This window comes from Triticum aestivum, chromosome 5A (assembly GCF_018294505.1).
Source record: "Triticum aestivum cultivar Chinese Spring chromosome 5A, IWGSC CS RefSeq v2.1, whole genome shotgun sequence".
Classification (NCBI taxonomy): Eukaryota; Viridiplantae; Streptophyta; class Magnoliopsida; order Poales; family Poaceae; genus Triticum; species Triticum aestivum.
This window is the reverse complement of record NC_057806.1, coordinates 397149820-397221908: the sequence shown is the minus strand read 5'-3', so window position 1 is coordinate 397221908 and position 72089 is coordinate 397149820.

Here is a 72089-nt window from a genome sequence, read left to right as displayed (position 1 = left end):
CGCCCCGGGTACCCGCATGTCCGGCGGGACCGGGTACTCGGCCTCGAAAAGGAGGCGAGCCTCGCTCTTGTGAAGATGGCGGCGGCCGAATCCGTTCGCCGCCGCGCCGTCGCCTGGGAAGCGCTCGGCCATGGGTGCTGGAGACGGCGAGAGAGAGGAGAAGGAGGAACGACGACGGCGAGAGAGAGGCGAGGGAGGAACGACGACGGCGAGAGAGTACGAGTCGCCGAGTGCTCTGGGGCGCGTCTTATATAGGCCGAGGCGCCGCCCGTGCGCGAGCCGCCGTGAGTACGCGAGGCGGGCGAGGGAGGGCGAGGGACGCGCGTCATCCGGTCTTCACTGCGCCGCCCGTGAGGCATCAATGGCGCAGGCTGACCGGCGCGTCAGCTTTGGCATTGATTCGCCGCAGGAAACGAGGCGATGAGGACGACGAAGGGCCGAGAAGAGGGTAGAGTCGCTGACGCGGCGGGCCCGCGGCTGTTTCGCGCCAAAACAGTTCGCCCCGACGCCCTCGGGTGCCCCCCAGCGCGCCGGGTTCAGCCTGGGTCCGCCGGCGCTGTTTTCGGCTCAAGCCGGCGAAAATCGGACTTCTGGGGGCGCGACCGGGCTGATTTTTTGGCGCCGGCGCAAAAAAAACGCCTAGGGAGGCTTTCCTGGAGGCGCGGCTGGAGATGCCCTTGTGCACCTATGTGGAGGGAGTATATAGATTACGGGCCTTCATTGCATCCAAGATTCGTCCAACGGCACCTGCGGCCGCGGGAGCTATATATCGCCTCATGCGAGTGATACGAAGTCTCGCCTATAGTTCATTGTTACTGAGCCGGCATATAGCCGCACTTGACTATTTTTCTATGGTTTTTTAATGGTTTTTTTTTCACTGTTTTACATCCGTGTTACTTGAGTTTTCTTTGATCTTTCCCTTGTTATTTTTCTGATTTTTTCCTCTTTTTCCTTTTTTTATTTTCTTCTTTTGTTTTCTTTGTTTCTTTCATGGGAAAAGCTCCAACTCAGGCGGCTGATTTTTAGCACCCATCAGCTGCACTGCCGTCTGATTACTTGGTCACGTTGGCACTTGGTTCCGCACTGCACAATGTTCGTGTTGTCACTTTTGGCACATGCATAGTCCCTTTGGTCATAGGGAATTCTTTGTATGCGTGTTCTTTTACCTCCCCTACTCCACATGCGTGCATATTGCTGCTAAGCACTAGCCAATAGGTTGTAGCTAGCTAATAACAAGACACCGTGGTTACGGCCATTAATTCAACAACAATGGAAGATGATTATTTAAAAAAATGTGGGAATGCCCAAAGATAAGGAGCGACATTAGTTGCACATCAGTTGTCAGAGTCCGGGGACCCGAGTCCACGGAATTGCTCATGAACTGAGGTTCGAACACAAGGGCTCTGATTCGCAACCTAGTCGACTAGACGTGGACAGTGAGAAGGGCTCGGGAGGCGCACACGAGCACAGAGCACGGTAAGGACACACGAATTACCCAGGTTCCGGCCATCGTGGTGGTGTAAAGCCCTATTCCTGCTTGGTTGGGATTGCTGGTGGGCGATGGTGCGCTTGGAGCTACAAGGTGGGGTTAGGAAGGAGAAGATCCCCCTCTACAATGGCCGTCCTCCCTTCTTATAGTGCCTAGGGCCTCTTCCCCGAAAATATGAGCGGGAAAGGGCGTCCACAAGGCGGCAAGTTTGAAGGGGGACAAGGGCGCATGCTTATCCTGGCCAAAGGAGGTCTTCGCCTGCTAAAGGTGTTATCCCGACGTTGGTGTGGCCTCGGCAGCAACGCATGTCCTAGGCGCCGAGCTACCCATGGTCTCCATTCACCAAAGTGGAAAGCTTTGGGACTTGCTTTGGAGGGAGGCTGGCTCCGCATCTCCCTTAGCACCAAAGTGGAAACTGGTCTCCGTCGTACCCTGCCATCCTTATCCGGATAACAGGGCGTTACCCATGTGACAGGCGCGGGCTTCGTGACTGGAGCCTCGAGGTTGACCTCGTGAAGTCGGCCTCATGAGACGGCCCTGCGAGCCGGCCTCGGGAGGCCGCCGAGGACTTGGTGAAATCTGCTTCGCCTCGCCTGCCGGCTGGGGAGCCTCGCGAGATTGGCTACCCGCGCGGTGGCTTGCTTCCCGGGGGACCAAGCTTGGGACGATCTTCTTGGGCCGCAAGGGCCGCCTCCTAGGCCGTAGGCAGATGGACCGTGGTACCCCGGTATCGACTGGACTGACAGTAGGCCCCGGGCCGACGGTGCGCGCTCCACCTGCCCTGTTAGGAGCGAAATGGTGCGGGGTCCACCAACTGCCTGGCCCAGGCAATGACGTGTGGCGGCCTCGATGGGACGGGATGCCCCCACTCCCCACTACGCCTTGGGGATCGTCGTCTTGGTGATAAAGCCCACACGCACGGCACGCTGGCACATCATTGCCGCCCTTCCTGTTCTCCGCCTACATTGCCTTCCTTCTCGCGCACGGCTCCTTCTTCCCCTCCCAAGCTTCGCCACACCAGGTCTCGGCCGCGTCTCCATGGCGCCCCCGGTAGGAAGGGGAAAGCGAAGGAGGCAGCGGTCACGTCGGTGGTGCCTGAGCCTTCTCTGGGTAGATCCATGACCGTCAACGCCGAGGGACTTAGCCAGGTGCTCCCGATGACCGGGACCGCCTTTAATGAGTGGGGACCACTCGAATCTGGTCAGCATCACGCCCGACCGCTGACCTCGACGCCACTTCCACCGTCCTCTACCTTCATGCGTTCTTTGCCGGCGTGCTACCGCCATTCTTTGATTTATTCAACGTCGTTCTCTGACACTACGAGGTCCATGCGCTGCATCTTGAGCCGAACTATCTCTTTCTTCTTTCCGCCTTCGCCTTTTTATGCGAGGCCTTCCTGGGCGTGATGCCCTCAGTGGCGCTTCTCTGCCATTTCTTCAGCCTATGGCTGACCACAGCGAACCAATGCTTTGGGTATGCCTTGCTCTGCATTGTCGAAGAGACGGCGGGCGAAGACATTGACATGAGGCTCACCAAGGAGGTAGAGGGATTCAGACGGCAATGGGTATATGTGAACATGGCCCAGTTGAACCCCTGCTGTAGCCACCGTCATCTCCCGCGGCGAGGAGCTCCGGATAGGGGCACGTAAGGCTCACTGATCCAAGACTGGTGCGAGTGTGGATGAGGCTGGCTGAACTGAGGGTCGCGAATGTGACGGTGGTCAGGGTGGTGTGGGAGTTCCTCCGCCGACACATCGCCCCCCTCCAGCGGCACTCCTGCCTGATGTGGGCCTTACCGGCCCGGAGGACCTGATGCAGCTGAGCGCAGACATTTTGCTGTCGGAGGTGCTGAATGAGGTACTCCATAGTCCAGTCGGCGAGGAAGCGGGCGAGCCACCCAAGGAAGGGCTCCCCTTGTATCGCTACCAGAACAAAGAGGCGCCGGTTGGAGCTGTGTCGTGCTTCGACCAGTGGGGGCCGCTCCCAGAGGGCTTTGAGAGTTCCCGGGGCAACCCCATTTTGGTGGTTTCTGGCTCAAGGGACCGCAGCGATGCTGGAGCTTGCTTGAACGAGGCGGTGCAACAAGACCGCCGCCAATTCACCTGCACGCCCGGAGGCAAGGACAACATCTCCCTGCTTAGGGCCGGTCCCTCTGGGGGCAGCGTTGAAGGAAAATCCTGGGGTCCCCCCACGAAGGGGGCCAGCGCCGAAGCCAGGGCCTCTGAGCCCTCGGGTTCTTACTTGGGAGTCCATCGTGGACATGGTCCTCGCGAGGACCACGGCGGAGGCGTCCTGCCACGGTCGATGAAGAAGAGGAAATGGATCGCCAAGGATGAGTAAGTGTTCGCCCTTCCTTCCCTTGCATCCGGCACGTCACGCGTGCCTGAACCCTTGTTCTAGGCAGTGCCTTCTTGAGCTAGAAGAAGCGGGAGAATAGGTCCCCTGGCTCGGTGGGGACCATGCCGCCAATCGCTGGGGCCGAGGGGCGCGAAGGGGACTGATACGTCTCCAACGTATCTATAATCTTTGATTGTTCCATGCTATTATATTATCTATTTTGGATGTTTAATGGGCTTTAATATGCTCTTTTATATTATTTTTGGGACTAACCTATTAACCGAAGGCCCAGTGCCAGTTTCTGTTTTTTTTTCCTATTTCAGTGTTTCGCAGAAAAGGAATACCAAACGGAATCCAAACGGAATGAAACCTTCACGATGATCTTTCTTGGAAGGAAAGCAAACCAGGAGACTTGGAGTGGAAGTCTGGGACTCCGTGTGGCGTCCACGAGATAGGAGGGCGCGCCCCCACCCTCGTGGGCCCCACGGAGCTCCACCGACGTACTTCTTTCGCCTATAGATACTCGTATACCCTAAAAACATCAAGGAGAGCCACAAAACCAATTTTCCACCGCCGCAACCTTCTGTACCCGTTGGATCCCATCTTGAGACCTTTTTTGGCGATCTGCCGGAGGGGGAATGGATCACGGAGGGCTTCTACATCAACACCATAGCCTCTCCAATGAAGCGTGAGTAGTTTACCACAGACCTTCGGGTCCATAGTTATTAGCTAGATGGCCTTCTCTCTCTCTCTCTCTCTCTCTCTCTCTCTCTTTGATCTTAAATACAAAGTCCTCCTTGATGTTCTTGGAGATCTATTCGATGTAATACTCTTTTGCGGTGTGTTTGCCGAGCTCTGGTGAAATACGGGTTTATTAAATTGATTATCTATGAATATTATTTGGTTCTTCTCTGAATTCTTATATGCATGATTTGATATCTTTGCAAGTCTCTTCGAATTATCGGTTTAGTTTGGCCTACTAGATTGATATTTCTTGCAATGGGAGAAGTGCGTAGCTTTGGGTTCAATCTTGCGGTGTCCTTTCCCAATGATAGCAGGGGCAGCAAGGCACATATTGTATTTATTGGGGAACGCAACATTTCAAAAAATTACTACGATCACGCAAGATCTATCTAGGAGATGCATAGCAATGAGAGGGGAGAGTGTGTCCACGTACCCTCGTAGGCCGAAAGCGGAAGCGTTTAGTAACGCGGTTGATGTAGTCAAACATCTTTGCGATCCAACCGATCCAAGTACCGAACGCACGGCACCTCCGTGTTCTGCACACGTTCAGCTCAGTGACGTCCCTCGTGCCCTTGATCCAGCTGAGGCCGAGGGAGAATTTCTTCAGCACGATGGCATGATAATGGTGATGATGAAGTTACCGACGCAAGGCTTTGCCTAAGCACTACAAGGATATGACCGAGGTGGAAATCTGTGGAGGGGGCACCGCACACGGCTAAGACAACTGTCAACTTGTGTGTTCTAGGGTGCCCCTGCCCCTGTATATAAAGGAGCAAGGGGGAGGCCGGCCGGCCCTATAGGGGCGCGCCCCAAGTAGGATTCCTACTAGGAATAGGAATCCTATTCCTAGTAGGTTTCCAATAAGGAAGAGAGGGGGAAGGAAGGAGAGGGAGAGAGGGATAAGGAAGGAGAGGGGGGCACCGCCCCCTCCTAGTCCAATTCGGACTCCTCAACGGGGGAGGGGGGGCACGACCAGACCTAGGCCCTCTCCTCTCTCTCTCACAAGGCCCATGTTGGCCCATTAGTTCCCCCAGGGGTTCCGATAACCCCCCGGCACTCCGATATTTATCCGGTGACCCCCGGAACTCATCCGGTGTCCGAATAACATCGTCCAATATATCAATCTTTATGTCTCGACCATTTCGAGACTCCACGTCATGTCTGTGATCACATATGGGACTCCGAACTACCTTCAGTACATCAAAACACATAAACTCATAATACTGATCGTCATCGAACGTTAAGCGTGCGGACACTACGGGTTCAAGAACTATATAGACATGGCCGAGAATCACTTTCGGTCAATAACCAATAGCGGAACCTGGATGGTCATATTGGTTCCTACATATTCTATGAAGATCTTTATCGGTCAAATCGCATAACAACATACATTGTTCCTTTTGTCATCAGTATGTTACTTGCCCGAGATTCGATCGTCGGTATCTCAATACCTAGTTCAATCTCGTTACCGACAAGTCTCTTTACTCGTTCTGTAATGCATCATCCTATAACTAACTCATTAGTCACATTGCTTACAAGGCTTATAGCGATGTGCATTACTGAGAGGGCCCAGAGATACCTCTCCGATACACGGAGTGACAAATCCTAATCTCGATCTATGCCAACTCAACAAACACCATCGGAGACACCTATAGAGCATCTTTATAGTCACCCAGTTACGTTGGGATGTTTGATAGCACACTAAGTGTTCCTCCAGTATTCGGGAGTTGCATAATCTCATAGTCATAGGAACATGTGTAAGCTATGAAGAAAGCATTAGCAATAAACTAAACAATCATAGTGCTAAGCTAACGGATGGGTCAAGTCAATCACATCATTCTTTAATGATGTGATCCCGTTCATTAAATGACAACTCATGTCTATGGCTAGGAAACTTAACCATCTTTGATTAACGAGCTAGTCAAGTGGAGGCATACTAGTGACACTCTGTTTGTCTATGTATTCACACATGTACTAAGTTTCCGGTTGTATTAATTCTAGCATGAATAATAAACATTTATCATGATATAAGGAAATATAAATAACAACTTTATTATTGCCTCTAGGGCATGTTTCCTTCAGTCTCCCACTTGCACTAGAGTCAATAATCTAGATTACATTGTAATGATTCTAACACCCATGGAGTCTTGGTGCTGATCATATTTTGCTCGTGAGAGAGGCTTAGTCAGTGGGTCTGCAACATTCAGATCCGTATGTAACTTGCAAATCTCTATGTCTCCCTCATTGACTTGATCGCGGATGGAGTTGAAGCGTCTCTTGATGTGCTTGGTTTTCTTGTAAAATCTAGATTCCTTTGCCAAGGCAATTGCACCAGTATTGTCATAAAAGATTTTCCATTGGACCCGATGCACTAGGTATGACACCTAGATCAGATATGAACTCCTTCATCCAGACTCCTTCATTTGCTGCTTCCGAAGCAGCTATGTATTCCGCTTCACACATAGATCCCGCCACGATGCTTTGCTTAGAACTGCATGAATTACAGCTCCACCATTCAATAAAAATACGTATCCGGTTTGTGACTTAGAGTCATCCGGATCAGTGTCAAAGCTTGCATCGACGTAACTGTTTATGACGAGCTCTTTGTCACCTCCATAAACGAGAAACATATCCTTAGTCCTTTTCAGGTATTTCAGGATATTCTTGACCGCTGCCCAGTGATCCGCTCCTGGATTACTTTGATACCTCCCTGCTAAACTAATAGCAAGACACACATCAAGTCTGGTACATAGCATTGCATACATGATAGAACCTATGGCTGAAGCATAGGGAATGACTTTCATTTTCTCTCTATCTTCTACAGTGGTCGGGCATTGAGTCTGACTCAACTTCACACCTTGTAACATAGGCAAGAACCCTTTCTTTGCTTGATTCATTTTGAACTTCTTCAAAACTTTATCAAGGTATGTGCTTTGTGAAAGTCCAATTAAGCGGCTTGATATATCTCTATAGATCTTGATACCCAATATATAAGCAGCTTCACCGAGGTCTTCCATTGAAAAATTCTTATTCAAGTATCCTTTTATGCTATTCAAAAATTCAGTATCATTTCCAATCAACAACATGTCATCTACATATAATATCAGAAATGCTATAGAGCTCCCACTCACTTTCTTGTAAATAAAGACTTCTCCAAAAGTTTGTATAAAACCATATGCTTTGATCACACTATCAAAGCGTATATGCCAACTCCGAGAGGCTTGCACCAGTCCATAAATGAATCATTGGAGCTTGCACACTTTGTTAGCACCTTTTGGATCGACAAAACCTTCTGGTTGCATCATATACAACTCTTCTCTAAGATATCCATTAAGGAATGCAGTTTTGACATCCATTTGCCAAATTTCATAATCATAAAATGCGGCAATTGCTAAACATGATTCAGACGGACTTAAGCATCGCTACAGGTGAGAAGGTCTCATCGTAGTCAACTCCTTGAACTTGTCGAAAAACTTTTGCAACAAGTCAAGATTTGTAGGCAGTAACATTACCGTCAGCGTCAGTCTTCTTCTTGAAGATCCATTTATTCTCTATGGCTTGCCGATCATTGGGCAAGTCAACCAAAGTCCACACTTTGTTCTCATACATGGATCCCATCTCAGATTTCATGGCCTCAAGCCATTTTGCGGAATCTGGTCTCATCATCGCTTCCTCATAGCTCGTAGGTTCGTCATGGTCAAGTAACATGACCTCCAGAACAGGATTACCGTACCACTCTGGTGCGGATCTTACTCTGGTTGACCTACAAGGTTCGGTAGTAACTTGATCAGAAGTTTCATGATCATCATCGTTAGCCTCTTGACTTATTGGCATAGGAATCACTGGAACTGATTTTTGTGATGAACTACTTTCCAATAAGGGAGCAGTTACAATTACCTCATCAATTTCTACTTTCCTCCCACTCACTTCTTTCGAGAGAAACTCCTTCTCTAGAAAGGATCCATTCTTAGCAACGAATATCTTGCCTTATATTGAGGTCCAAACTTGGGTTTCTTATCTTGAGCAACAACTTGTTTGCCATTCTTCTTGAAGTTCGCTTTCTTCTTCCCTTTACCTTTTTTTTGAAACTGGTGGTCTTGTTAACCATGAACACTTGATGCTCTTTCTTGATTTCTACCTCCGCAACTTTAAGCATTGCGAAGAGCTCGGGAATCGTCTTATCCATCCGTTGCATATTATAGTTCATCACGAAGCTCTTGTAGCTTGGTGGCAGTGATTGAAGAACTCTGTCAATGACATTATCAACTGGAAGATTAACTCCAAGTTGAGTCAAGTGATTTTGGTACCGAGACATTCTGAGTATATGTTCACTGATAGAACTATTGTCCTCCATTTTGGAGCTGTAGAACTTATTGGAGACTTCATATTTCTCAATCCGGGTATTTGCTTGAAATATTAACTTCAACTCCTGGAACATCTCATATGCTCCATGATGTTCAGAACGTTGTTGAAGTCCTGGTTCTAAGTCGTAAAGCATGGCACACTGAACTATTGAGTAGCCATCAGCTTTGCTCTGCCAGGTGTTCACAACATCTGGCATTGCTCCTGCAGCGGGTTTGGCACCTAGCGGTGCTTCCAGGATGTAATTCTTCTGTGCATCAATGAGGATAATCCTCAAGTTAAGAACCCAATCTGTGTAGTTGCTACCATCATCTTTCAACTTAGCTTTCTCTAGGAACGCATTAAAATTCAACGGAACAACAACACGGGCCATTTATCTACAACAACATAGACATGCAAAATACTATCATGTACTAAGTTCATGATAAATTAAAGTTCAATTAATCATATTACTTAAGAACTCCCACTTAGATAGACATCGCTCTAATCATCTAAGTGATCACGTGATCCATATCAACTAAACCATGTCCGATCATCACATGAGATGGAGTAGTTTTCAATGGTGAACATCACTATGTTGATCATATCTACTATATGATTCACGCTCGACCTTTCGGTGTCAGTGTTTCGAGGCCATATCTGCATATGCTAGGCTCATCAAGTTTAACCCGAGTATTCTGCGTGTGCAAAACTGGCTTGCACCCATTGTATTCGAACGTAGAGCTTATCACACCCGATCATCACGTGGTGTCTCGGCACGACGAACTGTAGCAACGGTGCATACTCAGGAAGAACACTTGTACCTTGAAATTTAGTGAGAGATCATCTTATAATGCTACCGCCGAACTAAGCAAAATAAGATGTAGAAAGGATAAGCATCACATGAAATCAAATAAGTGATATGATATGGCCATCATCATCTTGTGCCTTTTGCTCTCCATCTTCAAAGCACCATCATGATCACCATCGTCACCGGCTTGACACCTTGATCTCCATCGAAGCATCGTTGTCGTCTCGCCAACTATTGCTTCCACGACTATCGCTACTTCTTAGTGATAAAGTAAAGCAATTACATGGCGATTGCATTTCATACAATAAAGCGACAACCATATGGCTCCTGCCAATTGCCGATAACTGTGTTACAAAACATGATCATCTCATACAAAAATTTATATAATCACGTCTTGACCATATCACATCACAACATGCTCTGCAAAAACAAGTTAGACATCGTCTACTTTGTTGTTGCAAGTTCTACGTGGCTGCTATGGGCTTAGGAAGAACCGTTCTTACCTACGCATCAAAAACCACAATGCGGTATAGTGATTGCTTTTTGATCTTCAGAAAGAACCCTGTTCATTTTTAACACCCCGGTAGTTCATCTATAGTAATCACACACTAATGGTGCCATGTCATCACAATTAATTTGCTAAACCTCACTTTGATCCAAACCGAGTTAAAATTCAAAATTTAAAGTAAAGTGAAAATAATATTTCTTCAAACAGTAAAACAAAAATGTTTGTAATGTTGCAAATAATCACATAGTATTTTTAGGGAGAAACCAACATTTAATAAAAATAACTAAATGCCCTAAAACCATTAAAACAGGGGACAAAACAATATTTTTTATTGCTTTTTAAATTGTATGAAATTACAAACTATTTTATTTTAAGGCCAATCTATTTGTGGCAATGTATAATTTTGCAATATGAATCATGAGACAAGATTTCTATTTTACTAAGCTCATTTGCAATTAAATTTAAAAGCCAAACAACAGCTAACTAATTAATAAAAAAGATAAAAGGAAAATGTCACTATGCACTTATGGCCCAGTGCTACAGTAGCACAACCAGCCCATCTAGGGCCTTTTCCCCTACCTCATTCATGTACAGAGAGACAAAAAGCTCCACGTGTCAACCATCCACGGCCGCCGTGGCGTGATGCTTGACGTGTGGCGCTACAGGAGCTCACCTGGGAGAGGATAAGACCGAGCCCAACCCCCGGGACAAACCCTAATCCCCATTCTCTCCCTCTTCCACACCCTCGTTCGATTTGGAGCTCGCACTCATCGTGGCCGTCCTTGTAGCCGCGGCCACCGTGCGCTTCGTCGCCTGAGAAGACATCCAGGAGAACCGTCACGGCCCACTTTGTCCACCTCGAGCATCGAATCGAGCAGAGCCGTCCCTTGCGCTCGCCATCGATGACATCTTCGCCGCGTACATCGTCGTCGTCCGTCGTCGATTGCCGCCGCTCCGGTCCACCTCCGGCCTCCCCGGCCATGCCCCCGAGTTCGCAGTGAGCTTCTCCTCCATCTCCCCCTATTTCCCCCTTTATCTGATGCTGTAGGCTACGCATCCCGTCATGCTCGAAGCTCCATGCCCGCGGCCATGCTTAGCCGCCCATGGCCGCGCCCCTCGCCGTGTCCGGCCGCATGCGCGTGCGCCCTGGACGCGCCCGCGCCACCCGCTGCTCTTGCTGCCATTGCTTACCGTTGCCGTGTGCCGCTCCCGCGCTTGCCTTGCTGGTCCTTCTCCTTGCGCTGCTACTGCTGCTGCTGTCCTACGCTGATGCTCTTGCTGTTGTGTTGCTGCTCCGTGCTACTGCTATCTCCGTTGCTGCTCATAGCCATAGTCGCTGCTGTCTTTTGTCGTTGCTGATCGCCCCTGCACTGGCCTCGGTTGTGGCCGTAGCCTTGGCTGAGTGCCTTGTGCGGTGCATGTGTGTGCACAGGCATAAGGCTTGCTATGCCTCTGGCCGGACTCTTCAAATTAGATTAGGACTAATCATACGAGTTAGTATAATTGCTACACTGACATATGGGACCCCTCTGACTAGATTAAAATAAAATCTTTTGAAAATTATTAAAACACTGTCATGTGGGACCCCATGCATTGTTCACTTGACCAGTCAAATTGACTTGGTCAACTCAAATTATATAATTCTAGAAAATTTAGGAAATCATTTAAACTTTAAAAATTAATAGAAAATAAACCGTAAGTCGGATGAAAATATTTTGTATATGAAAGTTGCTCAGAACGATGAGACGAATCTGAATATGCAGTCCATTCGTCCGTCATGCGTCCCTAGCATAGCTAACATGCAACTTTCCTCCTTCGATTCATCTGTCCGAAAACGCGAAACACCGGGAATACTTTCCCGGATGTTTTTCTCTTCGCCAGTACCACCTACTACTGCGTTAGGTCACTCTAGCACCGTGTATTACCATGTTATACTTTGTGATGCTTTGATTGCTTTGTTATTTATTGTATTCCCCCTCCGTTACTTCTTTCCGATAGATTCCGACACTGCCGGCGACCCCCAGTTCGACTACGGTGTTGACGACCCCTCCTTCTTACCAGAGCAACCAGGCAAGCCCCCTTTTGATCAACCAGATATCGCCCACTATCTTCTCTCTTATTCTTGCATTAGGTTTGCTACTGTTGTTGATTCAATAGCTCCTATTCTGTTACATAACCTGTCATTGTTGTTACAATTGTTGATACCTTGCCTACTATCCTAATGCTTAGAATAGGTTGCTAGTATTACATCAGTGGCCCTATATTCTTGTATGTCTGCTATGCTATACTACTGGGTCGTGATCACTTGGGAGTTGATCACGGGTATATACTTATATACATAATACATGACACATGTGGTGACTAAAGTCGGGTTGACTCGTTGAGTACCCACGGTTGATTCACGGATTGAGAGCTGAAAGGACATACTTTCCTGACGGCCCTCTGTGTGGATCTTTGTGGCGGAGCGACAGGACAGGTTGAGACCACCTAGGAGAGAGGTGGGTCTGGTCCTGGTCGGTGTCCGCGGTTGCTTCAAAATAACACGCATAACGAGATCTTGATATTTGATCTGAGTCTGGCCATTGGTCTATACGCACTAACCAACTACGCGGGAACAGTTATGGGCACTCAATGTCGTGGTATCAGCCGAAGCCTTCTTGACGTCAACGACTAAGCGACGTGCGCTGGATTGGACTGGAACGTCTGCTCTTGTATTAGAGAGGCTAGGTCTGCTTACCGGCCGCGTTCGCAATGTGCAGGTGTGCAATGGGCGATGGGCCCAGACCCCTGCATGCTTAGGATTTAGACTGGCGTGCTGACCTCTCTATTGTGCCTAGATAGGGCTGCGACGTCTTGATCTTCCGAGGCCGGACATGACCCAGGAAAGTGTGTCTAGCCGGAGGGATCGAGCGTGTTGGGTGATGTGGTGCACCCCTGCTGGGAGTTTATCTATTTGAATAGCTGTGTCCCTTGGTAAAAGGACGACCCGGAGTTGTACCTTGATCTTATGACAACTAGAACCGGATATTTAATAAAACACACCCTTCCAAGTGCCAGATACAACCCGATTGAAAGATCGTGGATGTCGCCTGGGGGGGTGAATAGGCGTTTTAAAATAATTATGATTTAGGCTTGAACAAATGCGGAATAAACCTGGCGGTTAATTTGTCAAGCACAAAACCTAAAACAACTAGGCTCACCTATGTGCACCAACAACTTATGCTAAGCAAGATAAGCAACTATGTGATAGCAAGATATATGACAAGAAACAATATGGCTACCACAAAGTAAAGTGCATAAGTAAAGAGCTCGGGTAAAAGATAACCGAGGCACGCGGAGACGATGATGTATCTCGAAGTTCACACCCTTGCGGATGCTAATCTCCGTTTAGAGCGGTGTGGAGGCACAATGCTCCCCAAAAAGTCACTAGGACCACCTAATCTTCTCACGCCCTCGCACAATGCAAGATGCCGTAATTTCACTAAGGGACCCTTGAGGGCGGTCACCGAACCCGTACAAATGGCAATCCTTGGGGGCGGTCATCGAACCCGTACACTTTGGCAACCCTTGGGGGCGGTCACCGGTACCCGTCAAATTGCTCGAGGCGATCTCCACAACCTAGTTGAAGACCCCGACGCTTGCCTGAAGTTTTACACTATAATGATTGAGCTCCGAACAACACCAACCGTCTAAGGCGCCAAGGCACCCAAGAGGAACAAGCTCTAGGGTACCCAAACACCCAAGAGTAATAAGCTTCTCAAACTTCACTTCCACGTATCACCGTGGAGAATTCAAATTGATGCACCAAATGCAATGACAAGGGCACACGGAGTGTCCAAGTCCTTCTCTCTCAAATCCCACCGGAGCAACTAATGCTAGGGAGGAAAATGAGAGGAAGAACAAAAAGGAGAACACCAAGAACTCCAAGATCTAGATTCAAGGGGTTCCGCTCACACAGAGGAGAAAGTGATTGGTGGAAATATGGATCTAAATCTCCTCTCTCTTTTCTCTAAAAAACTAGCAAGAATCCATAGAGGGAATGAGAGTTAGCAAGCTCAAAGAAAGTCGACAATGGGGATAAAAACGAGCTCAAGAGATAGGATTCATTGGGAAAGAAGACCCCCTTTTATAGGAGGGGGAAATCCAACCGTTATGTGCTCAGCCCGCACACGAGCGGTACTACCACTCCTGGTCCCGGTACAATCGGGACTCACAGTATACGTGCAGAACCCTATCAGACGGTACAACCGGGCGACCAGGTGGTAGCACCGGTTGAGAAGAACAACCGGAGCAACCGCCCAGCCACCGCTCAACCACCGCATAGGAACAGAAGGGAGTCACCCCTGAGTGCGGTAGTCGAGCGGTACCGGGCCGGTGCAACCGCATGGCCTTGAGCGCTCGGGCGGCTAAGTCTTGAGCGGTAGAACCGCTCCGGACACCGGTGGTACCGATACGACCGGACCAACCGGGCCACCACCGTCCGAGTACCGCATCAAAACAGAGGCCTGACCGGTACTTGGGCGGTGCCTGGCCGGAACAACCGCCCAAGCCTTTGCTGAGCAAGATGGCGGTACCACCGCCCGGAAGCAGCGGTACAACGGTTGAGAGTTCCAAGCGGTACTACCGCTGGGGCTCGCGGTACTACCGCTGGGACCAGACAAAAACCACTTCCAAGAAAACAAGAACTGCCATAATTTCTGCGTATGAGCTCCGAATTGAGCAAACTCAAGCTTGTTGGAAACAAGACGACGAGTAGCATCAAAAGAGGAGTGCCTAACAAAAAGAGGAGTGAAACCTCCAACCGAGAAGAATCGGCATAACCTCCAACATCGAAAACATCATAGAAGATGCATGCGAACTCCGTTTTCGATGAACTCAAGCTTGTCATCAAGATGACCATAAGCTCTAAGACTCACAAAGAGAACCAAACAAAAACCAAGAAAAATGATGCAAGGATGCAATGGTTTGAGCTTTCTACGAATGATACGATCAAGCTACTCATCGAGAGCCCCCCTTGATAGTACGTCAATCGATCCTATAACCCGGTCTCCCAATTACCATCATGAGACCAGTAAAATAGAAAACCTATCAAGGGCAAACCTTTGCCTTGCACATGGTCCACTTGAGCTAGATGATGACAATCTTGACTCCCTCAAGTTGGACCACCTTTCTTGATTGTGTTGACTCGATGAAGACTAGTTGATTGCTCCCCCATACTCCACTATGGGTGAGCCACTCTTCCGCACATCTTCACAAGTCCATTGTCACCATAAAGGACGGCAAGCTTCAAGCATTTGATCTCTTCGTGATGCTCCACTTGAACTTGCACACCGCAACCTAACCCCACAAAGAACTCTCACGAAGACCATGGGTAAGTACACAACGCGTAATTGACAATTCTTACCATACCATGGGATCACTTGATCCCTCTCGGTACATCTTCTGCGCTTTGTGAGTTGATCAACTTGATTCACTCTTGACTTAGTCTTGATCAACCTTGAACCTTTCCAATTCTCTTCATTTGAATGCTGTCTTGAAGGTAGACATGAATGATCACACAATCTTCTTCTTCAAGACATGCTTGCAATAAGCTCAACTCTCACATGACCAATCTTTGGATAATTCCTTGAATAACACCTTGGTCGACACAAACTCTCCTTAAAATCAACACATGCACTCCAAGAAAAGCCTATGGACAAAACCTTCAAATATAACTCAAGGAAACCATCAGTCCATAGAGATTGTCATCAATTACCAAAATCAAACATGGGGGCACCGCATGTTCTTTCACCGGTGATCGCTCTCTCACAGGGGCGACGAGGGGAGGATCGCCGGGTAGGATTATGCTATACATTGATACTTGGTGAACTTACCATCTACTCTCTCTTCTACTGCTTCAAGATGGAGGCTGCCAGAAGCGTAGTCTTTGATAGGACTAGCTATCCCTCTTTTATTCTGGCATTCTGCAGTTCAGTCCACAGATACTACCCATTTCATTGATACCAATGCATATGTAGTGTAAATTCTTTGCTTGAGTATTTTGGATGAGTACTCATGGTTGCTTTGCTCCCTCTTTTCCCCCTTTCCATTCCTCTCGGTTGTCGCAACCAGATGCTGGAGTCCAGGAGTCAGGCGTCATCATCGACGACAAATCCTACTACACCGAAGGTGTCTACTACTACGTGCAGGCCGCCGCCGACGACCAGGAGTAGTTTAGTAGGATCCCAGACAGGAGGCTTGCGCATATTTTGATTTGCATTCCAGTTTGTGCTAGCCATCTTATGGCAACTTGTTTAACTTATGTCTGTACTCAGATATTATTGCTTCCGCTGACTCGTCTATGATCGAGCACTTGTATTCGAGCTCTCAAGGCCCCTGGCTTGTATTATGATGCTTGTATGACTTATTTATTTTTAGAGTTGTGTTGTGATACCTTTCCGTGAGTCCCTGATCTTAATCGTACATATTTGCGTGTATGATTAGTGTATGATTGAATCAGGGGCGTCACAAGTTCATTGAATCCGATTAAACTAAAGTTGAAGAAACAGACACCCACCAGCCATCTGTGTGAGAAGCATGTCATAGAACCAGTCTCGCGTAAGCGTACGCGTAATGTCGGTCTGAGCCGCTTCATCCAACAATACCGCTGAATCAAGAATCAACTAGTGACGACAAACAATATGTATATACCCACCCCCACAACTCCTTTGTGTTCTACTCGTGCATATAACATCTACACATAGACCTATCTCTGATGCCATTGTTGGGGAACAGAATATTTCAAAAAAATCCTATGATTACGCAAGATCTATCTAGGAAATGCATAGCAATTAGAGGGGAGAGTGTGTCCATGTACCCTCGTAGAACGAAAGCAGAAGCGTTTAGTAACGCAATTGATGTAGTCGAACGTCTTCACGATCCAACCGATCCAAGTACCGAACGCACGGCACCTCCGCGATCTTCACACGTTTAGCTCAGTGATATCCCTCGTGCTATTGATCTAGCTGAGGCCGAGGGAGAGTTTCGTCAGCATGACGGCATGATGACGATGATGACGAAGTTACCGACGTAGGGCTTCGCCTAAGCACTACAAAGATATGACCGAGGTGGAAATCTGTGGAGAGGGCACCGCACACGGCTAAGACAACTGTCAACTTGTGTGCTTTAGGGTGCCCCCTGTCCCCGTATATAAAGTAGCAAGGCAAAGGCCGGCCGGCCCTATAGGGGCGCGCCCCAAGTAGGATTCCTACTATGAATATGAATCCTATTCCTAGTAGGTTTCCAACAAGGAAGAGAGGGGGAAGGAAGGAGAGGGAGAGAGGGAGAAGGAAGGAGAGGGGGCGCCGCCCCCTCCTAATCCAATTCGGGCTCCTCAAGGGGGGGGTGCAGCCAGCCCTAGGCCCTCACCTCTCTCTCTCTCACCAGGCCCATGTTGGCCCATTAGTTCCCCCGGGGGTTTCAATAAGACCCCAGCACTCTGATATTTATTCGGTGACCTCCGGAACTCATCCGGTGTCCGAATAACATCGTCCAATATATCAATCTTTATGTCCAGACCATTTCGAGACTCCTCGTCATGTCCGTGATCACATCCGGGACTCCGAACTACCTTCGGTACATTAAAACACATAAACTCATAATACCGATCATCATCGAACGTCAAGCGTGCGGACTTTACGGCTTCGAGAACTATGTAGACATGGACGAGACTCACTTCCGGTCAATAAACAATAGCGGAACCTGGATGCTCATATTGGTTCCTACATATTCTACAAAGATCTTTATCGGTCAAACCACATAACACGTTGTTCCTTTTGTCATCGGTATGTTACTTGCCCGAGCTTCGATCGTCGGTATCTCAATACCTAGTTCAATCTCGTTACCGGCAAGTCTCTTTACTCGTTCTGTAATGCATCATCCCGTAACTAACTCATTAATCACATTGCTTGCAAGGCTTATGGTGATGTGCATTACCAAGAGGGCCCAGAGATACCTCTCCGATACATAGAGTGACAGATCCTAATCTCGATCTATGCCAACTCAACAAACACCATCGGAGACACCTGTAGAGAATCTTTATAGTCACCCAGTTACGTTGTGACGTTTGATAGCACACTAAGTGTTCCTCCGGTATTCAGGCGTTGCATAATCTCATAGTCATAGGAACATGTATAAGCTATGAAGAAAACATTAGCAACAAACTAAACAATCATAGTGCTAAGCTAACGGATGGGTCAAGTCAATCACATCATTCTCTAATGATGTGATCCCGTTCATCAAAAGACAACTCGTGTCTATACCTAGGAAACTTAACCATCTTTGATTAACGAGCTAGTCAAGTAGAGGCATACAAAGTTCTCCTCGATGTTCTTAGAGATCTATTCGATGTAATACTTTTTGCGGTGTGTTTGCCGAGATCCAATGAATTGTGGGTTTATGATCAAGTTTATCTATGAACAATATTTGATTCTTCTCTGAATTATTATATGCATGATTTGATATCTTTGCAAGTCTCTTCGAATTATCAGTTTGGTTTGGTGTACTAGATTGATCTTTCTTGCAATGGGAAAAGTGCTTAGCTTTGGGTTCAATCTTGCGGCGCTCGATCCCAGTGACAGAAAGGGAACCGACACGTATTGTATTGTTACCATCGAGGATAAAAAGATAGGGTTCATAACATATTGCTTGAGTTTATCCCTCTACATCATGTCATCTTGCCTAATGCGTTACTCTATTCTTATGAACTTAATACTCTAGATGTATGCTGGATAGCGGTCGATGTGTGGAGTAATAGTAGTAGATGCAGAATCGTTTCGGTCTACTTGACACGGACGTGATGCCTATGTTTATGATCATGCTTAGATATTCTCATAACTATGTGATAACCCACAAGTATAGGGGATCACAACAGTTTTCGAGCGTAGAGTATTCAACCCAAATTTATTGATTCGACACAAGGGGAGTCAAAGAATATTCTCAAGTATTAGCAGCTGAGTTGTCAATTCAACCACACCTAAAAACTTAATATCTGCAACAAAGTGTTTAGTAGAAAAGTAATATGATAGTAGTGGTAATGGTGGAAAAAGTAATATTTTTGGTTTTATAGTGATTGTAATAGTAGCAACGAAAAAGTCAATAAGCGAAGAACAATATATGAAAAGCTTGTAGGCATTGGATCGGTGATGGAGAATTATGTCGGATGCGATCAATCATGCAACAGTTATAACATAGGGTGACACAGAACTAGCTCCATTTCACCAATGTAATGTAGGCATGTATTTCGAATATAGTCATACATGCTTATGGAAAAGAACTTGCATGACATCTTTTGTCCTACCCTCCCATGGCAGCGGGGTCCTATTGGAAACTAAGGGATATTAAGGCCTCCTTTTAATAGAGTACCAGACCAAAGCATTAACACATAATGAATACATGAACTCCTCAAACTACGGTCATCACCGGTAAGTATCCCGATTATTGTCACTTCGGGGTTAACGGATCATAACACATAATAGGTGACTATAGACTTGCAAGATAGGATCAAGAACTCACATATATTCATGAAAACATAATAGGTTTAGATCTGAAATCATGGCACTCGGGCCCTAGTGACAAGCATTAAGCATAGCAAAGTCATAGCAACATCAATCTCAGAACATAGTGGATACTAGGGATCAAACCCTAACAAAACTAACTCGATTATATGATAAATCTCATCCAACCCATCACTGTCCAGCAAACCTATGATGGAATTACTCACGCACGGCGGTGAGCATCATGAAATTGGTGATGGAGGAAGGTTGATGATGACGATGGCGACCGATTCCCCTCTCTGGAGCCCCGAACGGACTCTAGATCAGCCCTCCTGTCAGGACCCCGACTCAATGCCACATCGATCTAGCATGTAACACCTCATATCACTTTGCGGCCTCACGCACGGTATTCCCACGGGTGTCGCCTTACCTTAGCCCGGGACCGTTTGCGCCTTTTGGCACACGTATATGACAGTGTCGCTAGCATCCATATGATAAGGAGCCCGGGCTGACATGGCTAGTCGTAAACCCAAAGTGGCACAGACTTACAGGGACAGGCATCCATGACCCAGCATCGAACGTGTCGGTCATCAGCGAGTGAATCCAGGCTGTAGCACTGGGCTAGCAGGACTCCGGTGAACCGGGCTGTAGCGGGCTAACAGGACTCCGGTATTCATCGCGTGACATTTCCCCGAAGGGACAGACACAGGAACGAAGAAGGACACATGCCGGCCAGCCTAAGTGTTCCGGAGCAGTAGCAAGCTACCATGGCTCGGTGGAAACACTAGGAGACATTTCCCGATAAGAGAGGCTACTAAAGATAAACAACTAGATAGTCAGATCCCACACATACCAAGCATTTCAATAACATACACACAATATGCTCGATATGTGCAAACACAACATGGCATCACAACATGACTCTACGACTCAAGTAATTTATTCAATAGGCTCCGAGGAGCGACATATTACAAACAGGGGTCTCATGACCCAACATTCAGAGCATACAAATCAAAGCACAAGCGGAAGCTATCATGTCTGGGTACAGACATCTATAAATGAAAAAGGCTGAGAAGCCTGACTATCTATCAGATCCTGCCGAGGGCACAAGATCGTAGCTGAGGTAACAAGCTAAACGTCGAAGTCCACGTGGAACTACTAGTGAGACTGAAGTCTCTCTGCAAAAACATAAAATAGGCAAACGTGAGTACAAATGTACCCAGCAAGACTTACATCAGAACTAACTACATATGCATCATTTTCAACAAGGGGATGGTGGGGTTTAACTGCAGCAAGCCAGCTTTGACTCGGTGGCTATCCTAAACTACGACTGCAAGCGACTCTTTTGAGGTGGCGCACACGAGTCCACATATTCACCATATCAATACACCACTATGGATTCGCTCCCGTCCCCCTACGAGAACGCCATCCATAGCACTCACGCTTATCTTGCGCATTTTAAAGTATCCACTTTCACTTGTCTATGAACTGATATAAGCAACCCAGAGGTCCTTTTCCGTGGACACGGCTATTCGAATAGATGATGTTAACCCTGTAGGGGTGTACTTCTTCACACACGCTCTCACCACTTACCGCCGTTTACACGACATGTACTCGGCAACCTTCAAGCGGAAGCCCAACGTGGGTGTCGGCCACGGCCTGCCTAAACACTCAAGTCTCTAGTCCAGGTTTATCGCCTATTCGGGTTCCATCCATGAGGAGATCCGGCCGGAGTTTCGCTCACAGCCCCAAACGATGTGTACAGGGTCCCGTGACACCAAACGGGTGCCCGGTTTACCCGGCCACGTGCCTACCGCATCACAGCCCACCCCTACGGTCAGCGCTGTCCACGGCCCCCAGCATACTACAAACACCAGAAACTACATGCAACTCCTGGACAGAGGACAAGGGTGATTAAGAAGCCGAGAGGGTCCATTGGTTTCGGGCCCAATGCGTGGTAGTAGCTGAATCATGGATCACAAACACAGAACTCAGTTCCTGAGGACGGCTGCAATGAGACAACCCACCATGTACTCCTACATGGCCTCTCACCGCTACCTTTACCAAAACGTGTTCACACACTTAGCTCACACACAGTAGGACATGTTCACACACCTCTGATTCATCCCCGATGAATCAGACCTGACTCAACTCTAAGCAGTAGCAGGCATGACAAACAAACATGAATGAGTAGGCACAACAGGGCTCAAACAACTCCTACTCATGCTAGTGGGTCTCATCTATTTACTGTGGCAATGACAGGTCATGCAAAGGATAAAGGGGTTCAGCTACCGCAGCAAGTAACAGAAAAATCGGTGTTGTCCTAATGCATTAAAAGAGAGCAGGAGCGGGAGAGTAGGATTGTATCGGAATGAACAAGGGGGTTTTGCTTGCCTGGCACTTCTGAAGATAACATTGAGTCTTCATCAGTGTCAACGATCACATCCTCGGTATCACGTCTATCGAGAGGGGACAAATACCGGCAACACAGAAGGAAACACAATCAATGCAATGCACAATATGATGCATGATCATGACATAGCAAAATGAATGTGTTTTGGGCTAATGCATCTAGCAACAAGTTAAATGAAGTTGGTTTGAATACAAGATTCAAATTCAAACTCCATATGTGATTATTTAAATGCCCTTTAATTGATTTGTGCTAAACAGCAGCTATAAGTTGTTCTAACATGCATGAAAATGGTACAGATGGATTCCTTGAATTTTTCTGATAATTTTTCATATATAATTTATTTCATTTGGAGTTACGGTTAATTTTCTATGATTTATTGAAGTTTTAGCTATTTTCTGAAATTTCCTGAATAATATTAAATCCAGAAAATACTTATTGCGTCAGCATGACGTCAGCACGACGTCAGCGGGTCAACGCGGCTGTCTAGGGTCAAACCTGACGTGTGGGACCCACACGTCAGTGACAGGGGGTTAACCCCGAGTCAAACCTGGGCTGGTTAGCTTTGACTAAGCCCTGGGGCCCACTTGTCAGCGTCAGTAGGTGGGGGGTTAGTGACTAATTAACTAAGCCATGTCAGCCCGCCGGAGTTCTGGCCGGCGGCGACCATTAGCGCGGCGGCGACTCGCCGGACTTGCGTTTCAGACAGCGTTTGATCGCGCGAAGACCACCGGGGCGTAGCCCGTCTTCGTCCGCAACCAGGGGAGCTGATGGGGGGGCTGCGGGGGCGCCGGAGCTCGCCGGAGCAAGCTTGCGGCGGCGGTCGGAGCTCGGCTGTGTTCGGGGACGCGGCTGCAGCGTGCAAACGAGCGAACTAAAGCGCTAGCGGGGCACTACGAGGTGCGGCGAGAGTGCTAGGTGCACTGGCGTGGCCAAAAGGTCGCCGGAGCAACGCCGGCGACAAGCTCGAGCGGAGGCGAGCTTCGGCCATGGCGGAGCTAAGGCCTAGACGGCGCAAACGGACACGGGGAGGAGGGGGTTCGGTGCGGGGGCTCACCGCGGAACCAGCGAGCGCGAGGGCGAGGTCGGGGATGCCCGGTAGCTCCCGAATCGCCGGCGAGGATCCACGGCGGCCGGAGTCGAATTTGGCGACGGCGACGGCTCCACAGGGTGTCCGGAGGGGCACGACTTGACGGGGAGCTTCAGGGCGGAGGAGCGGAGCTTCCGCGTGTGTCGGGGAGGCGAGGGGAGGCCGGTGGCTACGGTGATGCCCGTCGGCGGCGGCGGTGGTTCTCGGGTGAGAGGGAGAGAGAGCAGGGGGAGAAGAGGAGGGCGAGGGAGAGTGAGAGCGGTGCGGGGCAGCTGCGTGGCTTCGTCCGGGGCATCGAGGGAGTCCGGGGAAGCAGGAGGTGGCCAGCAGGGGGGGAGGTGGCGCGCGCGCGTGCCGGCGAGCGTCGGGCACACGCCGTTCCCCTGTCAGGGAGGAAGACGACAGAGGGGGGGAGTAGCGGTGGGCTGGGCCAGCGGGAGGAGCTGGCCAGCTGGGCCGGCTACAGGTAAGTGGCCCAGGTAGGCTTCTGTTCTTTTTATTTTTTTCTTCTGTTTTGTTTTATTTAAACTTTTGCCACTGTTTTGAATTAAAAATAATAATTCAAACAATGCCAAAAACTCTCTGAATATTTTATATTGCTAGATGGACTTTTCCAAAAGCTTATAAATATTTCGGGGGTATTTGAAATTATATTCTAATTATATGAATATAATTCAAATTCAAATAGCTAATGAATTAAATCCAAAGTCCCAAAAATAAATCCTTAAAAATGTTCAATATTTTGGTTGGGACCAGAACCCTTACCAAAAATTATCAAACATTTAAGAAGAGCATTTTGGAGCAATGAATGAGATTTCTAGGGTTTTTGCCCCTCTTTTATTTAAGGTTTTTGAGGCTTCCAATATTCCTCAATTCAAGTTTCAGAATTTAAACATGATGCACACATGAAGCTAGCCTAGAGCATTACCAGAAGCTAGGGATGTGACAACTCACCCCCACTAAACAAGAATCTCGTCTCGAGATTCAAGCGTAGGGTAGGGTGAAGGGGTAACGCAAACTAGTACAATCTTCACGATCCAGGTTGCACTTCAAATGAACGTTGATTCGATCACCATTATTGTCTTGTCGTCTTGCTCTGAGAACTCCAGCTAATCATGACAAGAAGAGGAAAGGAAAACTCTAGAAGGATCGGCCTTCTCAAAGATCGAACAACTCACGGAATGAGACATAGGACCATCTCTCGGGTTGAGACACGAGTTACACATCAAGAGGGGTGGAAAGAGACGGATGACGAAGGTTCACTAGGTGGACAACAATTCCACACTTAAGAAGGTGGTAAACGATTGTCAACGTAGCGAGGAGTTGAGTTGCCATGATACCACGACGAAACATCCTGGAGGAGGGTGATTCGTAGATTATTATCTTAAGTGGCAAAAAGAATTACTTTTGATTCAGAGATCATTGGAACTCTTTATACCAGCCTAAGATAATCACAAGCGATCATTTGGAGGGGGTCGGTAGAATGGCATACTCGGACTTGGATGATGTGGATTACCTTGTTGAAAACAACGTAATGAATGAATTTTGCTTATCACCGGAAATGGAAGAGACCCATGGTAGAATGGCACATTGGCGGTGCAAGCTGGGAACAAAATGCAAATGCTGGGAATGATTCTGGTAACTGGGGAAGAACCCAACAATAGAGAGTGAATTCACTGTTGGAGTGGTTATAGCATAACCGAAGAATCTGGGGCAATCCCAGCTAGTGCCGATGATAAGACGTAGCGCTTGTGCGTGCTCTCAAGAACTTAAGCATTTCCACATTCATCAAGGTTTTACCAACATCCGTGTCAAGGGTCCGGTAGCACAACTTACTACCATGATGAATGGTGATGGAGGATGCAGATGCAAAGGAAGATAACACTTTCTCAGATTTCACCTTAGCGAGGCCAAGGAAACAAAATCTGGATGATCGACCGAGAGACATTTAGCACTCCGCTTCTAATGTTCTCCTTGACGTGCTAGTGTATCCCATTCATAGATATGGTTTGATAACTAGAACATCAAGTAAAAGGTCGGACTTCGGGAACACAATAAGCATAACGCACAACTAGGAAGTAAATCCTACGAAGTCCTTATGGGAAGGTGGCCAACTGCTTCAATCAAGATACCACAATAATATGTCCTTCGGCTGGGTGGTGCTGGCCACGACATCCACTTTACCGGTTATCAAGGGACCAATATTATAGTTCTTGGGAAATGTTCCAAACCATCATATCTGCCTGAGATTCAGATCTGGTTGGTGTCAGGATATTCCAGACTCATCGAGTCTAGGAAGAAAAATGAAAGTTTGCAACACAATTCGACGAGATGACGTTGCGAGATTCTCGGGAAATGAACTACGATAGCAAGCTCCAAAACATGAGCTGGTTCTGCTACAAACATGTGAACACGTTGTCCAAGACAAGCATGACCACAAAGTAGTCTTATAATAAAACACTACCGAGTTCAGGAGGGGGAACCATCAGCGAGGATATCGAAGTTTTGTACAAATCCATCTGGTACCTTCGGGACTAGCACTTAAAACTTATTAATCTTGAACAAATCAATCAGTGGCTTGGTGTGCTAGGGACCCATATAGAATGGAGGTTGCAAGTCTCCGAACCACAGAATACTTCGCACGTATGCATGACTGATTTGGGATGATTCCAAAGGAAACAACATTGACTTTCTCGAATCCACGGCGGCAACTTGCATCAAATGCACATGGACTGGAGGAAGTCACTTCTTACATCCGAATATTTGCTCCATGAACTAGCATGAAGAAATGCTTTCAAAAGTTTCCAACACTAACTTAATGTTCAACAAAATCATGGAGGGAATAAGGATGTTGTCAATGGGCTCAACAACAATTCATCCGGGTTTCCTTTTAAAAGGAATTCCATAGTTAAGTGAACAAGTGATAGCATTGGTCAGACCAAAGATGTAGGGGTGTATGCTCGAGGGATCAACCACGAGTAAGACAACATTACGAGCATCGTTGGTACTGATTTGATTTGACGATAGCCCACACTCAAATCAAAGGATTGATAAGACAATAGGTCCAGCAACTGATCACAGGGACCAATCGATGAAGATATCATCTTTCTTCAACACACACTACACAAGAATATCCCTTTGGAATGAACTAAGTCAGACAAGCTTTTATCTTCCAACTCTCCAAGTTGTTGTCTAGCTTAACCAACTAGCTCAGGGATATCTAACACCGATTCTTGGAGAGAAGGTGGTTCACAAGAAACCAACTTGATCACGGGCTCAACATAACGGTCAGGTGACGACTTGGTAATACTTCCGAGAAGATCTTCGGAAATCACGAACCACCGATATGTTACTAAGCTCGAGAACAATCTTGCTTTTCAGGGCAAGATGATATGATCAAATGAGCGAGGACTTGACAAAATCCTAACTCATCAATCAAAGAGTGCACCAGGAAATAAGGACTAGGTAGCACGATCAATCTTAGAATGATGATTCAATAAACAACACGCTAAGAATGAAATTATTGTCCTTTAGCTACCAAGCAACAAGGTTGCTAGGAGTATTGATTTCACACATCACGATTCACTTGTCGGCATTCCGGTTACAATAATACAGGAACCGAGGAATGAACAATGATGGCAAGAAGTATCACTGTACCAAGAGTGCATAGGATGGTGTGCAATTCCTATAACATCCCGATATAAAGATGGTAATACTCCAAGATAGAGCAGAACAAAAGCTGGATTAGCAATTTGTTCTGTGGAGCACAACTTTTTGACCCAATCCTAGATATGGAAGAGGTACTGGAGTTTGTTTCTCCTAGTCATCCCGGAATGGAATGGCTTGACAGACCACAAGAGTCATAGGCATCGATGAACGAACGCACGCATACTCTTGACTATCAATTGATAGACGAGGGTCAGAATGCAACTAAAGAGAGCAACTCAAAGGAACATGCGATTTTCTGAGTTGTGGATGCATGGTTTAGCATGTCGAACGAATTCCACATATTTCTTCCGGATAACCCATGCAGAAAGGTAGAACTGGCAGAGTCACAATGTAGAATCGAGAACCCATCGACAGCACTCTGATTGTGATCTTTCGATCAGCGAGGAACATCTGCCATAAGCGGTTCATAGTATTTGGAAGAAAGGAATACCACGAACATCGAGGACTAATGCAAAGGTTACTGATAACCTAAAGGAACGAGCAAAACTATCAACATGAAGCAAGTAGGGTGAATCTCGGGTTCAAAACCCAGGGATAGAATACCTACTACTAGATGGCATCACGGGATGCTTTCGATAATGACGGCCAGAGTCATCACACTGGAGCATAAATCATGGCTAGGCTACTAGATGATCCCTTGAGACACCTAAGGTCATTATAGTAACTCCAACATAATGTCAAGGCAATAGAATACCTCAACTCAACAATTAGTGTGATTGAGCTGGCATAAAGGAACATCGAGACCAGAGGGAAAGGATTTTGCAAATGCATCAGACTATTTAGAAACCTGGGATGACTCGGACAGCATAACGGCTGTAAATGCTCAGAAAAGATTTGAGACATTCACAAAATGGTGGCATAACCACTCAGAAGCACGATATCAAGGTTTCGAGATCAACAATTAACATACGGAAGTAGTAGAAACTGAACTCAAGCTTAAATCCAACAATCTTATAAGTCTTCGGATTAGTAACACGTGATCCTGATAGAAAGAAGAGAAAGCCTAGTTCTTAATCCCCGTAGAAGAGAAGATGATGACTCAGATCAGAAGGTCATGAGGTATAAGGAGTAAAAAGAGCCTTACGTTCCATCCCACAATCAATTCCCTTATATAAATAAAGAATTTCTAGACTCAACTTCGACCAGTTTGGCTTGGTAATCCTACAGGCAGTCAAGCTCTGATACCAACGCTGTTAGGACCCCGACTCAATGCCACATCGATCTAGCATGTAACACCTCATATCACTTTGCGGCCTCACGCACGGTATTCCCACGGGTGTCGCCTTACCTTAGCCCGGGACCGTTTGCGCCTTTTGGCACACGTATATGACAGTGTCGCTAGCATCCATATGATAAGGAGCCCGGGCTGACATGGCTAGTCGTAAACCCAAAGTGGCACAGACTTACAGGGACAGGCATCCATGACCCAGCATCGAACGTGTCGGTCATCAGCGAGTGAATCCAGGCTGTAGCACTGGGCTAGCAGGACTCCGGTGAACCGGGCTGTAGCGGGCTAACAGGACTCCGGTATTCATCGCGTGACATTTCCCCGAAGGGACAGACACAGGAACGAAGAAGGACACATGCCGGCCAGCCTAAGTGTTCCGGAGCAGTAGCAAGCTACCATGGCTCGGTGGAAACACTAGGAGACATTTCCCGATAAGAGAGGCTACTAAAGATAAACAACTAGATAGTCAGATCCCACACATACCAAGCATTTCAATAACATACACACAATATGCTCGATATGTGCAAACACAACATGGCATCACAACATGACTCTACGACTCAAGTAATTTATTCAATAGGCTCCGAGGAGCGACATATTACAAACAGGGGTCTCATGACCCAACATTCAGAGCATACAAATCAAAGCACAAGCGGAAGCTATCATGTCTGGGTACAGACATCTATAAATGAAAAAGGCTGAGAAGCCTGACTATCTATCAGATCCTGCCGAGGGCACAAGATCGTAGCTGAGGTAACAAGCTAAACGTCGAAGTCCACGTGGAACTACTAGTGAGACTGAAGTCTCTCTGCAAAAACATAAAATAGGCAAACGTGAGTACAAATGTACCCAGCAAGACTTACATCAGAACTAACTACATATGCATCATTTTCAACAAGGGGATGGTGGGGTTTAACTGCAGCAAGCCAGCTTTGACTCGGTGGCTATCCTAAACTACGACTGCAAGCGACTCTTTTGAGGTGGCGCACACGAGTCCACATATTCACCATATCAATACACCACTATGGATTCACTCCCGTCCCCCTACGAGAACGCCATTCATAGCACTCACGCTTATCTTGCGCATTTTAAAGTATCCACTTTCACTTGTCTATGAACTGATATAAGCAACCCAGAAGTCCTTTTCCGCGGACACGGCTATTCGAATAGATGATGTTAACCCTGCAGGGGTGTACTTCTTCATACATGTTTCCACCACTTAGCGTCTGCACACGACATGTGCTCGGCAGACTTCAAGCGAAAGCCGACGTGGGTGTAGACCATGACCTACCTAAACACTCAAGTCTCTAGTCCAGGTTTATCGCCTATTCGGGTTCCATCCATGAGGAGATCCGGCCGGAGTTTCGCTCACAGCCCCAAACAATGTGAACAGGGTTCCCGAGATACCTAACGGGCATCCGGTACACCGTGCCACGTACCTACCGCATCACAGCCCACCCCTACGGTCAGCGCTGTCCACGGCCTCCAGTAAGCTACAAACACCAGAAACTACTTGCAACTCCTGGACAGAGGACAAGGGTGAATAAGAAGTCGAGCGGGGTCATATTTCAGGGCCCAATGTATGGTAGTAACTGAATCATGGATCACAAACACAGAACTCAGTTCCTGAGGACGGCTACAATGAGACAACCCACCATGTACTCCTACATGGCCTCTCACCGCTACCTTTACCAAATCGTGTTCACACACTTAGCTCACACACAGTAGGACATGTTCACACGCCTCTGATTCATCCCCGATGAATCAGACCTGACTCAACTCTAAGCAGTAGCAGGCATGACAAACAAGCATGAATGAGTAGGCACAACAGGGCTCAAACAACTCCTACTCATGCTAGTGGGTTTCATCTATTTACTGTGGCAATGACAGGTCATGCAAAGGATAAAGGGGTTCAACTACCGCAGCATGTAACAGTTGAATTGGTGTTGTCCTAATGCAGTAAAAGAGAGCAGGAGCGAGAGGGTAGGATTGTATCGGAATGAACAAGGGGGTTTTGCTTGCCTGGCACTTCTGAAGATAACATTGAGTCTTCATCAGTGTCAACGATCACATCCTCGGTATCATGTCTATCGAGAGGGGACAAATACCGACAACACAGAAGGAAACACAATCAATGCAATGCACAATATGATGCATGATCATGACATAGCAAAATGAATGTGTTTTGGGCTAATGCATCTAGCAACAAGTTAAATGAAGTTGGTTTGAATACAAGATTCAAATTCAAACTCCATATGTGATTATTTAAATGCCCTTTAATTGATTTGTGCTAAACAGCAGCTATAAGTTGTTCTAACATGCATGAAAATGGTACAGATGGATTCCTTGAATTTTTCTGATAATTTTTCATATATAATTTATTTCATTTGGAGTTACGGTTAATTTTCTATGATTTATTGAAGTTTTAGCTATTTTCTGAAATTTCCTGAATAATATTAAATCCAGAAAATACTTATTGCGTCAGCATGACGTCAGCACGACGTCAGCGGGTCAACGCGGCTGTCCAGGGTCAAACCTGACGTGTGGGACCCACACGTCAGTGACAGGGGGTTAACCCCGAGTCAAACCTGGGCTGGTTAGCTTTGACTAAGCCCTGGGGCCCACTTGTCAGCGTCAGTAGGTGGGGGGTTAGTGACTAATTAACTAAGCCACGTCAGCCCGCCGGAGTTCTGGCCGGCGGCAACCATTAGCGCGGCGGCGACTCGCCGGACTTGCGTTTCAGACAGCGTTTGATCGCGCGAAGACCACCGGGGTGTAGCCCGTCTTCGTCCGCAACCAGGGGAGCTGATGGGGGGGCTGCGGGGGCGCCGGAGCTCGCCGGAGCAAGCTTGCGGCGGCGGTCGGAGCTCGGCTGTGTTCGGGGACGCGGCTGCAGCGTGCAAACGAGCGAACTAAAGCGCTAGCGGGGCACTACGAGGTGCGGCGAGAGTGCTAGGTGCACTGGCGTGGCCAAAAGGTCGCCGGAGCAACGCCGGCGACAAGCTCGAGCGGAGGCGAGCTTCGGCCATGGCGGAGCTAAGGCCTAGACAGCGCAAACGGACACGGGGAGGAGGGGGTTCGGTGCGGGGGCTCACCGCGGAACCAGCGAGCGCGAGGGCGAGGTCGGGGATGCCCGGTAGCTCCCGAATCGCCGGCGAGGATCCACGGCGGCCGGAGTCGAATTTGGCGACGGCGACGGCTCCACGGGGTGTCCGGAGGGGCACGGCTTGACGGGGAGCTTCAGGGCGGAGGAGCGGAGCTTCCGCGTGTGTCGGGGAGGCGAGGGGAGGCCGGTGGCTACGGTGATGCCCGTCGGCGGCGGCGGTGGTTCTCGGGTGAGAGGGAGAGAGAGCAGGGGGAGAAGAGGAGGGCGAGGGAGAGTGAGAGCGGTGCGGGGCAGCTGCGTGGCTTCGTCCGGGGCATCGAGGGAGTCCGGGGAAGCAGGAGGTGGCCAGCAGGGGGGGAGGTGGCGCGCGCGCGTGCCGGCGAGCGTCGGGCACACGCCGTTCCCCTGTCGGGGAGGAAGACGACAGAGGGGGGGAGTAGCGGTGGGCTGGGCCAGCGGGAGGAGCTGGCCAGCTGGGCCGGCTACAGGTAAGTGGCCCAGGTAGGCTTCTGTTCTTTTTATTTTTTTCTTCTGTTTTGTTTTATTTAAACTTTTGCCACTGTTTTGAATTAAAAATAATAATTCAAACAATGCCAAAAACTCCTCTGAATATTTTATATTGCTAGATGGACTTTTCCAAAAGCTTATAAATATTTCGGGGGTATTTGAAATTATATTCTAATTATATGAATATAATTCAAATTCAAATAGCTAATGAATTAAATCCAAAGTCCCAAAAATAAATCCTTAAAAATGTTCAATATTTTGGTTGGGACCAGAACCCTTACCAAAAATTATCAAACATTTAAGAAGAGCATTTTGGAGCAATGAATGAGATTTCTAGGGTTTTTGCCCCTCTTTTATTTAAGGTTTTTGAGGCTTCCAATATTCCTCAATTCAAGTTTCAGAATTTAAACATGATGCACACATGAAGCTAGCCTAGAGCATTACCAGAAGCTAGGGATGTGACACCTCCCAAGAGAGTTTAGGGCTTGGTGGCGGCTCTGTATCGTAAAACGCGATGAATCCTTCTCTCTTATTTTTTTCTCCTCGAAAGTGAATATATGGAGTCAAGATGACCGTCGGTGGAGCATCAGGGGCCCACGAAGCAGGGGGGCACGCCCAGGGGGGTAGGCGCGCCCCACCCTCATGGACAGGGTGTGGCCCCCCTGATGTGGATCTTTTTGCTAGTATTTTTATATATTCCAAAATAATCTCTGTTGATTTTCAGGTCATTCCGAGAACTTTTATTTCTGCACAAAAATAACACCATGTCAATTTTGCTGAAAACAACGTCAGTACGGGTTAGTTCCATTCAAATCATGCAAGTTAGAGTCCAAATCAAGGGCAAAAGTGTTTGGAAAAGTAGATACGACGGAGATGTATCAACTCCCCCAAGCTTAAACCTTTGCTTGTCCTCAAGCAATTCAGTTGATAAACTGAAAGTGATAAAGAAAAACTTTTACAAACTCTGTTTGCTCTTGTTGTTGTAAATATGTAAAGCCAGCATTCAAGTTTTCAGCAAAGATTATGAACTAACCATATTCACAATAACATTTAGGTCTCATGTTTACTCATACCAATGGCATAATCAACTAGCGAGCAATAATAATAAATCTCGGATGACAACACTTTCTCAAAACAATCATAATATGATATAACAAGATGGTATCTCGCTAGCCCTTTCTGAGACCGCAAAACATAAATGCAGAGCACCTTTAAAGATCAAGGACTGACTAGACATTCTAATTCATGGTAAAAGAGATCTAATCAAGTCATACTCAATGTAAACTAACAATAATACACGCAAATGACAGCGGTGCTCTCCAATTGGTGCTTTTTAATAAGAGGATGATGACTCAACGTAAAAGTAAATAGATAGGCCCTTCGCAGAGGGAAGTAGGGATTTGTAGAGGTGCCAGAGCTTGATTTTGAAATAGAGATGAATAAACTTTTAAGCGGTATACTTTCATTATCAACATAACAACCGAGAGATCTCGATATCTTCCATGCTACACATATTATAGGCGGTTCCCAAGCAGAATGGTAAAGTTTATACTCTCCCACCACCAACAAGCATCAATCCATGACTTGCCCGAAACAACGGGTGCCTCCAACTAACAACAATCCTCGGGGAGTTTTGTTTGCAGTTATTTTGATTTGATACCGTATATAGGAAGGTATGGTGGACTCATATGGAATAAATTTGGGGTTTATGGAATTGGATGCACAAGAAGTATATCCGCTTAGTACAAGTGAAGGCTAGAAAGAGACTGGGAAGCGACTAGCTAAAGAGCGACAACGGTCATGAACATGCATTAAATTAATCAACACTGAATGCAAGCATGAGTAGGATATAATTCACCATGAACATAAATACCGTAGAGGCTATGTTGATTTTGTTTCAACTACATGCGTGAACATGTGCCAAGTCAAGTCACTCGAATCGTTCAAATGAGGATACCACCCCATCATACCACGTCACAACCATTTTAATAGGATGTTGGCACGCAAGGTAAACCATTATAAACTCCTAGCTAATTAAGCATGGCATAAGAAACTATAATCTCTAATTGTCATTGTAAACTGTTCCACACATAATAGGCTGAATCAGGAACGATGAACCAATTATATTTACAAAAACAAGAGAGGTCAAGTTCATACCACCTTTTCTCATCTCAGTCAGTTCATTATATATCGTCATTATTGCCTTTCACTTACACGACCGAATAGTGTGAATAATAATAATAGTGCACGTGCATTGGACTAAGCTGGAATCTGCAAGCATTCAATTCAAGGGAGAAGACAAGGTAATATGGGCTCTTTGTTAGATCAAAAATAATGCATATGAGAGCCACTCAACATTTTCATTATGGTCTTCTCCTCTCGACCCCCAAAGAAAAGCAAAGGAACAAAACTATTTACACGGGAAAGCTCCCAACAAGCAAAAGAAGAACGAGAAATATTTTGGGGTTTTCTTTTTAATTACTACTACTACAGGCATGGAAAGTAAACTAGCTAAAAGCTACAACTAATTTTTTTGGTTTTTTATTAAGATTTTTCAAACACACAAGAAGAAAACTTAAAACAGAAAATAAACTAGCATGGATGATACAATAAAAAAGTATGAGCACCGACAATTGGCATGAGTGTGTGAACATAAATGTAATGTCGGTGAGAAATACGTACTCCCCCAAGCTTAGGCTTTTGGCCTAAGTTGGTCTATGCCCATGGATCAAAGCTGCTCTCTCCGGTGTATTGAGGAGGATCCTCAGGCTACCACTGGTCGGCGGTCTCCTCCGGATTCCAGTGATAAACAAACTGACGGTGAGGATCAGATGGTGGCTCCGGCTCTGCAGCTGACATCTGGCTCAGGTAGGCATGAATGGCCTCCGGTAGAACAAGGTACATGCCTGAAAATATTTTGAACAAGGAGGGCGTAGGCAAGGTAATAAACTCACAATAATTTTTGTTAAATATCAATTTATATTTGAGTGTCTTCTTCTTATCCTTAACAATAAACTCATGTGCTACCATACTCTTATAATCTAGAACAATAGGAGGCGGCAACTTTTCCTCTTTCTCATGATGTCTGATAGGTATATTAAAGTGTGTAGCAAGCCGCGAGGCAAAGATGCCTCCGAGGACGGGGCCCTTAGTACGGTTCAGATTTAACCGTTTAGCAACAATAGCGCCTAAACTGAAAGTAGTATCATGAAACAAGGCATGGCGCAAAATAACAATATCAGGGGCACTAAGGTTTCCACAGTTCCCGCGACCAATTAAGCATCTACTAGCAAATATTGCGAAGTAACGTAGAACATGAAAATGTATGCTAGTGATTCTCGCATCGGAAACTTTTCTCGTTTCCCCTACAGCAATCATATCAATAAATCCCTCCACATCATTACGATGTGGTTCCTCTATGCTGCCCTCAAAGGGTATCAAACAGACCCGACAAAAATCATAAAGTGACATCTCCTTATGCTCATCATATAAATAAAATTCCACCGAAGGTGGTGATCTCCTAGCATGGAAATGAAAATTTTGCACAAAGATATTGGTGAGTAAGAGATATTGTTCACGCTGGGTGTGGAGGAAGGCGGTGAGGCCTGCATTCTCAGCCAAATGATAAAAATCTTCATGAATCCCGGCTTCTCTCAAGAACTCATCACAAGGCCATTCACACGACCGAACCTCCGCAGTACGAGGGAGATTATACTTGGGCTTCTTGTTATCTTCACTTTTCTTATCCTTCGAGCTTCGGCTCGATGAGCCCCTCAACAATCTCTTCATCTTTTTCTGAAAATTTCTGAAATTTTTAGTAACTTGAAATAAAAGTGAACCCTACTCAACAAGATTGATAGCAACTACTCCTACAAGTGCCTAATGGCCACATCATGCATTAAAACTACTTTTGACCACATAAATTTGACATGCAAGCTCAAGAACAGGGTCACCTAAGTAGCAAAAATTTGCAATGAATAAAGAACTAGAACAAAAATTAATTGGACCATTGGAGGAGTCACATACCAAAGACCAATCCTCCAAAGCAGTTTTGTGAATGAAGCTTTGAGCAAGGAGATCGAAAATGGCAGCAAGATGAGCTAGAACACGGGTTTGAGCTGGTGGATGAATTTTTTTGGAGAAAGACGAAGTGTGTGGGTGCAAGGATAAGTGGAGGGGACCCACATGGGGTCCACGAGGCAGGGGGGCACACAGAGGGGGGTGATATGTCCATTTTGCATCATACTTTTATATCAATATTTCTTGCATTATGGGCTGTTATTACACATTATGTCACAATACTTATTCCTATTCTCTCTTATTTTACAAGATTTACATAAAGAGGGAGAATGCCGGCAGCTGGGATTCTGGGCTGGAAAAGGAGCAAATATTAGAGACCTATTCTGCACAGCTCCAAAAGTCCTGAAACTTCACGGAAGATGTTTTCCAAATATATAAAAAATACTCAGCGGAAGAAACTCACCAGGGGGGCCACACCCTGCCCACGAGGGCGGGGGGCGTGCCCCCTATCTCGTGGGCCCCCTGGTGGCCCTCCGGTGGCCATCTTCTGCTATATGAAGTCTTTCAATGGAAAAAAATCATAAGCCATCTTCTCGGACGAAACTCCGCCGCCACAAGGCGGAACCTTGGCGGAACCAATCTAGGGCTCTAGCGGAGCTGTTCTGCCGGGGAAACTTCCCTCCCGGAGTGGGAAATCATCGTCATCATCATCACCAACGCTCCTCTCATAGGGGGAGGGCAATCTCCATCAACATCTTCATCAGCACCATCTCATCTCAAAACCCTAGTTCATCTCTTGTATCCAATTATTGTGTCCAAGTCTGGGATTGGTGCTAGTAGGTTGCTAGTAGTGTTAATTACTCCTTGTAGTTTATGCTAGTTGGTTTAATTGGTGGAAGATCATATGTTCAGATCCTATATGCATATTAATACCCCTCTGATTATGAACATGTTTATGCTTTGTGAGTAGTTACTTTTGTTCCTGAGGACATGTGAGAAGTCTTGCTATTAGTAGTCATGTGAATTTGGTATTCGTTCGATATTTTGATGAGATGTATGTTGTCTCTCCTCTAGTGGTGTTATGTGAACGTCGACTACATGACACTTCACCATTATTTGGGCCTAGAGGAAGGCATTGGGAAGTAATAAGTAGATGATGGGTTGCTAGAGTGACATAAGCTTAAACCCTAGTTTATGCGTTGCTTCGTAAGGGGCTGATTTGGATCCATATGTTTCATGCTATGGTTAGGTTTACCTTAATACTTTTGTTGTAGTTGCGGATGCTTGCAATAGAGGTTAATCATAAGTGGGATGCTTGTCCAAGTAAGGGCAGCACCCAAGCACCGGTCCACCCACATACCAAATTATCAAAGTACCGAACGCGAATCATATGAACATGATGAAAACTAGCTTGACGATATTCCCATGTGTCCTCGGGAGCGCTTTACATCATATAAGAGTTTGTCCAGGCTTGTCCTTTGCTACAAAAAGGATTGGGCCACATTGCTGCACCTTATTTACTTTTGTTACTTGTTGCTCGTTACAAATTATCTTATCACAAAACTATCTGTTACCACTTATTTCAGTACTTGCAGAGAATACCTTGATGGAAACCGCTTATCATTTCCTTCTGCTCCTCGTTGGGTTCGACACTCTTACTTATTGAAAGGACTACGATAGACCCCCTATACTTGTGAGTCATCAGGGGGTGGGTGCGCCCTCCACCCTCGTGGGCACGTGGCTGCTCCCCCTGCTGTGTTCTCAGTGCCTAAAATCCTCAAATATTCTAGAAAAAATCAGATTTCATTTTCAGGGCATTTGGAGAACTTTTATTTTCGAGGTATTTTTTATTGCATGGATAATTCAGAAAACAGATAGAAAATACTATTTTTGCTTTATTTAATATAAATAAAAAAAGTAAAAAGAGGGTACAGAGAGTTGTGTTTTCTAACTTCATCCATCTCATGCTCATCAAAAGGAATCCACTAACAAGGTTGATCAGGTCTTGTTAACAAACTCATTTCGAATAACATGAAACTGGAGAAATTTTGAATAACACTAGGTTACCTCAACAAGGATATGCACGTCTCCAACAATAAGAATACCATATTTCTTCTTGACAGTAGGAAGAGGAAATTCAAAACCTCCAATAGTGATTGTTGAAATTTTTCCAATAGAATTGATACTGTGGACTTGAGGCTGTTTCCTCGGAAAATGTACCGTATGCTCATTACCATTAACATGAAAAGTGACATTGCCTTTGTTGCAATCAATAACAGCCCCTGTAGTATTCAAGAAGGGTCTTCCAAGAATAATGGACATACTATTGTCCTCGGGAATATCAAGAATAACAAAGTCCATTAAAATAGTAACATTTGCAACCACAATAGGCACATCCTCACAAATACCGACAGGTATAGCAGTTGATTTATCGGCCATTTGCAAAGATATTTCAATAGGTGTCAACTTATTAAAATCAAGTCTACGATATAAAGAGAGAGGCATAACACTAACACCGGCTCCAAGATCACATAAAGCAGTTCTAACATAGTTTCTTTTAATGGAGCATGGTATAGTTGGTACTCCTGGATCTCCAAGTTTCTTTGGTATTCTATTCTTAAAAGTGTAATTAGCAAGCATGGTGGAAATTTCAGCTTCCGGTATTTCTTTTATTTAACAATATCTTTCATGTATTTAGCATAAGGGTTCATTTTAAGCATATCAGTCAAACGCATACGCAAAAAGATAGGTCTAATCATTTCAGCAAAGCGCTCAAAATCCTCATCATCCTTTTTCTTGGATGGATTAGGAGGAAAAGGCATGGGTTTTTGAACCCATGGTTCTCTTTCTTTACCGTGCTTCCTAGCAAAAAAGTCTCTCTTATCATAACGTTGATTCTTCGATTGTGGGTTATCAAGATCAACAGCAGGTTCAATATCTACATCATTGCCATTGCTAGGTTCAGCATCAACCAGAACATCATCATTAACATTATCACTAGGTTCATGTTCATTACCAGATTGTATTTCAGCATCAGAAATAGAAATATCATTGGGATTCTCAGGTGTGTCTACAACTGGTTCACTAGAAGCATGCAAAGTCCTATCATTTTTCTTTTTCTTCTTCTTAGAAGAACTAGGTGCATCAACATTAGTTCTATGAGAATCTTGCTCAATTCTCTTAGGGTGGCCCTCAGGATACAAAGGTTCCTGATTCATTTTACCCCCTCTAGTCATAACTCTAACATCATTATCATTTTTTTTGTTATTCAATTCATTGAGCAAATCATTCTGAGCCTTAAGTACTTGTTCTACTTGAGTGGTAACCACAGAAGCATGTTTACTAATAAGCTTGAGTTCACCTTTAACACTAGCCATATAATCACTCAAGTGTTCAAGCATATCAGCATTACATTTCAATTGTCTGCCAACATAAGCATTGAAGTTTTCTTGTTTAACCATAAAGTCATCAAACTCATCCAAGCATTGGCTAGGGAACTTAGTAAATGGGATTTCACATTTATCAAATCTATAGAGAGAATTTACCTTTACTACCTGTGTCGGGTTATAAAAACCATGTATTTCTTCAATAGGTGGTAAATTCTTAATATCTTCGGCTTTAATACCTTTTTTCTTTCATAGATTTCTTTTCCTCTTGCATATCTTCAGGACTGAGAAATATAATACCCCTTTTCTTCGGAGTTGGCTTAGGAGTTGGTTTAGGAAGTGTCCAATTATTTTCATTAGTCAACATATTATTCAATAGCAATTCAGCTTGATCAACAGTTCTTTCCCTGAAATCACAACCAGCACAACTATCCAGGTAATCTCTAGAAGAATCGGTTAGTCCATTATAAAAGATATCAAGTATTTCATTTGTCTTGAGAGGATGATCAGGCAAAGCATTAAGTAATCGGAGAAGCCTCCCCCAAGCTTGTGGGAGACTCTCTTCTTCAATTTGCACAAAATTATATATTTCCTTTAAAGCAGCTTGTTTCTTATGAGCGGGGAAATATTTAGCAGAGAAGTAATAAATCATATCCTGGGGACTACGCACACAACCAGGATCAAGAGAATTAAATCATGTTTTAGCATCACCCTTTAATGAGAACGGAAACAACTTAAGGATAAAGTAATAGCGAGTTTTCTCATCATGAGTAAACAGGGTGGCTATATCATTTAATTTAGTAAGATGTGCCATAACAGTTTCAGATTCATAGCCATAAAAAGGATCAGATTCAACCAGAGTAATTAACTCAGGATCGACAGAGAAATCATAATCCTTATCAGTAATAAAGATAGGTGAAGTAGCAAAAGCAGGGTCATATTTCATTCTAGCATTCAAAGACTTTTCTTTAAGCTTAGCTAATAATTTCTTAAGATCAAATGTATCATTGCAAGCTAAGAAGTCTATAGCAGTTTCTTCATCCATAACATAACCCTTAGGAACAACAGGCAATTCATATTTAGGGGGAGAATCTTCATCATCACTTTCATCAATATTATCAGTTTCAATAATTTCATTCTCTCTAGCCCTAGTAAGTTGTTCATCAAGTAATTCACCTAATGGTATGGTAGTATCAAGCATAGAAGTAGTTTCATCATAAGTATCATGCAAAGCAGAAGTGGCATCATCAATAACATGCGACATGTCATAATGAATAGTAGGTGTAGGTGTCGCAAGTTTACTCAAAACAGAAGGTGAATCAAGTGCAGAGCTAGATGGCAGTTCCTTACCTCCCCTCGTAGTTGAGGGAAAAATCTTGGTTCATTGATCTTTCAAGTTCTTCATAGTGATAAGCAGATATAAATCCCAAGTGACTCAAAGAATAGAGCTATGCTCCCTGGCAATGGCGCCAGAAAATAGTCTTGATAACCCACAAGTATAGGGGATCGCAACAGTTTTCGAGGGTAGAGTATCAACCCAAATTTATTGATTCGACACAAGGAGAGCCAAAGAATATTCTCAAGTATTAGTAGATGAGTTGTCAATTCAACCACACCTGGAAACTTAATATCTGCAGCAAAGTGTTTAGTAGCAAAGTAATATGATAGTAGTGGTAACGGTGGCAAAAGTAATATTTTTGGTTTTTAGTGATTGTAACAGTAGGAACGAAAAAGTAAATAAGCGAAGAACAATATATGAAAAGCTCGTAGGCATTGGATCGGTGTCGGTGTCAAAACCGGCGGATCTCGGGTAGGGGGTCCCGAACTGTGCGTCTAAGGCGGATGGTAACAGGAGGCGGGGGACACGACGTTTACCCAGGTTCGGGCCCTCTCAATGGAGGTAATACCCTACGTCATGCTTGATTGATCTTGATGATATGAGTATTACAAGAGTTGATCTACCACGAGATCGTAGAGGCTAAAACCTAGAAGCTAGCCTATGGTATGATTGTCTGTTGTCCTACGGACTAAACCCTCTGGTTTATATAGACACCAAAGGGGGCTAGGGTTACACAAAGTCGGTTACAAGGAAGGAGATCTACATATCCGTATTGCCAAGCTTGCCTTCCACGCCAAGGAGAGTCCCATCCGGACATGGGACGAAGTCTTAAATCTTGTATCTTCATAGTCCAACAGTCCGGCCAAAGGATATAGTTCGGCTGTTCGGAGACCCCCTAATCCAGGACTCCCTCAGTAGCCCCTGAACCAGGCTTCAATGACGATGAGTCTGGCACGCAGATTTGTCTTGGGCATTGCAAGGCGAGTTCTTCCTCCGAATACTCCATGGAATATTTTGAACACAAGGATAGTGTCCGGCTCTGCAAAACAAGTTCCACATACCACCGTAGAGAGAATAATATTTCCACAAATCTAATATGCCGACACGTTTTGCAATATGACATCATGCCATTGCCCGGTCATTATTCGAACCTTTTTTCTCAACCAGCATTGCACATATCGCGAGGCGGTTTTCTTGACAAGTCTTGTCGAAGAAGAGATCGTGTCCCCTTATCGCGGGATTCTCATCAATACGGATGTGGGTAACCCAACCACTCCATCAATTACGGCGCTTGGGGAATAAGCGATTTTACCAGGCAAGTGGGGAGGTGCATCGCCTCTTCCGCCCTTATAAATGGACAAAGATTCACCCTTTTTACCCACGCCTTCTTCCTCCTTGCTTATCCATTCTCGCACACTCGAGCTCCAGAGCCCAAGTTCGCGTCTTTCTCCTCAAACCACTCCAAGCATGTCCGAAGCGGGAGGCAAGTGGATGGTCTCCTCCTCACGGAGGAGAACATCACAAAGCTATGGGAAGCCGGATATCTGGCCACGGATATCGCGCACCGGCTGCCAGATGTGGGGAAGATCATCCCTACGCCCGAACCCCATGAGAGGGTAGTTTTTCTTACCCACTTTGTCCGCGGACTGGGATTTCCCCTTTACCCGTTTGTCCGCGGGCTAATGTTCTACTACGGGCTGGATTTTCATGATCTGGCCCCCAATTTCATCCTCAACATCTCGGCGTTTATCGTCGTGTGCGAGGCCTTCCTCCGCATCAGGCCCCACTTCGGCCTGTGGCTGAAGACCTTCAATGTTAAACCGAAGGTGGTGGTCGGCCAGCAAGCAGAGTGCGGAGGCGCCATGGTGGGCAAAACGCCTAACGTCACCTAGCTCGAAGGCTCCTATGGGGAGACCATAAAGGGGTGGCAATCGGGGTGGTTCTACATCACCGAGCCGCGCGACACCAACTGGGTGGCGGCCCCCGAATTTCAATCCGGAATCCCCATTCGGCTCACTTCCTGGAAAGAGAAGGGCCTGTCCTGGGGTTCCCCGGTAGAGCTGACCGGACTCCAGACCTGCATCAGGAATATGATGAGCAAGAAAATCAAGCTCGTCAATGTGGTCTAGGTCATGCTCTTCCGCCGGATCCTCCCGTGTCAACGACGGGCATTCAATTTGGTGGAGTTCGACCCGGCCAAGCACCAGACACTGTGAGAGCTCTTCGACACGATGCACAAGGACGTCTGGAAGGTGCTGTTCAAGGGCGCCGAGGTACCTCCTCCCCTTACCGAGGACCGCGGACTCAGCGCAAAGCGCCATGCTAATCCGGTAAGTTTTTATATCTCACAGGATATTTATTTGCCCCAGTTTAATCATGTGCGGGATCTAAGCTTCCATGCCATTAACAGGACTGGGTAGAGACAGCGGAGCAGCTCGATTGCCCAGCCCCCCTGCCTGAAGATCCTGCAGATGCTCTCCTAACGGAGATGCTGGTTCTGGTGCCTTACGAGGTGGCGGTGAAGAAGGCCCAGAAGAAGGCCACGGGGACCCGAAAGGGTCTCCGGCGCAAGGTTATATCGGACTCATCGTCCAATAACTCCGAAGTGCACTCCTCTCACGAAAATGAGGAGGAGGAAGAGAAAAATTCTCCCCCCCCAGCCGGGGGAGATAAGAAAAGGAAAGCCACCCCAACCGGGGAGGCCGAAGGTTCCAAGAAGGGAAGGACCCTCCTTCCGGACTACTCCACGACGGCCGCCCACAGCGACGACGAGTGGTTACCCAGGGGCAAGCCCCTGGCGAAGTCGTAAGTATCCGGATACTATAGTAATTCATGGTATGTTTTATTGCACTGCTTCTCCTTACGCTGAATATGATTATGCAGTCCGTCCCGAGCCCGTCTTGACGTATCTTCGTTGGACGGTTCTTTGGACTCGTCGGATATGAATAGCGATTCACTTCCGACCGCCTCCACCCCTTGCCCTACGGACAATGTCGAGGTGTTGTCTCAAAAGGCACCGAGCCGAGGGGAGGTCGTCCTGGGGGCGCCTCGAGGCGACCTTCCGGACCCTGGGTGCAAAGGGAGCAAGACCCCCACGGGCTCCAAGTTCGGCCCCCAGCCGAACACTGCGCCGGAACCTTCGGTGGTTCTGGACTCCGGCAGGCGATCCCCCGTTAAGGGGGGCAAGCCGCCCGTGCCGGTGGCCTCTGTCCATCTAGAGGCACCGGACAACTTGCTGGAAGCACTTCGCGGCGCTTCCATCGACGAGCACCGCACTATCATAAGTGCGGTGATCGAGAAAGTTCAGTCCGCCAAAAACGGACTAACCGAAGCTTGTGCCAGCCTCCTAACAGGCTTTCAGGTAAGCAATCAAAATATAGGAAAATATTACTGCATAGACAGTAGCCCCTGATGCTTTGTTTGGTGTTCGCGAAGAAAGGCCGAATAGAGGATCAAATAATGACTCAGGAGTCTAATCAAAATATGTCTATGTGCATGTGCAGGCTTCACTGCTGGCCGCTGCCGCACGTACTGTGGAGGTCGCTGCACTGAAGCAGGACCTGGAGCGGTCCGAGGACGAGCTCGGCCTTATCAAGAGGCAGCTCGAGGAGAGAAAAGGTAAGCAATACCTTGTCTATACATTAAAAAGAAGTTCGGTTGTAAAGTAATAGGATCATCATGAATTTGCCAGGGGCCACGACCGAGGTGGCGACCCTGAAGAAGGCGCTATCCGAGGCCAAAGACAAAGCGGCCAAGGAGCGCATTGAGCGGGAAAAGCAAGAAGCCCGGGTAGGCGAGGTGCAGCAAGAGCTCGAGGCTCTCGCCAAAAAACACGAGTCCTTGGAGCTTGACTCTAAGACGCGAGAGTCCGAGCTTGCAAAGACGCTCGAAAGCGCATGGAGCGCCAAGGCTGAAGCCCACAAGGCCCTACAATAGATTGATGTGGTGAAGAAGATAGCAGCGGGTAAGGTATTCATTATGCAAAGCAAGCATGTGAAGGAAATTTTCCTTTAACTTACCCGAGTTCGGAGCTCTCCAGGAGCATTCGCAGATCTTCCCCGCAGTGTACTGGATGCCGCGGAGTTTTACCGAGCTGAGGAGGGGAGCTCGTCAGAAAAGTTGTTCTGGTCTCAGTTTACTGGGACCGAACACCCAATGCCCGTGAGCGACCAACTGAAGCAACTGGTCGAGCTTCACAAGGCGGCCGAACAGGCCATGAAGGGTCTTATAGTCCGGATGTGGCCTGGCGATCCCCTGCCTAGCAGCTACTTCGGTCTGGTGAGGTGCCTTGTGGATGCCTGCCCACGACTTGAAGTGATAAAGCGGTCCGTCTGCATCGAGGGTGCGCGCAGGGCTTTTGCCCGGGCGAAGGTGCACTGGGCGAAGCTGGATGCCATAAAGCTGGTGAAGGAGGGGCCGCCGGAGGGCAAGGAGCATCGCTGCCCCAAAATGTATTATGACAGTGTCCTAAATGGTTCCCGCCTTGTGGCGGAGGAATGTGCCAGAGATGTAATTTTTGAATGAACATGCTCATGTGATCCTGTAATGTGAAACGAGTTCATTTGCGCTATGCAACGCTTTTTGAATTTAAAATATTACCTTCTCTGCGGCCATTTATAAAATCTGAGAGTTGGCCAGTCGTCGGCTTCTGCCCCTATGTAACTAGTACTGGGGTGTTCGGGATAAACCTGAGCACTCTTTATCCCAATTTTGGATCCTTCGAGGGAGGTGTTCAGCACAACGAACCAGGCAATCGGACTATAAGGCTTTATCACTCTCACTTAGCCATAGAAGTCTACAATTTTAAATTTTGGCGAAGCCCCTAGTATTCGGAAGGCGGAATTTGGGGCGCTATATACGCCTAAGTCGGGCAAGGCCAACTCCTCGCCCGAAGTGGAAAAAGTCTTTAAGGACTTGAGACCTCTCGAACAGCGACCGACTCTCGCCTTATCATGACAGTCAGTTTTCGGCTTTCTCTACTGAGGTGCTCGTCCGGAAGAACCGGGACACAATCACAGTAGTTCTCCCAGCGCTACCTTAGCCGATATAGCGGAACATAAGGTACCAAAACATGGGAGCCAGGCAAACCCAACTATTGACCCAAGACATGATTCGGAGCTGATGCATATAATGCTATAAGTTTGGGGTGCCGCACTGTCGAAAGTGTTCGGACTTCTCACGCCGTATTATGAGGAAGTGAAAGCCCCTAGCGTACTGACCGTACCAGAATGTACGGGTGCAAGTTGTTGTAAATGAACATATAAGAAAAATGGGATGGATAATGCAATAATAGACTAATGCTATGCATTGTTGTTTAAATAATACGTCGAAGCGTACTTATACAAGTAGTGCAATAAGCAAAAAATAGGACTATTTGACATGTCCTGTCCAAGGGCAAGCTGCGTATGGATAGTAAAAAGCGGGTATATCGATTGTTATTAGAGACCACATGGGTGTTCCCTGGTACGTCTTAGCTTCTTGCCTCCTTGGTTGTTCCTTCCCGTAATGTGTCCGGCAATCGTACTGCCGGAAAGGGCTTCCAGAGAGTAAGGCCCTGAAAGAGAAAAAATGATAAAGGTATGCAGCCCCTAGGGCGGTTAAGCTGCATTGCGGGACGTGCCCTAATCGTGCCCCCGCCTATGCCCATGGTATTTTTAGTGCGTAATTATGTACGCGCGGCACGGATTTCGTCGCTTCACTGGGACTGGGATGGGGGCCGAATTACTAGGCGAGCTCTGAACGTGCCAGGCGATCCTGTTGCAGTTTACTCGGGACTCGCTTGACGGTGTCCGGGGGCTGTATCGCCGAATTGGTGGTTTGCCTTAAAAGGCTGCTTTGTGCTTCTGCTGCGAGGGCTGCAGTGTGCTGTTCCGTGCGGAGTGAGCGTTCTGTATTTCCATTAACTGTTATGACCCCCCTAGGTCCTGGTGTCTTGAGCTTGAGGTATGCGTAATGCCGTACCGCATTGAATTTTGCAAATGCAGTTCGCCCGAGCAGTGCGTGATAGCCACTGTGGAACGAGACGATATCGAAGATTAACTCCTCGCTTCGGAAGTTGTCCAGAGATCCGAAGACCACTTCCAGTGTGATTGAGCCCGTGCGATGGGCCTCTACACCTGGGATGACGCCCTTAAAGGTGGTTTTGGTGGGTTTGATCCTCGAGGGATCTACACCCATTTTGCGCATTGTATCCTAATAGAGCAGGTTCAGGCTGCTGCCGCCGTCCATAAGGACTCTAGTGAGGTGAAATCCGTCGATGATGGGGTCTAGGACCAGTGCGGCGGATCCGCCATGACGGATACTAGCGGGGTGGTCCCTGCGATCGAAGGTGATCGGACAAGCGGACCATGGGTTGAACTTTGGGGCGACAGACTCCATCGCATAGACGTCCCTTAGTGCACGCTTCCTTTCCCTCTTGGGAATGTGGGTTGCGTATATCATGTTCACCGTCTTCACTTGTGGGGGGAACCTCTTCTATCCTCCCGTGTTCAGCGGCCGGGGCTCCTCATCATCATCACTATGCAGCCCCTTGTCCTTGTTTTCGGCATTCAACTTGCCGGCCTACTTGAACACCCAACATTCTCTGTTGGTGTGATTGGCTGGCTTATCAGGGGTGCTGTGGATTTGACACAAGCGATCAAGTATGTGATCCAAACTGGACGGGCCCGGAGTACTTATTTTGAATGGATTTTTCCGCTGACCGGATCTAGAGCCTCTGAATCCGGCATTGACTGTCGTATCATCGGTGTTATCGCTGTTGTTGCGACGCTTTTGTTTGTTACGACGTGGTCTGTCGTTGGCATATTTGGTATCTGAAGTGCCCGGATTCCTTGATTTGTTGTTGCTGCGAGCCAGCCAGCTATCCTCGCCCGCGCAAAACTGGGTCATAAGTGTCAGCTGCCATAGACTTCGGCTTCTCCTGGCCGAGGTGCCGGGCGAGCCACTCATCACGGATGTTATGCTTGAATGCCGGTAAGGCCTCTGCATTCGGAGAGTCGACAATTTGGTTTTTCTTAGTTAGGAACTGTGTCCAGAATTGCATGTCCGATTCCCCTGGCTGCTGAGTTATATGGCTCAAGTCATCAGCATCCGGTGGTCGCACATAAGTGCCCTGGAAGTTGTCAAGGAATGCATCTTCCAAATCCTCCCAACTGCCGACGGAGTCTGCTGGCAAGCTATTCAGCCAATGCCGGGCTGGTCCTTTGAGTTTTAGTGGGAGGTACTTGATGGCATGCAGATCATCATCGCGAGCCATGTGTATATGGAGGAGGAAATCCTCAATCCATACAACGGGATCGGTTGTACCATCATATGATTTGATATTTACGGGTTTAAAACCCTCCGGGAATTCATGATCCATAACTTCATCAGTGAAACATAGGGGGTGTGCGGCGCCTCTGTGCTGGGCTATATCATGACGCATTTCATATGAGTCTTGTCTGCTGTATTCGGCCCGGGCGGATTTACTTTTAGTGTATCCGGCGCGACGATTATTGTTCCGCGTTGTCGCACGCCCCCGTGACCCGTATATCGACCTTGCATGTTTTGCCCTGCTATCCAATACGTCTCGCAGGTCCCGTGTGTTGCCCCGGGCCTTGGTATTTTTGTTTGAGTGGCGGCGGGGTGCAGGCTGAACTTCAGGCCAAAACACCTCTCTGGCTCGGCCACGAGGTGGCCGGTCAGCCGCATCGTACACTGGTGATGTAGGTTTCAATGCTTCCTCCTCGAGGTGAGGTAGCAACCTGCGCTTTGGGTAACTCTTGGAGGGGCGCTCGAGTTCATATTCCTCGGCCGCAAGGACTTCGGTCCATCTGTCTGTTAGCAGATCTTGATCAGCTTGAAGCTGTTGTTGCTTTTTCTTCAAGCTATTTGTTGTGTCCATAAGCCGACGCTTGAAGCGCTCCTGCTCGACGAGATCCTCAGGCACGATAAATTCTTAGTCGCCGAGGCTCACCTCGTCTTCGGAGAGAGGCATGTAATTGTCCTCCTCCGGTTCTCCATCCGCTGCCCGCTCTGGAGGGCTATCTTGTTCACCCTCCCGCTCTAGATCGTGCTGGAGGGGATTATTGTCGTCTTCGGCACTATCTGAAGTGTTATTGTCTCTTGTGTCGGTATCACTACTTTTGCCATGGCGGTACTTAGAGCGGCGCCGCTTGACGTCGACGCTTGGGTTGATTCTTGGAGGGGTCATCCCCCGCTGTCTCATCGCCATTGCCTTCTTTGGGGGTGTCCACCATGTATATATCATATGATGAGGTGGCGGTCCAGCGCCTTGTGGGCGGTGGTTCCTGTTCATCTCCTGCTTCGTCGTCCATACCGTTGATGTCTTCGGAGTCGAAGTCGAGCATGTCGGTTAAATCATCGACAGTGGCTACTAAGTGGGTGGTGGGTGGGGAGCGAATTTCTTCGTCGTCCGCATCCCATTCTAGCCAGACATAGTTCGGCCAAGGTTCTCCTGAGAAGGAGAGAGACCTTAATGAATTTAGCATGTCATCGAAAGGTGAGTGCTGAAAGATATCCGCGGAGGTGAACTCCATGATCGGCGCCCAATCAGATTCGATAGGCACGGACGCGGGCGGCTCGGAGTCCATGGCCGGAGAAGAATCTAGTGGTTCGGCAACACAGCTCTTGTAAGGGGTGAAGTCAGTATCCGGCTCTATCGCCACTGAGAGTTAGGACTCCATGGAGGGGTCTATCCACCCATCCCCGGATGGCGCAATTTGCTCCGGTTTGAAGGCCGAGTAGTTGCAGGTGTGATCTCCCAAACACTGTCCGACGGCAGAGCTAAATCATGCTCGTCGTGATCGTGCGGTGCACCTGACATGGGCTCGAATCCGTCGAAGATCAAGTCTCCGCGGATGTCAGAAGTGTAGTTTAAGTTTCCGAACCTGACCTGATGGCCAGGGGCGTAGCTCTCGATCTGCTCCAGATGGCCAAGCGAGTTGGCCCGTAGTGCGAAGCTGCCGAATACGAAGATCTGTCTGGGGAGGAAAAACTCACCCTGGACCGCATTGTTATCGATGATCGAAGGAGACATCAAGCCTTACGGTGACGGCACAGTGGAACTCTCAATGAAAGCACCAATGTCGGTGTCAAAACCGGCGGATCTCGGGTAGGGGGTCCCGAACTGTGCGTCTAAGGCGGATGGTAACATGAGGCGGGGGACACGATGTTTACCCAGGTTCGGGCCCTCTCGATGGTGGTAATACGCTACATCCTGCTTGATTGATCTTGATGATATGAGTATTACAAGAGTTGATCTACCACGAGATCGTAGAGGCTAAACCCTAGAACCTAGCCTATGGTATGATTGTCGGTTGTCCTACGGACTAAACCCTCTGGTTTACATAGACACCGGAGGGGGCTAGGGTTACACAAAGTCGGTTACAATGGACGAGATCTACATATACATATTGCCAAGCTTGCCTTCCATGCCAAGGAGAGGCCCATCCGGACATGGGACGAAGTCTTCAATCTTGTATCTTCATAGTCCAACAGTCTGGCCAAAGGATATAGTCCGGCTGTCCGAAGACCCCCTAATCTAGGACTCCCTCAATCGGTGATTGAAAATTATGTCGGATGCGATCAATCATGCAACCATTATAACATAGGGTGACACAGAACTAGCTCCAATTCATCAATGTAATGTAGGCATGTATTCCGAATATAGTCATGCATGCTTATGGAAAAGAACTTGCATGGCATCTTTTGTCCTACCCTCCCGTGGCAGCGGGGTCCTATTGGAAACTAAGGGATATTAAGGCCTCCTTTTAATAGAGTACCAACCAAATCATTAACACATAGTGTATACATGAACTCCTCAAACTACGGTCATCACCGGTAAGTATACCGATTATTGTCACTTCGGGGTTAACGGATCATAACACATAATAGGTGATTATAGACTTGCAAGATAGGATCAAGAACTCACATATATTCATGAAAACATAATAGGTTCAAATCTGAAATCATGGCACTTGGGCCCTAGTGACAAGCATTGAGCATAGCAAAGTCACAGCAACATCAATATCAGAACATAGTGGATACTAGGGATCAAAACAAAACTAACTCGATTACATGATAAATCTCATCCAACTCGTCACCGTCCAGCAAGCCTATGATGGAATTACTCACGCATAGTGGTGAGCATCATGAAATTGGTGATGGAGGAAGGTTGATGATGACGATGGCGATGGATTCCCCTCTCCGGAGCCCCGAACGAACTCCAGATCAGCCCTCGCGAGAGAGTTTAGGGCTTGGCGGCGGCTCCGTATCATAAAACGCAATGAATGCTTCTCTTTGATTTTTTCCCCGAAAGTGAATATATGGAGTTGGAGTTGACGTCGGTGGAACATCAGGGGGCCCACGAGGCAGGGGCACGTCCAGGGGGTAGGCGCGCCCCCACCCTCGTGGACAGGGTGTGGGTCCCCTAATGTGGATCGTTTCGCCAGTATTTTTTATATATTCCAAAAATAATCTCTGTTGATTTTCAGGTCATTCCGAGAACTTTTATTTCTGCACAAAAATAACACCACGGCAATTCTGCTGAAAACAGTGTCAGTCCGGGTAAGTTCCATTCAAATCATGCAAGTTAGAGTCCAATAGAAGGGCAGAAGTGTTTGGAAAAGTAGATACGACGGAGACGTATCACTATGCGCTTTTCTATCAATTGCTCGGCAGTAATTTGTTCACCCACCGTAATATATGCTATCTTGAGACAAGCCACTAGTGACACTTATGGCCCCCGGATCTACTTTACATCATATAAGTTTCCGATCTACTCCCTCCATTTCGAAATAGATGACTCAACTTTATACTAAAGTTAGTACAAAGTTGAGTCATCTATTTTGGAACAGAGGGAGTACAATTCTAGTTTACTATTTGTTTTGCAATCTTTACTTTTCAATCTATACAACAAAAATACCAAAAATAATTATCTTATTATCTTTATCAGATCTCACTTTTGCAAGTGGCCGTGAAGGGATTGACATCCCCTTTATCGCGTTGGTTGCAAGGTTCTTGATTGTTTGTGCAGGTACTAGACGACTTGCGTGTAGTCTCCTACTGCATTGATACCTTGGTTCTCAAAAACTGAGGGAATACTTATGCTACTTTGCTGCATCACCCTTTTCTCTTCAAGGGAAAACCAATGCATGGTCAAGAGGTAGCAAGAAGAATTTCTGGCGCCGTTGCCGGGGATATTTGCACCAAGTCAAGTCAAGATTTGATCTCCTGTCAACTAGCCATTTCTGGCGCCGTTGCCGGGGAGATCTATGCTCAAGTCAAGACATATCAAGTACCCATCACAAACTCTTATACCTCGCATTACATATTTGCCATTCGCCACTCGTTTCCCTCTCCCCCGCTTCACCTTTGCCATTTTATTCGCCCTTTTCCGTTTGTCTCTTTCCGCTTGCCTCTTGTGTGTTTGTTCTTAGTACGTTTTGTTGCCATCATGTCTGAAACTGGGGAGGTTATCATTGAAAAGGATAGTAGTAACGATGGGGGAAATGTTGATGCTTTTGATTATCCTCATCAAGAACCTACTATTTTACACACTAAAAAGTTTCGGATCGGTAGTGGTAATATTATTTGAAAAGGAGTTATTCAAGATTTGTTTACTTGCGCTGGTGCTTTGCCCACCATGAGCGGGTCTATTCTTCATAAAACTAGTAGTCTTTCGGATGCTATATCTTTGCTCGTGGTTGAACTTGAAAGACAATTTATCCACATGCGTCCTTGCATACAGAGGATTTTTCTAGAATTTTCTAATGTTGAGCATTCTTCTGTTAAGCGAGGAGCTACCATCTTTTTAGCTCAGGAGTTCAGATTTATAATAAAAGAGGCCAATGAAATTTTTGCGCATTATAGGGTGGATGTCGGCCGTCCTCCCATAGAAGCAATCCTTTTCTATCAAGAAGACATAATGTGCTTACGATCTTTAGATCATGTTGCTTTTAATGAAAACCTTAGAAAAAAGGTTCCTACCGATGTTCTAGTTGACAGGATTTCTGAACTTAATGATAATTTTGCTATCTAGAACAATGGGTTAGGTTTTTCCATTGAACAAAGGCTCATGACTTTTTTTCCAAAAGAATGCTTATAATGATGAATTGGTTGTGCAATATGAGGGGCCAAAGGAGGAACCAATACCTCTCGAGCTTGATCTTGGGGACTTTTGTCCCATTAAATTTAGCCCTTTTGATTACTTTTGCTTGCCACAAAGAAAACTTGCTGCTGAACGTAGGGAGTCTGAGATGAGTTTTCGCGATTTGCCTTATCATTATCATGGCTATACCTAGATCTATTCCTACCTTTATGCCTAGCTAGGGGCGTTAAATGATAGCGCTTGTTGGGAGGCAACCCAATTTTATTTTTGTTCCTTGTTTTTTGTTCCTGTTTAGTAATAAATAGATCATCTATCCTCTGTTATGATTGTATCTTTTATGTTTTAATTAGTGTTTGTGCCAAGTAAAGCCTTTAGGATCTTCTTGGACGATTGTTGTTTGATCTTGCTGAAAAAACAGAAAGTATGCGCTCACGAGAATAATTTTCATTTTTTACCAGAGAGAGATAAAATACCAATTCCAACTGCAGTAGATCAATATACAAATTATTTAGCACTTCCTAATTTTTCAGGATTTTTTGAGTTGCAGAAGTATTCGAAACCTACAGATTACTACAGACTGTTCTGTTTTTGACAGATTCTGTTTTTCGTGTGTTGTTTGCTTATTTTGAAGAATCTATGGCTAGTATCGGGGGGTATGTGAAGGAAATATTCCCTAGATAAAATAATAAAGTTATTATTTATTTCCTTATTTCATGATAAATGTTTATTATTCATGCTAGAATTGTATTAACCGAAAACATAATACATGTGTGAATACATAGACACACAGAGTGTCACTAGTATGCCTCTACTTGACTAGTTCGTTAATCAAATATGGTTATGTTTCCTAACCATAGACATGAGTTGTCATTTGATAAACGGGATCACATCATTAGGAGAATGATATGATTGACTTGACCCATTCCGTTAGCTTAGCACTCGACCGTTTTAGTTTACTGCTATTGCTTTCTTCATGACTTATACTTGTTCCTATGACTATGAGATTATGCAACTCTCGATTACCGGAAGAACACTTTGTGTGCTACCAAACGTCACAACGTAACTGGGTGATTATAAAGGTGCTCTATAGGTGTCTCCGATGGTACTTGTTGAGTTGGCATAGATCGAGATTAGGATTTGTCACTCCGATTGTCGGAGAGGTATCTCTGGGCCCTCTCGGTAATGCACGTCACTATAAGACTTGCATGCATTACGGAAACGAGTAAAGAGACTTGCCGGTAACGAGATTGAACTAGGTATTGAGATACCGATGATCGAATCTCGGGTAAGTAACATACCGATGACAAAGGGAACAACGTATGTTGTCATGTGGTTTGACCGATAAAGATCTTCGTAGAATATGTAGGAGCCAATATGAACATCCATGTTCCGCTATTGGTTATTGACCGGAGACGTGTCTCGGTCATGTCTACATAGTTCTCGAACCCGTACGGTCCGCATGCTTAACGTTCGGTGACGATCACATTATGAGTTTATGTGATTTGATGTACCGAAGGTAGTTTGGAGTCTCGGATGAGATCGGGTACATGATGAGGAGTCTCGAAATGGTCGAGACGTAAAGATCGATATATTGGACGACTATATTCGGACATTAGAATGGTTCCGAGTGATTCAGGTATTTTTCGGAGTACGAGGGAGTTACCGGAATACTGGGAAGAAGTATTGGGCCTCATGGGCCAAGTGGTGGAAGAGAGGAGGCAGGGCGCGCGGCCCCCCTAGCCCAAACCGAATTGGACTAGGGGGCCAGCCCCCCTTTCCTCCTTTCCTCCCTCTCCTTCCTTCTCCCTCCTCCTTCCTTTCCTCCTCCTAGTAGGAGTAGGAAAGGGGAGTCCTACTCCTACTAGGAGGAGGACTCCTCCTCCTGGCGCGCCCTACAAGGTCCGGCCGGCCTCCCCCTTGCTCCTTTATATACGGGGGCATGGGGCACCCTAGAACACACAAGTTGATTGTTCCAAGCCGTGTGCGGTACCCCCTCCACCATAATCCACCTCGATCATATCGTAGCGGTGCTTAGGTGAAGCCCTGCGTCGGTAGCAACATCATCACCGTCATCATGTCGTCCTGCTGATGGAACTCTCTCATGAAGCTCTGCTGGATCGGAGTTCATGGGACGTCATCAAGCAGAACGTGTGCTGAACTCGGAGGTTCCATGCGTTCGGTACTTCGACTGATCGGATCGAGAAGACGTTCAACTACATCAACCGCGGTCTCATAACACTTCCGCTTATGGTCTACGAGGATATATAGATGATACTCTTTCCTCTCGTTGCTATGCATCACCATGATCTTGTGTGTGCATAGGAATTTTTTTGAAATTACTACGTTCCCCAACAGTGGTATCAGAGCTAGGTTTATGCGTAGATGTTATATGCACGAGTAGAACACAAGTGAGTTATGGGCGATACAAGTCATACTGCTTACCAGCATGTCATACTTTGGTTCGGCGGTATTGTTGGATGTGGCGGCTTGGACCGACATTACGCATACGCTTACGCGAGACTAGTTCTACCGACGTGCTTCGCACAAAGGTGGCTGGCGGGTGTCAGTTTCTCCAACTTTAGTTGAACCGAGTGTGACTATGCCCGGTCCTTGTTGAAGGTTAAAACAACACTAACTTGACGAAATATCGTTGTGGTTTTGATGCGTAGGTAAGAACGGTTCTTGCTCAGCTCGTAGCAGCCACGTAAAACTTGCAACAACAAAGTAGAGAACGTCTAACTTGTTTTTGCAGGGCATGTTGTGACGTGATATGGTCAAGACATGATGCTAAATTTTATTGTATGAGATGATCATGCTTTGTAACACAGTTATCGGCAACTGGCACGAGCCATATGGTTTTCGCTTTATTGTATGAAATTCAATGGCCATGTAATTGCTTTACTTTATCACTAAGCGATAGCGATAGTCGTGGAGGCAATAATTGGCATGACGACAACAATGCTTCGATGGATATCAAGGTGTCAAGCCGGTGACGATGGTGATCATGATGGTGCTTTGGAGATGGAGATCACATGCACAAGATGATGATGGCCATATCATATCACTTATATTGATTGCATGTGATGTTTATCCTTTATGCATCTTATTCTGCTTGATTGACGGTAGCATTATAAGATGATCTCTCACTAAATTTCAAGGTACAAGTGTTCTCCCTGAGTATGCACCGTTGCCAAAGTTCATCGTGCCAAGACACCACGTGATGGTCGGGTGTGATAAGCTCTATGTTCACATACAACGGGTGCAAGCCAGTTTGCACACGTAGAAATACTCGGGTTAAACTTGACGAGCCTAGTATATGCAGATATGGCCTCGAAACACTGAGACCGAAAGGTCGACTGTGAATCATATAGTAGATATGATCAACATAGTGATGTTCACCATTGAAAACTACTCCATTTCACGTGATGATCGGTCATGGTTTAGTTGATATGGATCACGTGATCACTTAGATGATTAGAGGGATGTGTATCTAAGTGGGAGTTCTTAAATATGATTAATTGAACTTTAATTTATCATGAACTTAGTACCTGATAGTATTTTGCTTGTCTATGTTGCTGTAGATAGATGCCCGTGCTGTTGTTCCGTTAAATTTTCATGCATTCCTTGAGAAAGCAAAGTTGGAAGATGATGGTAGCAATTACACGGACTGGGTCCATGACTTGAGGATTATCCTCATTGTTGCACAGAAGAATTACGTCCTGGAAGCACCGCTAGGTGCCAAACCCGCTGCAGGAGCAATGCCAGATGTTATGAATATCTGGCAGAGCAAAGCTGATGACTACTCGATAGTTCAGTGTGCCATGCTTTACGGATTAGAACCGGGACTTCAACGACGTTTTGAACGTCATGTAGCATATGAGATGTTCCAGGAGTTGAAGTTAATATTTCAAGCAAATGCCCGGATTGAGAGATATGAAGTCTCCAATAAGTTCTATAGCTGCAAGATGGAGGAGAATAGTTCTGTCAGTGAACATATACTCAGAATGTCTGGGTACCATAACCACTTGACTCAACTGGGAGTTAATCTTCCTGTTGATAGTGTCATTGACAGAGTTCTTCAATCACTGCCACCAAGCTACAAGAGCTTCTTGATGAACTATAATATGCAAGGGATGGATAAGACGACTCCCGAGCTCTTCGCAATGCTTAAATCTGCGAAGGTAGAAATCAAGAAAGAGCATCAAGTGTTGGTGGTCAACAAGACCACCAGTTTCAAAAAAAGGTAAAGGGAAGAAGAAAGGGAACTTCAAGAAGAACGGCAAACAAGTTGCTGCTCAAGAGAAGAAACCCAAGTCTGGACCTAAACCTGAGACTGAGTGCTTATACTGCAAAGGGACTGGTCACCGGAAGCGGAACTGCCCCAAGTATTTGGCGGATAAGAAGGATTGCAAGGTGAACAAAGGTATATGTGATATACATGTTATTGATGTGTACCTTACTAAAGCTCGCAGTTGCACCTGGGTATTTGATACTGGTTGTGTTGCTAATATTTGCATATCGAAACAGGGACTACGGATTAAGCGAAGATTGGCTAAGGACGAGGTGACGATGCGCGTGGGAAATGGTTCCAAAGTCGACGTGATCGCCGTCGGCACGCTACCTCTACATCTACCTTCGGGATTGGTTTTAGACCTGAATAATTGTTATTTGGTGCCAGCGTTGAGCATGAACATTATATCTAGATCTTGTTTGATGCGAGACGGTTATTCATTTAAATCAGAGAATAATGGTTGTTCTATTTATATGAGTAATATCTTTTATGGTCGTGCACCCTTGAAGAGTGGTCTATTTTTAATGAATCTCGATAGTAGTGATACACATATTCATAATGTTGAAGCCAAAAGATGCAGAGTTGATAATGATAGTGCAACTTATTCGTGGCACTGCCATTTAGGTCATATTGGTGTAAAGCGCATGAAGAAACTCCATTCTGATGGACTTTTGGAATCACTTGATTATGAATCACTTGGTACTTGCGAACCATGCCTCATGGGAAAGATGACTAAAATGCCGTTCTCCGGAACTATGGAGCGAGCAACAGATTTGTTGAAAATCATACATACTGATGTATGTGGTCTGATGAATATTGAGGCTCGCGGCGAGTATCATTATTTTCTCACCTTCACATATTATTTGAGCAGATATGGGTATATCTACTTGATGAAACATATTTCTGAAACATTTGAAAAGTTTGAAGAATTTCAAAGTGAAGTGGAAAATCATCGTAATAAAGTTTCTGTGATCTGATCGTGGAGGAGAATATTTGATTACGAGTTTGGTAGTCATTTGAAATAGTGCGGAATAGTTTCCCAACTCACGCCACCCGGAACACCACAGCGTAATGGTGTGTCCGAACGTCGTAATCGTACTTTACTAGATATGGTGCGATCTATGATGTCTCTTACTGATTTACTGCTATCGTTTTGGGGTTACTCTTTAGAGATAGCTGCATTCACGTTAAATAGGGCACCGTCTAAATCCGTTGAGATGACGCCTTATGAATTATGGTTTCGCAAGAAACCAAAGTTGTCATTTCTTAAAGTTTGGGGCTACGATGCTTATGTGAAAAAGCTTCAACCTGATAAGCTCGAACCCAAATAGGAGAAATGTGTCTTCATAGGATACCCAAAGGAGACTGTTGGGTACACCTTCTATCACAGATCCGAAGGCAAGACATTTGTTGCTAAGAATGGATCCTTTCTAGAGAGGGAGTTTCTCTCGAAAGAAGTGAGTGGGAGGAAAGTAGAACTTGATGAGGTAACTGTACCTGCTCCCTTATTGGCAAGTAGTCCATCACAGAAACCGGTTCCTGTGACACCTACACCAATTAGTGAGGAAGCCAATGATGATGATCATGAAACTTCAGATCAAGTTACTACCGAACCTCGTAGATCAACCAGAGCAAGATTCGCACCTGAGTGGTGGTAATCCTGTTCTGGAGGTCATGTTACTTGACCATGACGTACCTACGAACTATGAGGAAGCGATGATGAGCCCAGATTCCGCAAAATGGCTTGAGGCCATGAAATCTGAGATGGGATCCATGTATGAGAACAAAGTGTGGACTTTGGTTGACTTGCCCGATGATCGGCAAGCCATCGAGAATAAATGTATCTTCAAGAAGAAGTCTAACGCCGACGTTAACGTTACTGTCTACAAAGCTCGACTTGTTGCGAAAGGTTTTCCGACAAGTTCAAGGAGTTGACTATGATGAGATCTTCTCACCCGTAGTGATGCTTAAGTCCGTCTGAATCATGTTAGCAATTGCCGCATTTTATGATTATGAAATTTGGCAAATGGATGTCAAAACTGCATTCGTTTATGATTAAGGTTGTTCAAACACATAAGAAGAAAACTTAAAGTAGAAAATAAACTAGCATGGATGATACAATGAAAAAGTATGAGCACCGACAATTGGCATGAGTGTGTGAACATGAATGTAATGTCGGTGAGAAATACGTACTCCCCCAAGCTTAGGCTTTTGGCCTAAGTTGGTCTATGCCCATGGATCAGAGTTTCTCTCTCTGGTGTACTGAGGAGGATCCTCAGGCTGCCACTGGTGGTGGTCTCCTCCGGATTCCAGAGATAAACAGACTGACGGTGAGGATCAGATGGTGGCTCCGGCTCTGCAGCTGACATCTGGCTCTGGTAGGCATGAATGGCCTCCGGCGGAACAAGGTACATGCCTGAAAATATTTTGAACAAGGAGGGTGCAGGCAAGGTAACAAACTCACAATAATTTTTGTTAAATATCAATTTATATTTGAGTGTCTTCTTCTTATCCTTAACAATAAACTCATGTGCTACCATACTCTTATAATCTAGAACAATAGGAGGCAACAACTTTTCCTCTTTCTCATGATGTCTGATAGGTATATTAAACTGTGCAGCAAGCCGCGAGGCAAAGATGCCTCTGAGGACGGGGCCCTTAGTACGGTTCAGATTTAACCGTTTAGCAACAATAGCGCCTAAACTGAAAGCAGTATCATGAAACAAGGCATGGCGCAAAATAACAATATCAGGGGCACTAAGGTTTCCACAGTTCCCGCGACCAATTAAGCATCTACTAGCAAATATTGTGAAGTAACGTAGAACAGGAAAATGTATGCTAGTGATTCTCGCATCGGAAACTTTCCTCGTTTCCCCTACAACAATCATATCAATAAATACCTCCACATCATTACGATGTGGTTCCTCTATGCTGCCCTCAAAGGGTATCAAACAGACCCGACAAAAATCATAAAGTGACATCTCCTTATGCTCATCATATAAATAAAATTCCACCGAAGGTGGTGATCTCCTAGCATGGAAATGAAAATTTTGCACAAAGATATTGGTGACTAAGAGATACTGTTCACGCTGGGCGTGGAGGAAGGCGGTGAGGCCTACATTCTCAGCCAAATGATAAAAATCTTCATGAATCCCGGCTTCTCTCAAGAACTCATCACAAGGCCAATCACACGGCCGATCCTCCGCAGTACGAGGGAGATTATACTTGGGCTTCTTGTTCTCTTCACTTTGCTTATCCTTCGAGCTTCGGCTCGATGAGCCCCTCAAAAACCTCTTCATCTTTTTATGAAAATTTCTGAAATTTTTAGTAACTTAAAATAAAAGTGAACCAAACTCAACAAGATTGATAGCAACTACTCCTACAAGTGCCTAAAGGACACATCATGCATTAAAACTACTTTTGACCACATAAATTTGACATGCAAGCTCAAGAACAGGGTCACCTAAGTAGCAAAAATTTGCAATGAATAAAGCACTAGAACAAAAATTAATTGGACCATTGGAGGAGTCACATACCAAAGAACAATCCCCCAAAGCAGTTTTGTGAATGGAGCTTTCAGCAAGGAGATCGAAAATGGCAGCAAGATGAGCTAGAACACGGGTGTGAGCTGGTGGATGATTTTTTCTGGAGCAAGACGAAATGTGTGGGTGCAAGGATAAGTGGAGGGGACCCACGTGGGGTCCATGAGGCAGGGGGGCGCACCAAGGGGGGTGGGCACGTGGCTGCTCCCCCTGCTGTGTTCCCAGTGCCTAAAATCCTCAAATATTCTAGAAAAAACATATTTCATTTTCAGGGCATTTGGAGAACTTTTATTTCTGGGGTATTTTTTATTGCATGGTAATTCAGAAAACAGACAGAAAATACTATTTTTGCTTTATTTAATATAAATAAAAGAAAGTAAAAAGAGGGTACACAGAGTTGTGTTTTCTAACTTCATCCATCTCATGCTCATCAAAAGGAATCCACTAACAAGGTTGATCAAGTCTTGTTAACAAACTCATTTCGAATAACATGAAACAGGAGAAATTTTGAATAACACTGGGTTACTTCAACGGGGATATGCACGTCCCCAACAATAAGAATACCATATTTCTTCTTGACAGTAGGAAGAGGAAATTCAAAACCTCCAATAGTGATTGTTGAAAATTTTCCAATAGAATTGATACTGTGGACTTGAGGTTGTTTCCTCGGAAAATGTACCGTATGCTCATTACCATTAACATGAAAAGTGACATTTCCTTTGTTGCAATCAATAACATCCCCTGAAGTATTCAAGAAGGGTCTTCTAAGAATAATGGACATACTATCGTCCTCGGGAATATCAAGAATAACAAAGTCCGTTAAAATAGTAACGTTCGCAACCACAACAGGTACATCCTCACAAATACCGATAGGTATAGCAGTTGATTTATCGGCCATTTGCAAAGATATTTCAGAGGTGTCAACTTATTCAAATCAAGTCTACGATATAAAGAGAGAGGCATAACACTAGCACCAGCTCCAAGATCACATAAAGTAGTTCTAACATAGTTTCTTTTAATGGAGCATGGTATAGTTGGTACTCCTGGATCTCCAAGTTTCTTTGGTATTCCATCCTTAAAAGTGTAATTAGCAAGCATGGTGGAAATTTTAGCTTCCGGTATCTTTCTTTTATTTGTAACAATATCTTTCATGTATTATCATAAGGGTTCTTTTTAAGCATACCAGTCAAACGCATACGCAAAAAGATAGGTCTAATCATTTCAGCAAATCGCTCAAAATCCTCATCATCCTTTTTCTTGGATGGTTTAGGAGGAAAAGGCATGGGTTTCTGAATCCATGATTCTCTTTCTTTACCGTGCTTCCTAGCAACAAAGTCTCTCTTATCATAACGTTGATTCTTTGATTGTGGGTTATCAAGATCAACAGCAGGTTCAATCTCTACATCATTGTCATTGCTAGGTTGAGCATCAACATGAACATCAGCATTAACATTATCACTAGGTTCATGTCATTACCAGATTGTGTTTCAGCATCAGAAATAGAAATATCATTGGGATTCTTAGGTGTGTCTACAACTGCTTCACTAGAAGCATGCAAAGTCCTATCATTTTTCATTTTCTTCTTCTTAGAAAAACTAGGTGCATCAACATTAGTTCTCTGAGAATCTTGCTCAATTCTCTTAGGGTGGCCCTCAGGATACAAAGGTTCCTGAGTCATTTTACCCCCTCTAGTCATAACTCTAACAGCATTATCATTTTTCTTGTTATTCAATTCATTGAGCAAATCATTCTGAGCCTTAAGTACTTGTTCTACTTGAGTGGTAACCATAGAAGCTTGTTTACAAATAATCTTGAGTTCACCTTTAACACTAGCCATATAATCACTCAAGTGTTCAAGCATATCAGCATTGCATTTCAATTGTCTGCCAACATAAGCATTGAAGTTTTCTTGTTTAACCATAAAGTCATCAAACTCATCCAAGCATTAGCTAGGGAACTTAGTAAATGGGATTTCACATTTATCAAATCTATAGAGAGAATATACCTTTACTACCTGTGTCGGGTTATCAAGACCAGGTATTTCTTCAATAGGTGGTAAATTCTTAATATCTTCATCTTTAATACCTTTTTATTTCATAGATTTCTTTGCCTCTTGCATATCTTCAGGACTGTGAAATAGAATACCCCTTTTCTTCGGAGTTGGCTTAGGAGTTGGTTCAGGAAGTGTCCAATTATTTTCATTAGTCAACATATTATTCAATAGCAATTCAGCTTGATCAACAGTTCTTTCCCTGAAATCACAACCAGCACAATTATCCAGATAATCTCTGGAAGCATCGGTTAGTCCATTATAAAAGATATCAAGTATTTCATTTTTCTTGAGAGGATGATCAGGCAAAGCTTTAAGTAGTCGGAGAAGCCTCCCCCAAGCTTGTGGGAGACTCTCTTCTTCAATTTGTACAAAATTATATATTTCCTTAAAGCAGCTTGTTTCTTATGAGCGGGGAAATATTTAGCAGAGAAGTAATAAATCATATCCTTGGGACTACGCACACAACCAGGATCAAGAGAATTAAACCATATTTTAGCATCACCCTTTAATGAGAACGGAAACAACTTAAGGATAAAGTAATAGCAAGTTTTCTCATCATGAGTAAACAGGGTGGCTATATCATTTAATTTAGTAAGATGTGCCACAACAGTTTCAGATTCATAGCCATAAAAAGGATCAGATTCAACCAGAGTAATTAACTCAGGATCGACAGACAAATCATAATCCTTATCAGTAATAAAGATAGGTGAAGTAGCAAAAGCAGGGTCATATTTCATTCTAGCATTCAAAGAATTTTCTTTAAGCTTAGCTAATAATTTCTTAAGATCATATGTATCATTGCAAGCTAAGAAGTCTCTAGAAGTTTCTTCATCCATAACATAACCCTCAGGAACAACAGGCAATTCATATTTAGGGGGAGAATCTTCATCATCACTTTCATGAATATTATCAGTTTCAATAATTTCATTCTCTCTAGCCCTAGCAAGTTGTAGTTCCTTACCTCCCCTCGTAGTTGAGGGAAAAATCTTGGTTCATTGATCTTTCAAGTTCTTCATAGTGATAAGCAGATATAAATCCCAGGTGACTCAAAGAATAGAGCTATGCTCCCCGGCAACGGCGCCAGAAAATAGTCTTGATAACCCACAAGTATAGGGGATCGCAACAGTTTTCGAGGGTAGAGTATTCAACCCAAATTTATTGATTCGACGCAAGGGGAGCCGGAGAATATTCTCAAGTATTAGCAGATGAGTTGTCAATTCAACCACACCTGGAAACTTAATATCTGCAACAAAGTGTTTAGTAGTAAAGTAATATGATAGTAGTGGTAACGGTGGCAAAAGTAATATTTGTGGTTTTATAGTGATTGTAATAGTAGCAATGAAAAAGTAAATAAGCGAATAACAATATATGAAAAGCTCATAGGCATTGGACCGGTAATGGAGAATTATGTTGGATGCGATCAATCATGCAACCATTATAACATAGGGAGACACAGAACTAGCTCCAGTTCATCAATGTAATGTAGGCATGTATTCCGAATATAGTCATACATGCTTATGGAAAAGAACTTGCATGACATCTTTTGTCCTACCCTCCCGTGGCAGCGGGGTCCTATTGGAAACTAAGGGATATTAAGGCCTCCTTTTAATAGAGTACCGGACCAAAGCACTAACACATAGTGAATACATGAACTCCTCAAACTACGGTCATCACCGGTAAGTATACCGATTATTGTCACTTCGGGCTTAATGGATCATAACACATAATAGGTGATTATAGACTTGCAAGATAGGATCAAGAACTCACATATATTCATGAAAACATAGTAGGTTCAAATATGAAATCATGGCACTCGGGCCCTAGTGACAAGCATTAAGCATAGCAAAGTCATTGCAACATCAATCTCACAACATAGTGGATACTAGGGATCAAATCCTAACAAAACTAACTTGATTACATGATAAATCTCATCCAACCCATCACCGTCCAGCAAGCGCATGATGGAATTACTCACACACGGCGGTGAGCATCATGAAATTGGTGATGGAGGAAGGTTGATGATGACGATGGCGACGGATTCCCCTCTCCAAAGCCCCGAACGGACTCTAGATCAGCCCTCCCGAGAGAGTTTAGGGCTTGGCAGTGTCTCTGTATCATAAAACGTGATGAATCCTTCTCTATTATTTTTTTCTCCCCGAAAGTGAATATATGGAGTCAAGATGGATGTCGGTGTAGCATCAGGGGGCCCACGAGGCAGGGGGCGCGCCCAGGGGGTAGGCGCGCTCCCACCCTCGTGGACAGGGTGTGGGCCCCCTAACATGGATCTTTTCGCTAGTATTTTTTATATATTCCAAAAATAATCTCTGTTGATTTTCAGGTCATTCCGAGAACTTTTATTTCTACACACAAATAACACCACGACAATTCTGCTGAAAACAGCGTCAGTCCGGGTTAGTTCCATTCAAATCATGCAAGTTAGAGTCCAATAGAAGGGCAGAAGTGTTTGGAAGACATATCACTATGCGCTTTTCTATCAATTGCTCGGCAGTAATTTGTTCACCCACCATAATATATGCTATCTTGAGAGAAGCCACTAGTGAAACCTATGGCCCCCAGGTCTACTTTACATCATATAAGTTTCTGATCTACTCCCTCCATTTCGAAATTGATGACTCAACTTTATACTAAAGTTAGTACAAAGTTGAGTCATCTATTTTGGAACGGAGGGAGTACAATTCTAGTTTACTATTTATTTTGCAATCTTTACTTTTCAATCTATACAACAAAAATACCAAAAATAATTATCTTATTATCTTTATCAGATCTCACTTTTGCAAGTGGCCGTGAAGGGACTGACAACCCCTTTATCGCATTGGTTGCAAGGTTCTTGATTGTTTGTGCAGGTACTAGACGACTTGCGTGTAGTCTCCTACTGGATTGATACCTTGGTTCTCCAAAACTGGGGGAAATACTTATGCTACTTTGCTGCATCACCCTTTTCTCTTCAAGGGAAAACCAATGCATGCTCAAGAGGTAGCAAGAAGGATTTCTGGCGCCGTTGCCAGGGAGATTTGCACCAAGTCAAGTCAAGATTTGGTCTCCCGTCAACTAGCCATTTCTGTCGCCATTGCCGGGGAGATCTATTCTCAAGTCAAGACATACCAAGTACCCATCACAAACTCTTATCCCTCGCATTACATTATTTGCCATTCACCTCTCGTTTTCCTCTGCCCCACTTCACCTTTGCCGTTTTATTCACCCTTTTCCGTTCGTCTCTTTCCGCTTGCCTTTTGTGTGTTTGTTCTTAGTCCGTTTTGTTGCCATATGTCTGAAACTGGGGAGGTTATCGTTGAAAAGTATAGTAGTAACGATGGGGGAAATGCTGATGCTTTTGATTATCCTCATCAAGAACCTACTATTTTACAGACTAAAAAGTTTCAGATCGGAAGTGGTAATATTATTTGAAAAGGACTTATTCAGGATTTCTTTACTTGCGTTGGTGCTTTGCCCACCATGAGCGGGTCTACTCTTCATAAAACTAGTAGTCTTTCGGATGCAATATCTTTGCTCGTGGTTGAACTTTAAAGACAATTTATCCACATGCATCCTTGCATATAGAGGATTTTTATAGAATTTTCTAATGGTGAGCATTTTTCTGTTAAGCGAGCAGCTACCATCTTTTTAGCTCATGAGTTCAGATTTATAATAAAATAGGCCAATGAAATTTTTGCGCATTATTGGGTGGATGTTGGTCGTCCTCCCATAGAAGCAATCCTTTTCTATCAAGAAGACATAATGCGCTTACGATCTTTAGATCATGTTGACAGGATTTCTGAACTTAATGATAATTTTGCTATCCAGAACAATGGGTTAGGTTTTTCCCTTGAACAAAGGCTCATGACTTTTTTTCCAAAAGAATGCTTATAATGATGAATTGGTTGTGCAATATGAGGGGCCAAAGGAGGAACCAATACCTCCTGAGCTTGATCTTGGGGACTTTTGTCCCATTAAATTTAGCCCTTTTGATTACTTTTGCTTGCCACAAAGAAAACTTGCTGCTGAACGTAGGGAGTCTGAGATGAGTTTTCGCGATTTGCCTCATCATTATCATGACAATACCTAAATCTATTCTTACCTTTATGCCTAGCTAGGGGCGTTAAACGATAGCGCTTGTTGGGAGGCATCCCAATTTTATTTTTGTTCCTGTTTAGTAATAAATAGATCATCTATCTCTGTTATGATTGTGTTTTTATGTTTTAATTGGTGTCTGTGCCAAGTAAAGCCTTTAGGATCTTCTTGGACGATTGTTGTTTGATCTTGCTGAAAAAAACAGAAAGTATGCGCTCACTAGAATAATTTTCATTTTTTACCAGAGAGAGATAAAATACCAATTCCAACTGCAGCAGATCAATATACAAATTATTTAGGACTTCCTATTTTTTCTGGATTTTGTGAGTTGCAGAAGTATTCCGTCAGCTTAGCACTTGATCGTTTTAGTTTACTGCTATTGCTTTCTTCATGACTTATACATGTTCCTATGACTATGAGATTATGCAACTCCCAATTACCGGAGGAACACTTTGTGTGCTACCAAACGTCATAACGTAACTGGGTGATAATAAAGGTGCTCTATAGGTGTCTCCGATGGTACTTGTTGAGTTGGCATAGATCGAGATTAGGATTTGTCACTCCAATTGTCGGAGAGGTATCTCAGGGCCCTCTCGATAATGCACATCACTATAAGACTTGCAAGCAATGCAACTAATGAGTTAGTTGCGGGATGATGCATTACGGAAATGAGTAAAGAGACTTGCCGGTAACGAGATTGAACTAGGTATTGAGATACCGATGATCGAATCTCGGGCAAGTAACATACCGATGACAAAGGGAACAACATATGTTGTCATGTGGTTTGACCGATAAAGATCTTCGTAGAATATGTATGAGCCAATATGAACATCCAGGTTCCGCTATTGGTTATTGACCGAAGACGTGTCTCGGTCATGTCTACATAGTTCTCGAACCCGTAGGGTCCGCACGCTTAACGTTCGGTGACGATCGGTATTATGAGTTTATGTGATTTGATGTATCGAAGGTAGTTTGGAGTCTCGGATGAGATCTGGGACATGACGACGAGTCCCAAAATGGTCGAGACGTAAAGATCGATATATTGGATGACTATATTCGGACATCGGAATGGTTCCGAGTGATTCGGGTACTTTTCAGAGTACCGGGGAATTACGGGAATACGGGGAAGAAGTATTGGGCCTCATGGGCCAAGTGGTGGAAGAGAGGAGGCAGGGCGCACGGCCCCTCTAGCCCAAACCGAATTGGACTAGGGGGCCAGCCCCCCTTTCCTCCTTTCCTCCCTCTCCTTCCTTCTCCCTCTCCTCCTTCCTTTCCTCCTCCTAGTAGGAGTAGGAAAGGGGAGTCCTACTCCTACTAGGAGGAGGACTCCTCCTGGCGCGCCCTACAGGGGCCGGCCAACCTCCCCCTTGCTCCTTTAATATACGGGGGCAGGGGGCACGCTAGAACACACAAGTTGATTGTTCCAAGCCGTGTGCGGTGCCCCCCTCCACCATAATCCACCTCAATCATATCGTAGCGGTGCTTAGGCGAAGCCCTGCGTCGGTAGCAACATCATCACCGTGATCACACTGTCGTGCTGATGGAACTCTCCCGTGAAGCTCTGCTAGATCGGAGTTCGTGGGACGTCATCGAGTTGAACGTGTGCTAAACTCGGAGGTGCCGTGCATTCGGTACTAGGATCGGTCGGATCGAGAAGACATTCGACTACATCAACCGCAGTCTCATAACGCTTCCGCTTACGGTCTACGAGGGTACGCAAACAATACTCTTCCCTCTCGTTGCTACGCATCACCATGATCTTGCGTGTGTGTAGGATTTTTTTTGGAATTACTACGTTCCCGAACAGTGGTATCAGAGCCATGTTTACGCGTAGATGTTATATGCACGAGTAGAACACAAGTGAGTTGTGGGCGATACAAGTCATACTTCTTACCAGCATGTCATACTTTGGTTCGGCGGTATTGTTGGATGAAGCGACTCGGACCGACATTACGCGTACGCTTACTCGAGACTAGTTCTACCGACGTGCTTAGCACACAGGTGGATGGCGGGTGTTAGTTTCTCCAAATTTAGTTGAACCGAGTGTGACTACGCCCGGTCCTTGTTGAAGGTTAAAACACCACTAACTTGACGAAATATCGTTGTGGTTTTGATGCGTAGGTAAGAACGGTTCTTGCTCAGCCCATAGCAGCCACGTAAAACTTGCAACAACAAAGTAGAGAACGTCTAACTTATTTTTGCAGGGCATGTTGTGATGTGATATGGTCAAGACATGATGCTAAATTTTGTTGTATGAGATGATCATGTTTTGTAACACAGTTATCGGCAACTGGCAGGATCCATATGGTTGTCGCTTTATTGTATGAAATTCAATGGCCATGTAATTGCTTTACGTTATCACTAAGCGATAGCGATAGTCGTGGAGGCAATAATTGGCATGACGACAATGATGCTTCGATGGAGATCAAGGAGTCAAGCCGGTGACGATGGTGCTCATGATGGTGCTTTGGAGATGGAGATCACATGCACAAGATGATATGGCCATATCATATCACTTATATTGATTGCATGTGATGTTTATCCTTTATGCATATTATTCTGCTTGATTGACGGTAGCATTATAAGATGATCTCTCACTAAATTTCAAGGTACAAGTGTTCTCCCTGAGTATTGCACCGTTGCCAAAGTTCGTCGTGCTGAGACACCACGTGATGATCGGGTGTGATAAGCTCTACGTTCACATACAACGGGTGCAAGCCAGTTTTGCACACGTAGAAATACTCGGGTTAAACTTGACGAGCCTAGCATATGCAGATATGGCCTCAGAACATTGAGACCGAAAGGTCGAGCGTGAATCATCTAGTAGATATGATCAACATAGTGATGTTCACCATTGAAAACTACTCCATTTCACATGATGATCGGTCATGGTTTAGTTGATATGGATCACGTGATCACTTAGATGATTAGAGGGATGTCTATCTAAGTGGGAGTTCTTAAATATGATTAATTGAACTTTAATTTATCATGAACTTAGTACCTGATAGTATTTTGCTTGTCTATGTTGCTATAGATAGATGCTCGTGCTGTTGCTCCGTTAAATTTTAATGCGTTCCTTGAGAAAGCAAAGTTGAAAGATGATGGTAGCAATTACACGGACTGGGTCCGTGACTTGAGGATTATCCTCATTGTTGCACAGAAGAATTACGTCCTGGAAGCACCGCTAGGTGCCAAACCCGCTGCAGGAGCAACGCCAGATGTTATGAACATCTGGCAGAGCAAAGCTGATGACTACTCGATAGTTCAGTGTGCCATGCTTTACTGATTAGAACCGGGACTTCAACGATGTTTTGAACGTCATGTAGCATATGAGATGTTCCAGGAGTTGAAGTTAATATTTCAAGCAAATGCCCAGATTGAGAGATATGAAGTCTCCAATAAGTTCTATAGCTGCAAGATGGAGGAGAATAGTTCTGTTAGTGAACATATACTCAGAATGTCTGGGTACCATAACCACTTGAATCAACTGGGAGTTAATCTTCCTGTTGGTAGTGTCATTGACAGAGTTCTTCAATCACTGCCACCAAGCTACAAGAGCTTCGTGATGAACTATAATATGCAAGGGATGGATAAGACGATTCCCGAGCTCTTCGCAATGCTTAAAGTTGCGGAGGTACAAATCAAGAAAGAGCATCAAATGTTGATGGTCAACAAGACCACCTGTTTCAAAAAAAGTGTAAAGGGAAGAAGAAAGGGAACTTCAAGAAGAACGGCAAACAAGTTGTTGCTCAAGATAAGAAACCCAAGTCTGGACCTAAACCTGAGACTGAGTGCTTCTACTGCAAAGGGACTGGTCACTGGAAGCGGAACTGCCCCAAGTATTTGGCGGATAAGAAGGATGGCAAGGTGAACAAAGGTATATGTGATATACATGTTATTTATGTGTACCTTACTAAAGCTCGCAGTTGCACCTGGGTATTTGATACTGGTTCTATTGCTAATATTTGCATCTCGAAACAGGGACTACGGATTAAGCGAAGATTGGCTAAGGACGAGGTGACGATGCGCGTGGGAAATGGTTCCAAAGTCGATGTGATCGCCGTCGGCACGCTACCTCTACATCTACCTTCGGGATTGGTTTTAGACCTGAATAATTGTTATTTGGTGCCAGCGTTGAGCATGAGCATTATATCTGGATCTTGTTTGATGCGAGACGGTTATTCATTTAAATCAGAGAATAATGGTTGTTCTATTTATATGAGTAATATCTGTTATGGTCATGCACCCTTGAAGATTGGTATATTTTTAATGAATCTCGGTAGTAGTGATACACATATTCATAATGTTGAAGCCAAAAGATGCAGATTTGATAATGATAGTGCAACTTATTCGTGGCACTGCCGTTTAGGTCATATTGGTGTAAAGCGCATGAAGAAACTCCATTATGATGGACTTTTGGAATCACTTGATTATGAATCACTTGGTACTTATGAACCATGCCTCATGGGCAAGATGACTAAAACGCCGTTCTCCGGAACTATGGAGCGAGCACCAAATTTGTTGGAAATCATACATACTGATGTATGTGGTCTGATGAATATTGGGGCTCGCGGCGGGTATCGTTATTTTCTCACCTTCACAGATGATTTGAGTAGATATGGGTATATCTACTTGATGAAACATATTTCTGAAACATTTGAAAAGTTCGACGAATTTCAGAGTGAAGTGGAAAATCATCGTAACAATAAAATAAAGTTTCTGTGATCTGATCGTGGAGGAGAATATTTGAGTTACGAGTTTGGTAGTCATTTGAAACAGTGCAGAATAGTTTCGCAACTCACGCCACCCGGAACACCATAGCGTAATGGTGTGTCTGAACGTCGTAATCGTACTTTACTAGATATGGTGCAATCTATGATGTCTCTTACTGATTTACCGCTATCGTTTTGGGGTTACGCTTTAGAGACAGCTGCATTCACGTTAAATAGGGCACCATCTAAATCCGTGGAGACGATGCCTTATGAACTATGGTTTGGGAAGAAACCAAAGTTGTCATTTCTTAAAGTTTGGGGCTGCGATGCTTATGTGAAAAAGCTTCAACTTGATAAGCTCAAACCCAAATCGGAGAAATGTGTCTTCATAGGATACCCAAAGGAGACTGTTGGGTACACCTTCTATCACAGATCCGAAGGCAAGACATTTGTTGCTAAGAATGGATCGTTTCTAGAGAGGGAGTTTCTCTCGAAAGAAGTGAGTGGGAGGAAAGTAGAACTTGATGAGGTAATTGTACCTGCTCCCTTATTGGAAAGTAGTCCATCACAGAAACTGGTTCCTGTGACACCTACACCAATTAGTGAGGAAGCCAATGATGATGATCATGAAACTTCAGATCAAGTTACTACCGAACTTTGTAGGTCAACCAGAGTAAGATCCGCACCAGAGTGGTACAGTAATCCTGTTCTGGAGG